This window comes from Microtus pennsylvanicus, chromosome 2 (assembly GCF_037038515.1).
Source record: "Microtus pennsylvanicus isolate mMicPen1 chromosome 2, mMicPen1.hap1, whole genome shotgun sequence".
NCBI classification, from domain to species: domain Eukaryota; kingdom Metazoa; phylum Chordata; class Mammalia; order Rodentia; family Cricetidae; genus Microtus; species Microtus pennsylvanicus.
The window spans coordinates 106,607,762-106,679,850 of NC_134580.1; the positions used below are offsets into that span (position 1 = coordinate 106,607,762).

General features: G+C 44.5%; 2 protein-coding genes across 2 annotated transcripts; both read left to right on the forward strand.

The window, feature by feature from the left end:
• Positions 1-31,583: 31,583 nt before the first annotated feature.
• Positions 31,584-36,721, forward strand: LOC142845053 (uncharacterized). The gene is made up of 9 exons (XM_075963815.1): positions 31,584-31,674; positions 31,851-31,961; positions 32,143-32,259; positions 33,682-33,798; positions 33,976-34,182; positions 35,554-35,612; positions 35,932-36,017; positions 36,385-36,559; positions 36,662-36,721. The coding sequence occupies exons 1-9, from the start codon at positions 31,584-31,586 to the stop codon at positions 36,719-36,721; spliced, it is 1,023 nt and encodes a 340-aa protein (XP_075819930.1).
• Positions 36,722-56,058: 19,337 nt separating this feature from the next.
• On the forward strand, positions 56,059-60,493 carry LOC142845054 (putative speedy protein E7). The gene is made up of 8 exons (XM_075963816.1): positions 56,059-56,167; positions 56,351-56,467; positions 57,452-57,568; positions 57,737-57,943; positions 59,354-59,412; positions 59,732-59,817; positions 60,157-60,331; positions 60,434-60,493. Exons 1-8 carry the CDS (start codon positions 56,059-56,061, stop codon positions 60,491-60,493), a joined length of 930 nt encoding a protein of 309 aa, XP_075819931.1.
• The last annotated feature ends 11,596 nt before the right edge of the window (positions 60,494-72,089 follow it).

Sequence of the window (72,089 nt, forward strand, 5' to 3'; positions counted from 1 at the left end):
CACTAAAGATCCAGCCCTAGGAGGGTGAGGGTCCGCTTCAGAACAGCAGCGTGTGTCTCTGGGCACGTAGCAGTCACATGCGGCCTGGCCTCATGCTGCAGCTCAGCCTAGCGATGATTTATGTCATGGCTTGGTCTGCCATGGAGCTGACAGAACAAGACTCTCATCCAAACCATGCACTTAGAAACCGCTGCAAACTCAGCAGCCACCCCACTGGGATGTGGATGAGTGGCCTCCCACTGGGGTTCAAGACCAACGGTGAACCCTGGAAGACAGTGTTTGATTTAACTCCCTCACAGGACGCCTGGCGAATGTAACATTTTTTTAAAGCCTATCTGGGTGCAGCTGACATATCACACAGCCTCTCCTTTCCCCAATCTTGGTTCTCTCTACCAGCAACCAGAGCGAGCGGTGTTTATGTCTTGCATAGCAGAAAACGTCCAAGCTTCTCGCAGCTCCCACGGCAGTCCTCGGACTCCAGACAGCTGCTTAAGAAATGAGGAGCCCGAGCAGCAGAGGGGGGACCAGAGGCTTGCTGAGCCGAAGCCAAGGATAGTGCAGCAGGAGGAAAGATGCGGCCAGGAAGTACCTGCCACCCAAGAAGCCCAGGCTCCATGTCTGCCTGGGACTTCTCCACTGGCCAACTGAGGCTGAGCAGGGGGAGAGAAGGATGCCTAGAGAAAGCCATCCCGCAGCACTCCCGGTGTGCGGAGGAGGTGGAAATGTCTGTGTGCATTAGGAGATCACAGGAAAGCAGGCCACTGCTCCCCAGAGCCTCCCAGGCTGGCTTGAGATGCCTTTCCTTGAAACTGTCCGGATAGCTCAACAGTCAGCCTGAGCTGACTTCTCCCATTAGTAGGTGTGTGTTACCCGTGGGAACATTACTATGGCCCTTATTCCTTAGATCCCTGGCCTGTCAGGTTCGTGGTCACCAGGTGCTCACCACAGGCCCACTACTGCTTAAAATACAATCCATACCATATGATAGCGCCCGGCAGTCAAACACAGTGTCTTTACTTTGGGAACCGCTAAGCAAGTTCACTTCCAATGAGCTCACCATCCAAAGTGATTATTACGTGAGGTCATGCCTGTGTTAATTAGCCTTTCCACGGCATACGCATACTGTAAAACAGGGCACACATGATAAATATGTACAATTTTGTCAGTTTAAAAAATAAAATTATATTAAAAGACTTCTTATAATCATTCATCATTTAACCATGGGACATGTTGTCAATTCTGTCACTATTCAGAAGTGTATTTAGATGGCATTTTTAGTACACACCTACACGGTATGTCATGAATTGACATGCGCAATCCACCAGAGACTGACCTTGTACAGATGTAAGGGTCGGGTCCCATTATAAACTCCATCTCTGTCGGAGCCAGTGTGGGCCACACGGGCTCCGACACATCTCAGAGATGGAGAAACTGAGGCACTGGAATCTAAAATCCTTTCTCAGGGCCAGTCAGGAAAGGCAGGCTTCAAATCCAGTTTGGCTATTGAGCATGTGTTGCTAAAGATATATCATTCTGTTTCCCTAGAAATGCTTGCTGAATAATTAATCAAGGCCATCAATCAGAGGTCCTTAGGGAACTGTATTTCTTCCTAACAGTCTAGTAAAAAATGTGTCCTCGGGGCTTGTGGGTGTAGCTAGTGATAGAAATACTTGCTTGACTTCCTTGAGGCCCTGGGTTTAGTACCAGTGCCAGAAAAACAAAACAGAAAACAAATGAAAAACAGTTGGCCCAGGGCTAGGAAGATAAGAAGTAGGAGAAGAACCTGCACAGTGTGACGCCGTCAGGACCCACGATAGAGATGGCTGTTTCACCATCCCAGACAGGCGGACCTCACCAGGTGTGCAATACACTGTCAGTGGGGGGAGGGGGGCTGAATGTCAGTGTTTCTTCCTTGTGTTTCCCACATTGGATACAGTGTAACTTAATTTTGCCTTTACCAAAAATAATAATAATAATAATAATAACCTTGAAAAAATCCAAGTCTAATCCCACTCCCTCACTCCCTAGGGGTCCACCATCTCCAGTCACACAATGTGTCCAGAGCTAATGTGAAGGAAAAAGGAAAGAGCCCGCCCTGAGCAGCCCAGAGTTGGCAAGTGCTTGGGCTGAAAGAGATGCAGAGAGCAGGGACTAGGAGCCTGGTTTGCAGGACAGACCAGCTGAGCTCAAGGTTTCTGAAAGTCTCTAGAGAAGGTGCACTAAGTGAAAGGTTGGTTTGGGTGTGTCGTTTTTGTTGAACTCAAAATGGACACGGGCACATCACTGTTTCTTTTCTCATGAGCTAGAAAATTGCATGGTGTGTGCTTGCAATGTTTCCTGGGAAGGTCTGGATGTGGTAACAGGGGCGAGGCCAGGCTCGGCTCAGCCGTGGGAAGAAGCAAGGTGCACACATGACTCCCTCAACCAAAACACAGCCCAAGAGGTTCTGGGAACAAAAGCCACAGGTGAGTCAGCACATGTGAGAAGGGGCAGGACAGGGCACGTGGGTAAAGCCTCATCCCGTCCCAGAACCTGAGAATGTTCCAAGTGGAAGGAGGGGGAAGCTTTCCATCCCAGGTAGGAGGCAGAGGGCCAGGTCACAAGAACCCTTAGGTGAGTCCTAACTAGTACTGACCCACCCCCAAGGCTGCACTGCTCAGGCCTCAATCCTGAAGCCTGTTAGGGCTTGAATTTCAAATGTCCCACACAGGCTCAACTGTTTGAACACTTGATCCCCATCTGGTAGCATTGTTCTGGAAGGTTGTGGCGTCTGGGAGGTAGACTTTCCAGGGGAAGTGGGCCACCGGTGGTGGGCCCCACTCTCTTCCAGACTGCCCTCTGCTCCCTGATCGCCAGGACAAGGAGATCCACCTCCTCAGATTCCCACTGCTGTGCCTGTCCCACCATGAGGGGCTGTGTCCCTCATTAAACCACGAACCACAACAAACACTTCCCTCCTTTATCTGCCTTGCCAAGTCTTTTGTCAGGGCAGTAACTACGCTGGGCACAAGCTGGCCTCCTTTAGGGCTCTGAAATATCTGACCCTTCCCCCAAACAGAACCAGCCAGCGGAGGCCCCTCCCCCAGCAGCTCAATAAACAGACACATCTATCATCAATGGGTTTGGGGAGTCCAGTGACTATTAGAAACAGTTCCCTCAGAGTCTGGCGCTCAGCTAATCCTGCAAGAATGAGTTCATTTTGTACCCAGCAACCTTGTCACTGGCTTCCTATTGTTATCCCGGCTGAGAAGCCGAAGCGTCAGAAAGGCTTAGAGCTTGGCTGGTGGCCACTCATGGCTAAATAGCCCAGCTAGAACCTGAGCCCAGGCAGCTCACTCAGGCTTTTTCACAACTCTGCTGTCCTGAAATGTCTCAGTAGGCTGTCACACCCTAACATCCGGGGAATTCCGTAAGGGTTGGGGCCCTGGACTGACCACAGAGTCATCCGAGTTGGAGCGGCATCTCAACATTCTAAGACATTGGGGGCATCATCCTTCGGGTCTCCCTACCAACATGCCAACAAAGGCAGCTTCATGCAGGTTTGGTTAAAGGCAGAATCAGTGTTTTCCACATCTCCAGCAAGGCAACAGGAGCTTAGACAGGATCTAAGGGGGAGGTAGGACATGGGGCGGCAAGGGTGGGGCACACTGTCTCCCACTGCATGGCCAACAGTGCACTGACTAGATGCCACTTTGTTTGGACAGTGGAGCCAAAGTGACAAGTAGATGTTAAGAAATGCCAGGGTGCCCCGGACCCCAGCTCTGCCCTGAACCTCACAGCCTGTGATGAGGCAGCCTCACAGAGACCTGCAAGCAGCAGCCTCCTGGGGCCCCAACTGCTTTGGGAGCCTGGAATTGTCCCCCTTGGCCCTAGAGTTAATAACACTAAAGTCTCCTGCTGAGGATTCATAGCTCCGAGTCTCTAGAATAAGTAGAGGGCAGGCACCAGGCACTTCCCTCAGCCACGGGCTCTTGACCTAGATTGACAGGCCCTTTGCAGGTTCTGTAGTCTGCTCATGTTCATTGATAGGCGTGATACTCATTCGGGGTTTCAGAGCAGCCATTTCTGGCTTGGCACATGAGTATGAGAGGAAGGAGAAAGGCTGTTTGGTTTCAGCTCCTTCTTGCTCTCCAGGAGAGGGAAAACAGCAGCCGCAGTCACAGTGAACAGTGAGCAGCAACCTGTGGGCAGCTGTGAGCTTGTTCTAGGCAGTTTCTGGTGTAGGGGCCATCACCGGTGACATGACAGGGGGACATCGCTGACGACAGGGCCAGGCTCTCAGAGGCACCCTTCTCAGGGAAACACAGGAATACACTGGCCTGCTGCTGACTGTATTTTTATATTCATACTTCTGATTTTCTTTTCTAAATTCCGTAAGTATTCAAGCGAAAGGTAGGTCTTTCCAGGAGCCACACGAAGTCTACATAGATGTGCTAGGGTATATACAAGCCACAGGTGTGCTGTGCTGTTACTCCAGCTGTTCCAGGGGAACCCCGACTGCCTCTAACGCTAGCTGCCCAAAGGCAGGTAGAGGGGAAGCCAAGGGAGGCCGGATCTAGGGTGACAGAAACCAGAGGAGACTGGGGAAGGCCAATAGCAGGGTTACCCCGTTGCTTTTGGAGCAGTGAGGGAAACGGTGCTGACTGTACCCCCAGATCTATGTTCCTGAACTGCTCAGATCTTGCTGAACCAAACCTTCACCTCCATTACCCATTTGCTATCGTCTTAGGAATTAATTATCCGATTGCTCCAGGCAGAATCCTGGAGCGGGAAGAAGGCCGCAGGCATTCTGCAGACGCCCGCAGAGCAAGACAAGCCATGTTTGAAGCTGAAGAACAGAGAGGCCCTTAGAGGATGGATTCGGATGTCCAGCGCTTGCTTTGCTCTGACTACATCTAAAATGACCAGTCCCCTGACAGAATTCACCCGTGAGACGTCTGCCAGCATCCAAGAAGTATAAAACCACTTCAAGAGGACCTCTGCCTGTAGGACTGTCTTGTGCCAAACTAAGGACTTGATTTTTTGATATCAGAGTATGTGAGAGCAAGTCAATGTATGGTTGGAAACAAAAAGAAACCTCACAGATGCAAACATCCAAAAAATAAATAGGAAAAACATCAAGAGCATCCCAAGATACAGCTGAGGGTCTCTGAGCTTCTTTCATTCCGGATGGCTGCTTTTCCTTGAACTATGGAAAATATCTTCAAGACTAACTGTCCTAGAAAGTAAAGAACAGTTTTGTGTAAGTGAACTCAATTAAGAATAGGTGGTGTGGGCTAGGGAGATGGCTCACTGAATAAAATACAAGCCTGAGCTCCTGAGTTCAGATCCAGTTCCTAGCATCCACACAAAAAGTCAGGCTTGGTGCTACACACTCCTAACCCCAGTGGCAGGAAGGAGGGGAAAGCAGAGCGGACCCCTGAGCCTGTAGACCAGCTAGACTAACTGAATCAGGGGACTTGGGGGTCAAGATGAGGCTCTGCTTCAATTTGTAAGAAGTGGGAGGAACTGAGGAAGGCATCTGATGTCAACCCGTCTCTCTCTGTCTCTGTCTCTCTGTCTCTCTGTCACACACACACACACACACACACACACACACACACACCGGGTGGGGGTGGATAATAATGTGGTTTCATAGTAAACAGTAGCAACTAGAGCTTGGGAAGGGTGGGGGAAGGGTGGCCTGAGGAGAAGCTAGTTAATATAGGAAAGTAGTGGGGCAGGAGTAACTTCTTGGGTTTTATTGCATGGTAAGATAACAATGCCTGACAATAATTACCGGTGTATCTCAAAATAGAAAGTAAAAGAGCTTTTAAACATTTCCTCAACACAACATAAAACAATAAATGTCCTAGATACAGGACCCAGCGAGTACCCTGTTGCACTTGTTACATGCTGTATTAGAACCTTTCCGACAAAGGAAACTGAAGGAAGGAAGGGTGTGTTTTGGTGTTCTGGTTTGAGGACCCAGTCTATGATGGAGGGGCAGTCGTGATGGCAGGAGCCTGAGGCAGTTGGCCACATTGTCTCCAGAGTCAGAAACCAGAAAGAGGTGAATGCTGGTGTTCCCTGGTTTCTTCCTGTGTTTCTTTGCATTCAGTCTGAGATGGCAGCCCATGGGATGGTGCCCAGTCTTGCTACCTCAGTTAAGCTTTCTGGAAACGCTCCCCATACACACCTGGAGGTGTGTCTCTTAAATGAGTCTTTGGTTGGTTGGTTGGTTGGTTGGTTGGTTGGTTGGTTGGTTTGGCTATTTTGTTGGTTTGTTTTTGTTTTTGAGACAGAGTTTCTCTGTGTAACCCTGACTGTCCTGGAATTCACTGTAGACCAAGATGGCCTCGAACTCACAGAGATCCACCTGCCTCTGCCTCTCAAGTGCTGGGATGAAAGGCGTGCGCTGCCACCACTGCCCGGCCTCTTAAGTGACTCTAAATCCAGTCAAGTTGACAATGATTAACCACTACGCCCAGCTCAGGAGCACAGCACTGTCACATCAGGCCCCATAAAAGTGTCCACTTGCTAGGCGTCAGTTTTCAAATTTTCAAATAGAAAATTAACTGGAGAGTAATCATAACAAAGCCCATGGTGGTAAAAGAAATGATCAAACTGTCCTGGCAGAAACGGGGTAGGGTTGACTTAGCAGAGCTGGGGGGCAGCAGAGAGAACAGGTGAGACTAGCAGAAGTATTTGGAGTGGGCAAGACATTTCAAAAGGCAAAGGAAGCATGTGTATGCATTGACTGTCTACATGTCAGGACTTTAGGAGTACTGGAAGTGTCTGGGGCAGCACAGGCCACATAGTAAACAGAATTATTGCTCCCCTTAATCTTGACCCCCCACTTCAGCCTTCTAAAAGCCTATATTTTTATGTATTTGTGATATTAAAAAAAAACCTGCCATGGATACCATTCCACCATTTGCATTCTGTTTAATGATGTACCATGGAGATATGTTGATAAATACCTCTCCCCCCCTCTTTTAACGTCATACGATAGATTCAAACTTCTTGGCACATTCACGATGTCACCCTGAACCCTGAGATCTGTAGGCGAGTAGGGAGATGATGCTCCTCAATGCTGAGTCTCCCTCAGAATAATCCAGACAGGTCAGGGAAGGGAGGCTTCGTGCCTGGCCCCTTCCAGCCATGTTCTCGGTTGCCTGAAGGATCAAAGGCAGCCGCTGTTTGCAGATTCCAGCTCCCCTCTTTCCCCAGGAGACCTCTGCTTCCTGTATCCCAAGCGCAAGTCTGAGTTCTATGGATGCAGGGCCTCTACCTGTGAGTTCCCACAGCTAATCTTTCAGATACAAAGCCCTTGGCCTTGCATCTCACTCAGCCCTAAGTCCACCTGGAACATGTTGGCCTAGAAGACTGACTAGGAAATGCATGAAATTTAAAATCCGTAAAGCAAAAGAATTCATGGAGAACCTTCTGAGCTGTATGCACCAGCCACTGCAAACTAAGCCATTCACCCACTAACTCATTGTCCTGCATAAGAGGCTTGTGCCCCTCCCCCCATTCCTCTTATCCTCATGTGTCTATTCATGACCTGTACTCACCTACCAAGAGTTCCTGCCCCACCTGGGACTACTAGCCAGCTTGGAAACGAGGAGGCTGATGGAACTCCCGTGCCATCTCTGCCCCCCCCCAATGTTTCTGTCAACAGGTTCCTGCTTTCTCCTGCATTTTCTTCTCCATCCAGGTCTTACCTGAGGTCCTATGTGCCTATCTCAGCCTGGTGTGGCGGGGGAGGGGTGTGTGTGTGTGTGTGTGTGTGTGTGTGTGTGTGTGTGTGTGTGGCGAGCATGTGCCCACATGTAGGCGCACATGTAAGCCAGAGGACACTCTTGGGTACCATTTCTCGGGCACTGTTTACCTCTTTCTGGGGAGACAGGTTTGTTCACTGACCTGGAATTTGCCAAGCAGGCTGGGCTAACTGGCCAAAGAGTCCTAAAGATCTACCTTATTCACGGAATCTAGTTTCCAAAGCTGGGGCTCCTCTGCAAATGTTCAATTTCACAGATAGCTAGATGAAGAGCAGAAAACAGGTAACAGAGAACATGCTGAAATAAAGAACAAAACAACCCTAGTTCATAGAACTGTCTGGTCTCAAAACAATCAGGATGCCAGTGACCTTCAGCAGTGGCCTTTTGCAATCAGTTGAGGACACGTGACTATCCAGGTGGCTGTCCAGCCCATGCTGGATAGTTAGTGGGGTAATATGGCCATCTCAGAGTCCCCAATAATAAGGGTATACAGCCAGTCATCACCTCCTACCCAGGCTCTTATGGTCTCCCTCTCACGGGGGATGAGGTAAGTCTTCTTTTGTTCCTGTACCCCACTCCCCACTTTGTAGTGGTTAGGGAGGGAGGGAGGCCCTTGCTGTGGTCTGGCTTCGGGGCAGAGTAACCACAAGACAATCATACTGCCAAAATTAAACTCGCGTTAGCAGAGTTTCTGTGGGTGCTTAGGCTCAAAGGCCTTCTTTACAGCATTGAATCATATTTCAAAAATACCCAAGGGAGTGGCGGGGAGGAGTTGAGAGGGGAGAGAAATCGGCCCTGCTGCGTGGATCACATTATGTACAAAACATCAACTCCCCCCTGTGGCTCTTAAAAAGCGCTGAGTCCTCTACACCCCGGGAGAGTGTGAACTGTGTGAGATCAGCAGCTCCATCTTCCAGGACAGTGTCACCCACTGAGCAGAGCAGCGAGACGAACGGGCCCATGTGCCCACAAGAGAAGCACCGTGGTGGGCAGAGCATTGAGATATTGCACAGGGTGGAGGCACCCAGGAAACAAGAGGCATATGAACAAAAGTTGCAGTACTGAGACAGAGAGAGGGGTCTGCACAGAGCGGCATAGCACACGAGTCCCCGTTACTTCACAGTGGACAAAGATAGTCCCACTCCGGGCTCAAAGTCTGTGAACTTACTTGATGCAATGGTGCACACCTTTAATCCCAGTACTTGGGAGCCAGAAGCAGGTGAACTTCTGTGAGTTCAAGGCCATCGAGGGCTACTCGATCAGACCCTGACTAACAAATGAGGCCTGTGTGTTGAGTGCAGTGCTGTGCCTTCACGCTAGGGAGCCCAGGTGACTCCTCTGACCATGCCGGAGCCTTCCTCCTCCACGGTCCGCACAAACAGCTTCAGACCAAACACGCACTATGATGACCACTCAGAAACACAGACTATGACCCCAAACTCCCTCTATAGTCAGATCCTTCTGTGGGCCGCCAGCTCACAAACTACAGAGAGATTTATTATTAATTATGCAAGCTCGGCCTTGGCTTAGGCCTGTCCCACTAGCTCCTTCACTTTTAACCTGCTTTTATTTTTATTTATAACTGTTTTACTATGTGGCTTTTTACCCTTCTTTTATTCTGTATGTCTGACTTTCTGAATCTCCATGGAAACTCCTGTGCGCCTCGATTCATCTCCTCTTCCTCTTCCTCCCCCGAAGTCCTACCTGTATCTCCTGCCTAGCTATCGCCCATTCAGCTTTTTATTACACCAGCCACAGCAACACACCTTTACATCGTGGAAAAATTCCCACAATACTCTTGTTTCAATTTTGTTAAATTTTTGATGAATGATTTCAACAAAACACTTTTGAAAAGTGTGTGTGTGTATGCGTGTGTGTGTTCTTGTTGAGCACAGGTGTGTGCCATGACGCATGTGCGTGTGATATCTTTGAGTGTCAGTCCTTAGCTTCCACGTTGTTTGAGACAGGGTTTCTTGCTTGCAGTTCAGGCTAATGGCCTTTGATGGTCCATGGCTATTCCTGTCACCATAGGAGCACACATAGACGTGTGACTTCATCTGGCTTTACGTAGACTCCAGGGATCTCAGGTCAGGGTTCACACTTTCATGCAAGTGCTCTCCCTTCTGAGCCATCTCCCCAGCTCAGGGGCCACTTTTAAAGGCCCTTAAATGAGGGAAATCACACAGGACCTCACTCCTGGATGAAGAGCTACAGGCAGTTAAAATCTGCTGACAGAGGGAGATATGTCTACCCCAGATATGAGTGCCCAAGAGGGAGATATGTCTACCCCAGATATGAGTACCCAAGAGGGAGATATGTCTACCCCAGATATGAGTACCCAAGAGGCAATCCAACCCTAAGTGGTCAACGCTAAAAAAGCAAACACACAAGCCACACTAGACCAACTCCACTAGGTTACATTTATACATTCATTTGTGCACATGTGTGCACACATGTGTGTGTATAAAAACAATGATAATTGAAGAATAAGAGGTCATGAATTTGAAAGGGAACATCAGAGAGGTTGTGGAAGGAAAAGGAGGGAGAAAATTATGTAATTATCTTTTATTTTTAAAGTATTATTTAAAAAAATAAAGGTCCTTAGAACAGAAAGTTCTCTCAACTTTTGACCTGAGAACATGAAAGACAAGCAAACTCTGGAATGCTGTATCACCGCTCTTCCTCCAGACACGTGTTTTCAAAATGTAAGGTTGATCCAAGTCATGTGGACACCACAACTAAGGCACCTGTGGACTTCTCCATCCAGAAAAGGGGTGCAGCCCGCGTAGCTTGCTCCAGTATGGTACGGAAAAGGCAGCCATCCCTCCTCCAGTTTCCAGCGATCAGATGATGCTGTACCATTGAATCCATGTCTGCTTTGCCTCCACTGAGAAAAGCAGTCCTCCTGTGTCGCCTCTATGGCAAAGTTGAGTCTGTCAGAGATAGAAGTGATCTGCAGCCTCTGGAGAGGTTGTGTGTAGAGGAGTGGGGACAAGAACCCAGAAGAGGCTGGGGACGTCCCTGGCACCAAGTCTCCATACACTAAATGTTTTTCATGTGTGTGCATGCATCTTTTGTGTGTTTTGTATGTGCGTGTGTGCACATGTGTGTATGTATTCATACATATATGTACATATTCACACACATACTCACATATGTGTATATATTCAGACACACATGTATGTATGTATGCATTCACACACACCATTGAGGAACTTTATAAGTTAGATACAATAAGAAATTAGCAACTTAGAATACATCAAAACAATGAAAACAGTGTTATGAACTTAAAAGTTATTTGAAACTTGAGGCTGGTGAGCTGGCTCAGCAGTTGAGAGAACTGACTGCTCTTGTACAAGACCCAGGTTTGGCTCCCAGCATTCACATGGGGGCTAACAACTGCCTGTAACTCCAGTTCTAGGTGACTCAACACCACCTTCTGGCCTCTGCTGGTACTGCACACCATGGTACACAGAGTAAGCAGGCATACACGCATACACATAAATAAAAATAAAAGTGTCTAATTGTTTAAGGATATTAGAGACTTATGAATTGTTCTTCTCTGGGATGTTTTCCTGGTGTGTTTTCAGAACAACATTGCCCTTGGGTGACAGGGACAGGCCACTGCACAAAGCCAGGGCTAGAGCAGAACTGAAATGACTTGTGGGGCACTCGAAGAATCGGTGCACAGAGAAGAAGGTGAAATCCAGCTCTGCCAAGACTAGAACACGGACCACCCGTGCCGTGACTTGCTCCTTCACAAGACCAGGGACCAACTGAGAACTCTTCAGACATGGGGGATGAACGCATCTCGGCAGAGCACGCACCGACAGGAAGCAGGCCAGAACTCGCTCCTAGATCCATTTGTAAGATTTCTCAAAATAATTTATGAAGTAAAAACTCGACGTGAATGAGCAGGACAAAAGTGATTGGCCTAACTTAAAGTATCAAAATGACTATCACCCTCCACGCACAACCCCCAATCGGCACAGCCCTCCATAAGAGATGCAACCTAAAAACAAAATTTGTATGTTGAGCCTTTGGCCTATGGTCTATGACACTTGACAGCGTATGAAACAATGGCTGTGTGCTTGGAGATTGGGCGTCCCTCCGTGGAGCCCCGGGCAATGCTCCAGGATGCGGAGCTCCACAGTTGCTGCACCTGTGCTTTTTCGTTACTGCCAGCTTTCGGGTCCCCTTTCTGAGCACGCCGAAGGCCCCGTGCTAACTGTTTGGGCAGCTTTTAGAGAGTTATAACTTCATGACCCAAAAGCCGATGACCAAGCACAGTGCAGCAGCCAACTTAACCTCCGCATCTTTACCAAAATGAGCGATATAATGAACCTGAGAGTCCAAGTTCCCCAGAGCAGCTGCACCTAGAATAAAACTCCTTCAGGTTGGGGGTGGGCTTAGTAACAGAATGCCCTGAGCACTGTGCCGAGTATCACTGTATATGTCCTGCTGACAGCTCGACCTTGGCTGACTGGAACATCGCGACTGAGGAAAAGTGAAAGGCAGGTTGTGAGCTGGTGTTACCTTGGGCTATCTTAGGCCAATTAACTTTTGGATCTGACCTAACATGCTCATGACAAACAGGCGAACCCCTTAGAATGCATCGCTGAGCTTAGCAGGACTCTGCCCTCCCCAACCCTAAGGCTAAGAATGTTAGAGGACTGTCTGCCCCTCTAAAAGAGGTTCTTCCCCCATCCCCTGCTCTACTGTAGCTCTCTACCTAGCAGCCCCGCCAATGTAATTAGCCAGTCTACTGATTCATGACTCTTTTTTTGGACTGTGGAATATGGCACTCAGAGTAACTTGAATTACGTGTTCCTGGGACATGGTCATTCATATTTGGCTCAATAAAAAAAAAATAAACTAGTTTTTATTTCCTAAAAAGCAGGACAGTTCTTTTAAATTGGCAAAAACAAGCATAATATTAAACTACTGAATTAAGTAATATTCCTTTAGTTGCCATGTATAACTGAGAGCAAAATTTAAGCAACACCCAGACACAGTTCTTTTTATTCTGCCCACCAGTCGGTAGCCAATTTTACCTGGGTCTTCCCACTTAGCTTAAAGAGAAAGTTAAACTCTTTAAAGGCCAGCCCATCAGTAACTTTGAGTCTAGTCACCTGGGTCATGGCTACCAAGTAAGAGTTGAGGAGCTAGGGCACAGCCTGGGGACCTAGAACAAGGGCCCGGCCTGACAGTAGACACCCCACCCCACACCCCACCCCCGGAGGCATCTGAAAGCCTGTGGACACTGGATCGCACATCTGGAGCCCAGCCTTTAGAGAGTCTTCCAAAGCATGGCGAGAATGCAACCCTCTCCAGGAAGGTCCAAAGCAGAGCCGCCTCCCTCTTTCATTCTGCTCTGATGGCCCCGAGGCCACGCTTCTAACCCAGCCTTTGTCTTGTCGTGCTACACTGCACAATAGTGTCCAGTGTGATAGGATCTCTGTGAGTTCGAGGCCAGCCTGGTCTACAAGAGCTAGTTCCAGGGCAGGCAACAAAACGACCCAGAGAAACCCTGTCTCAAAAGAAAAAACATAGTATCCAGTGTCTACCTACACCAGTGATTGAATAAAGTCTCAAATGCTCTGAGCACCAGCCTGTACTGTTGCTACAGATCACTAGAAGAATGACCAAGGCAAAGTTCTTTGCTCTTCCGTGGGAACAAAAAGACGGGCAATGAGAGTGACAGTGAGTGACTACGAACACGAAGGTGGCCGTGGTGGTGCAAACCTGTCGCTCCAACTCTTGGGAGAATGGGAAGTAAGGCGAGGCCAGCGTGAGCTACATAAGGAAGCCATGCCTTGAGGGGTGGGGGAAAGAGGGAGGAGAAGAGAGCAGAGTGGGGAGGAGGAAGCAGCCAAGGTCCCTTCACCAAAGCCCTCACTCGGCCAGTCCCAGCCCTCACGTGGCTCTGTGGGGTCCTCCTGTGAACCCCACCATCGGCTTCCTGATCACACCCCACTCCTCCATTCTGCTGATTCACCTGACTATGCCATCCAAGGCAGCCGAGACTCGTCCATGCCATAGTCACGCTGTCCTGTTTGCCCACTGAGCCCGCCATACTAGCTCCATCTTGGCTGGGCCACTGTCCCAGGTGCTGAGCCAAGTGTGCCCCTAGCACCTGGTGCCCTGCGACAGGGGATCAGACTGTGTATGTGTCCTGGTTTCCCTCCGGTTTGGCCCAATACCTGGCACACAGTGACTCTCCAGTTGACAGTGTTGATGCAGAGGAAATGGGCTGTCTGGGTAGAAGGGAGAGTCACCCATCTGGGTGCCTCAGGTGGCCAAGGTTCCTGAATAACCTAGGTCTGCAGGCAGCAACAAGCAAGTCTGCCGGCAGGGGGACCATGGGGAGGTGCCCTGTGCATATCTGACTGTTGTGTTTCTCACAAGAGGAGAGACACGGCTCTAGGATCTCATGTTGAAACCTTCCACTCCATGTGACAGCACTGACGAAAAGGTGACACTCCCCGGAGTGTCACAGCACCCATGAGCACCTTCTCCACCCAGAGACGTTCCTCAGAAGAAAGAGCTCTCCTCTAACTGTAAATTATTTCAAAATGGCAATGTGTTTCAGAATTCAAATAAAAAGCTTCTCCCACAATTACAGCCGTTTTGTAACTAAACTCCAGTTTCCCAGCTCCCTCTAGACCTACTTAAAATAATTTTAAGACAGAGATTCCTACTGTTTCCCAATGTGCCCCTTATTGGGTAACCTGGGTTTGTACTGTGCACTGTTTATCATTCTGGGATTTCTCTGGACTGTGGGATGGGGGACAAATTAGATTATATTATATAGGCCACTGTCTTTGAAAGATGTGTCAAAAGCTGGAGTTTAAGACAGGTTAACCCTTATCGTTCATTAGCCAGGACCTGTTGGCCGCTAAGAGCAATAGAGGTAACCAGAGAAGCTGACCGCAAGGGGGGAGCTGAAGAGATGGCCCAGTGGCTGAAACGCTTGCTGTGCAAGTATGGGGACCTGAATTTGTGTCCCTAGTATAAGCCGGGTACAGCCACATTTGTGATCCCAGGACCTGGAGGAAGTCAGGGAGACAACTGTATCTCTGGAGTGAACTGGCCAGCCACTCTAGTCAAACTGATAAGTCCCAGGGTCAGTGGGAGGCCCTGTCTCAAAAAATAATGTGGAGATAGGAAGGAGAAAAATACCTGACATCTACCCCTGGCCTTACACACACACACACACACACACACACACACACACACAGAGAGAGAGAGAGAGAGAGAGAGAGAGAGAGAGACAGAGACAGAGACAGAGACAGAGACAGACAGAGAGAGACAGAGAGAGACAGAGAGAGACAGAGACAGAAAGAGAGACAGAGAGAGAGAGAGACAGAGAAGGAGAGACAGAGAGAGAGACAGAGAGAGACAGAGACAGAGACAGAGACAGAAAGAGAGACAGAGAGAGAGAGACAAAGAGAGAGAGACAGAGAGAGAGACAGAGAGAGAGAGAGAGAGAGAGAGACAGAGAGACAGAGAGAGAGAGAGCGCGCTGACCCACAGGAGACCCAGCATCTGCAGTTGGGGTTGTGTGCTACCAGCTGAGTGGATATCAGGGAACCTCAAAGTGCCTTCCGACACTAAGACAGGATCCTTGGGCTTTTTTAAAGGATGTGCTGTGGGCTATAAGCTTAGGACAGGACATGTTCTTATGCCTAGTCATTCCTCAGAATGGAAAACATGAAGGCATTTCCCCCATCCAGGCTTAGATGGAGTAAACCTCACCTGAACTTGACCCGGCTCTATGATGAATAAACAACATCCTTTAATCCCACAATTCACATGACCCAGAGCTACAGTGGGGGCCAGGAGTCTACGCCTGCTGTGAAGTTTGCAAGCTTACACTGATTTCCCAGGGAGGAAGCCAAAGGATTCTGTGAGAAGCAACTACTTTGTGCTTTAAATAGTTCGCAGACTTATGAATCACCATTGCCACAGGTCAGCCAGAGTGGCCCAGCGGCTGCCCAAAGCCAAGGTGCCCAAGGAGTGTGTGGATTCTACAGACCTTGAAAGAGTTTCAGTTCAAGTCATGTCAACAGCTCTTTTGCCCCCAATATTTCTCTCTGGATTGGGAGTCAGTTCTTACCAGATTGAGACACAGTGCCATTGACCCCATGCCAGTATTCACAAAAACCTTCCTTGCTCCACAACTTTCATCTAGGGTTTAAATTTGACCACGCCTTTCCCGAGAGCACATGAGAGAAAGATCGGGAACTCAGCAGTTCAGGATGTTGAAAATGTCTCTGCCATTCATCACTTCCCACAGATAGTTCTCCCTCTGGCCTTCGGGCTTTATCTCAATATGGGAGGAACTTGAAACTGCCATCAGAGGCACGGACATAAAACTGACAAGCAAGGGCCCAAAGCACACTTGAGAGACTTGACTCACACACACATTGTGACAGGATGGATGAGTCTCCCTCAGTAAGACTTTAGGGAGCCTAGAGTTCAAAACAAGGTCACCTCAACAAGGTCTCCTCACTCACAGCTATGTTTCCATCTTTCCCCCCAAAGCTAAGTAACTTGACAACATAGGAAATCCTGTCAGATGTCCACCACCACACAGATAGATCGCTATGGGGTTCAGGAAGACCAGTGATACATTCTGGGCTAATGGTGTCCATGTTGATACAAATAGAACAGCTATCTTGGAAGACAAATTTAGTGAAATCTTATAGAATTTAAACATGTACCTCCATATGGTCCACTCATGAGTATCTCACTCATGAGTATTTTACCCCTCACAAAAAATAAATCAATAAAAATAAAAACAGAAGCCCCCACAAAGGCCCACTCATAAATACATTCAAATAAATGGTTCATAGTTGTCCCAAACTGTTCAAACATCCAACTTGTTAAGGGAAAGGCTGATTGTGACAGATTCCTACAATGCAGTCCCCCCTGGCCATCAACAGGGATCTACTACTAACTCTGGAGGACATGAACAACTCTCAGAAGTCGAACAGTAAGTAAAAGAAGCCAGGCACAAAAGATGACAGGCTGCTTGGTGTCGTTGAAATTCTATAAAAGGCGAAACAATAGTGATAGAAAACAGGTCCCTGATTGCTGGAGCCAAGAAGGGTGGACTGCAAAACCGGTCAGGGAACTTGTGTGGGTGGTAGGATTCTGTGTGTCTAAGTTGTCACTGGTGGTTGTATGACAAGATACGTGTACAATTACCAGAATTCACAGCGTATACAGTAAGTGATCTTCAGAAATCCACCAGCAATGTACATGAACTGTCCCACAGCAAAGGAGCTGACAAGCTGTGGGCATCCGCCTCAGGGTATAATACACAGCAGGCAAAGGAGTCCTCAGAAACAGGAGGAAGCCTCCATACCTGCAGCTTTAACATCTTCAGATTCAACTCTCTGAAAAATATTAAAGAAGAAAAATGAAGAAAAATCAATAAAAGTAACAATATCACAATAAAATAATAATACCACTAATTTTCATTTAGCCCCTTGACAACGTTTTACGGGGCATTTCACATCATATTTGGTATTGCAAGCCCAGAGGTGATTTAAGGTCACAGGAAGATAAGCACAAGCTATAGGCAAACACTGTTCCATCCTATGTAAGGACCCTGGAACCACGTCCCCCTGGACAGAGGGATGATGGTACAGCAAGCATAAATGCTGAACCGTGGCGACATGGCATTCCTGTAAGATTTGCCAAGAGTCTCTTTCTTCCTCTCTAGAAAACAAGCCATGACGCTGTTTCTCACTTAGAGGACAAACCCTGAGAGCTGGCTTGTTATTTTTCCAGATGCCGCGCACGCACAGAGCCTGGGAAAAGTTTTGAGCAAGAGCGGAGAGCACCACAACTGACCTGTGTAGGTCAGCAAGCTGACCACAGGCTCTTCCCACCACCCCGCTCACTGCAAAGGTGTTAGCAAACAGGGGAGCCAAGGCTACCACATTACATGCCAACGGTTGGTACCAATTTCTGTGAAATAACAGAGAAACCAGCACAGACCCTCTTGAAGCCAAACCCCGAAGAGTGCCAACAATACCACAGTGGCCCCCAAATTAAAGGTTGCAGCCTCTAGTCATGAAAGGGCTCCCCTGGAACCTAGCCAGGATCTTTGGGCCCTGCTGAACGCTGCCCCACGTGCCCTCTGAAGCCACAGCGGGTGTTAGGCTTTTGCAATCCAACACTGATGAATTTCTCTGAAAACAGAGTAGGGCAGCTGATGTTCAGACGTGGTGAAGAATATGCAACCTTTGAGTTTCCCAGGGATCCTTATCCAGGGCCTGGCCCAGCTCCGTTCTTCCTTCTTCCAAGGGACGTGCTCTTCACCCCTCTTGGTGTTGCTGGTCTCCTCCGTGTGCTGCTATTGCTTAACTCACAGGACATGAACTGTGGAAGACAAAAGGCTTGAACTAGATAATAAACCACGCAGGGTATCTAACTTGTACATGGTGGAACCCAGCCTGCATTTAGCCCTCACGATCTCAGTATTGTAGCTTTGAGGGAAGGTTTTCTGTTTCTCAGACTGCCTTGCATTCCACACGTGCAGATGCTACTGGGTGGTGTTTTAAATCACCCAGAGGCCAGCAGGCCAGGATTAAGGAAGTCATGGTTAAAACAAACCATGTACTCTGATGTTGATGTTGATAGTGTTGTTTGAAATGAGATCTTGGCATATAGCCTAGATTAGCCCCAGAGTCAAGACTCTTATGCCTCGGTTTCTCAGATGCTGGGATTACAGCAAGACACCACTATGTCTGACCCAGGAAGTGCCAGCGAGAGGTGCTGTGAGCCCATTCAGATGCTGGCTTGTGGGTGCAGGGGTGGAGGGTCCTCGAGTCTAAGGTCTGAGAGTCAGTAGTCTTGCAGTGCAGACTCAGAGGATAGATGTCCCAGCTCAGGAAGAGGTGATGTACCGTTCTTCCATCTGTTTTACTTGGTGATTACTGGGTGATCCCTGTCCATGTTGGTGAAGGGAGGTCCTCTTCATCAGTTACAGACTCAAACGCTCATCTCATCCAGAGGCCCTCACAGCTACATCCAGACACAGTGTTTGCCAACAATCTGCTTACTCCCTAGCTCAGTCAAGGTGGTGTAAAACAATAACCATCACGGGGGTAGAGATGCTTAGCAGTTAAGACTGCTTACTACTCTTGCAGAGGAGTTCAATTCCAAGAATTAATGGCAAGTTGCCCTCAGCCACCTGTAACTCCAGCCCCAGGGAAACCAGCAGCCTCGTGTGGCTTCCACAGGCACGTGCACACACAAGCACACAAAACACACATTTTCACACATACATATCTACACAGAGACACATAAATAAAACAATAAAATAGAAACTTTTAAAAACGGGAAAACATAACATAACACAAAATACATGAAATACCCCCCCCATATATGACAGATAATCTGATTCCATTTATATGGGGCGCCTGGAGTAATCCAGTCCCTAGAGACAGAGAGCAGGACAGCACTGTTACTGGCTGGAGGAACTTCTGGTGTTTACCAGGTTCCAGTTCTGTGAGGAGCAAACAGTTCTGGATGCTGAACCTAAAGGCATTCAACACGACGGAACTATACACCCTTCATGTGGTGAAGCTGTCTTGGCTTGGTGGCACATGCTTGAGATCCCAGAGCAGGGAGGTTATGAAGTCTAGTCCACATGAGCCACACTACAGGCCCCTGCCTATGAATAAATAAATAAATTAAGTTGAGATGGTGGGTTTCGTACTATATGCATTTTACTGCCATTAAAACTTTTGTGCAAAGTTTCTGGGTGTATTGAAACCTTCGCTGCCCCATTGTTGGGCAGATTCCGCCTTTTTGTTTGGCTGAGATGTGTCTCTTCTTCAGCTTCAGATCCATCTGGTGTCAATTTCATTAATGGCAGAATAAAGTTCAAATAGGCCCTCCTCCAGAGAAAGGACAAACTACAACAAAAGAAAAGGTAAGAACGCATGCGTGGGTGGATACTGCAGGCAGGCTCACCACTCTGCTGGTGATCTTCACACCAGGCCTGGACCTGTGGGAGAAGGGAGCGGAGCAGACAGGCAGCCTTCAACCACACTACAGTCCACAGCATGTATTATCACTGGCTCCCTGGATTCTAAATGTTTCTTTTAATGAGTCACGAAGGTTGACTGGCTGTTAGATTTTTTTAAAAACCTCGCAGGGTTTTCCTTATATAGACTGTCCTCAGGAGACCTCTGGCTGAATGTTTTCTCCTTCCTCCTCCCCTGTTAGCAGCTGCTTCTTAGCATGTGTGTTTACAGAAATACCAGTAGTTATTGCATGTTCCTTGCCATGTGATTAAGCGCTGCCATAAAGCCCTGGCTAGATTAGAAAAAGATCTTCCCCCTTCTGCAAGAGTGGAGCCAAACTAGTGTCCACGATGGACAGCTTGTGCCACCTATTGGCCAATGATAGTATCACATGCCAGATGTCTCTACCTGCTAAAAAGAGGTAGCTAGAAAATGCAACCACAGGAGTGTGCACACTGTGTGGGCACACACACGGGCAGATATACACTCACATACAGAATCATATATTTTGACATTATATCACATAGTGTATACTCGAACATGGGGATGAGTAGAGCCTGTCCCACTGCTGATAACTTTCATTTACAGCATTGTCCATGTAGTAGTTGGCAAATATTATCTCCTTTGCTCCTTAGAAACGGTGTATGAAAGGTTAGAGAGATGACTCAGTGGTTAAGAGCACTGACTGTCTTCCAGGGGACCCAGGTTCAATTCCCAGCACCCACATGACAACTCACAATTGTCTGTAATTCTAGTTCCAGGGGACCTCACATGCATGGCAAAACAACAATACACATGGAAGGGAAGGAAGGAAGGAAGGAAGGAAGGAAGGAAGGAAGGAAGGAAGGAAGGAAGGAAGGAAGGAAGGAAGGAAGAAAAAAGGAAGGAAGGAAGGAAGGAAGAAAAAAGGAAGGAAGGAAGGAAGGAAGAAGGAAGGGTATGAGACAAGTTCCATTATTCTTATTTTAGAGGTGGGGAAGTGGGGACATGGGAAGATTTGCTCCCCATGTTAAAAGTCCTTCTGACAGGTCAATGAATCAGAAGCATCATTGGATATGGATTGGGAAGAGTAATAGTAATAATGAAATTACTATCTTGTCACTCCACTTTTAATTTTATTATTTTATGTATATGGGTGTTTTGCTTGCTTTTCACCTGTGCTTCACACGCATAGTGTTCAAGGAGGCCAGAAGATGACATCAGACCCCCTGAAACTGGAGTTGCAGACTGTAGTGAGCTTAGGAAGAGCAGCTAGTGCTCTTAACACTGATCCATCTCTCCTGGCCCCCCTCCTCCATTTTTCAAAGCAAACACACCATTGTAAAGATGTCTAGTGTACTCTGAAGAATCCAGAAGATTCTGCTTAAGAGACCTACAGCAGGGGCTAGAGAGATGGCTCAGCAGTTAAAAGTACTGGCTGCTCTTCCAGAGGACCTGAGTTCAACTCCCAGTACCCACATGGCAGCTCACAACAGTCTGTAGCTCCAGGGGATCTTATAGCCTCACACTGATACACACGCAAATAAAACACCAATACACATGAAATATAAATAAATAAACAAACAAACAAACAAACAAATAAATAAATAAATAAATAAAAAGTCCTATAGAAAATGGCAGCCAGTGCTTCATTCCAGGTTCATTCTGACCAGCTCACTGCTTTCTAGACCTCACACAGTGCAACAGTGGCTGTGTCCTCGCTCCCTACCTGGCTCTTGATATCCATACCCATGTGGCTAGTTCTCCAATAAAAACCAACTTTACATCACGAAAAGCTGCTGCCACTGTGGATACACATGCTTCGAGGCACCTTCGCAAGCATTTGAGAATAGTGACAGCAAACAGGAAAAATCTCCAAGTGTCACCTTGGGAGACAAGATGATGCCTGTGGAGAGAAATGGCCTGATAAAATGGGCACTTAAAAACATCAGTGGTGTCTGTTGAGAACCACAGTTCGAAGTTAGGGAGAGAACCAGTTGCAATGGCAACCTCCCCAAAGACAGAGCCATCCCTTTAAGAAGAACATTCTACACAGGGCCTCTTCTCACACTCCTACTCCTTGCTAGTGGGTAGTGGGTGAGGATCAACAGCCTCACTTGCCTTTCTCTACTGAAGGGAAAGAAACAAGACCCTCAGCTTTATCCCACTGTTTCCCCTCGGCGACGTTAACAGTGTGCCGCTGTCCACAGTCAGGGCAGCCTCCTGCTAGTGTGAGGTAGGGGCGATGACTTCTCCTCACAGCATCAACGTGACTGGAACACGCAGCCTGGGGTGTGGTCCACCTGCAGAGTGCGACCCAGGTCTTCGTGGGGGATGGCACTGTTTACTTACGAATTCCTAGAACTCAGGGTTCACCTAGGGAGAGCACAGATTCCCCATAGCAGAAATTTCAAATTAATGTCCATGTCAATGTGTTCAATAATTTATACCCATCAGTGCTAACTGGAGGCCATTTTCTTATTAGATGTCTATAACTGAATCTTGAAGACTGCTGTTGCTCGCAAGAGAATAAGAAAGAAGGTTGCTGGTCAAGGTTCAAGGAAATGGGATGGAGGGTCCATTTCCGGGCACCATTCTCATATTTGCAATGCTGTGTTAAAGGAAAAGTGTAAGAGTCCACATCCACAAGAAATTGGAAGGCAGGGATAATAAAAGTCGTTCTGGCCGGGCGGTGGTGGCGCACGCCTTTAATCCCAGCACTCGGGAGGCAGAGGCAGGCAGATCTCTGTGAGTTCGAGACCAGCCTGGTCTACAAGAGCTAGTTCCAGGACAGGCTCCAAAACCACAGAGAAACCCTGTCTCGAAAAACCAAAAAAAATAAAAATAAAATAAAATAAAAGTCATTCTGTATAATCTATCTCCCCCCTCCTCTCTCTCCCTCCCTCTTCCTCCCTCTTTCCCACCACCCCTCCTTCTCTGTCCCAGTACCAACAGACAACCATGAAGGTGGTTCACAGGGAAGACCAGACAGGATGCTGTCTCCCAGCCCTGCTGCTCCAAAGCTTCTGCAAACATCGGAGCACGGATTTTCCTGACACACAGTTTGCTTTCCACTGCCATAATAGAGACCATAGCTGAAAGCAATCTGGGGAGGAACAGGTTTATTTCAGCTTACACATCCCAAGTCACAGTCCACTGAGGGAAGCCAGGGCAGGAGCACAGGGCAGCAATCTGGAGTGGGAGCTGATGTAGAGACTATGAAGGAACACTCGCTGCTTACTGGCTTGTTTCTCGAGGCCTGCTCAACCTGCTCTCTTATACTACCAGGACCAGCTGCCCAGAGGAGGCAACACTGGGCCCCCCCACATCAATCATTAATTGAGAAAATGTTCCCCAAACTTGCCTACAGGCCAATGGAGAAATTTTCTCAGTTGGCATTCCCTCTTCCCAGATGACCCTGGCTTGTCTCAAGTTGACAACAACAAAAAAAATCTAACCAGGGCACAAGGGAAAATAAACCAACAATTTGTTGATGCTGCAGAAAGCAATGAAGCCAGGAAATGGAAAAAAGAAAAAAAAAGGTGAAAAACTCCCATGAGAGGAAGAGCAACCCACAGGAGAAAATCCAAGGCTCTACCCACCTGCCTGGCAGTAAGAGGGAGCTGAGAGGCATGGAGATGTGGTTATGCCAGGAGAGGGTGGCATGGGCAGGGCTGAACAAACCAGACAAAAGAAGACATAAACACTCAGCAATGTCACAGAGGAAGCCACATCCAGCATGGGCATTTAGAGCAAAAGCATCGACTGAAGGCCTATGAGAAACCTCAGGCTCACCCTCAGAAAAGCAGTTGTTCACCGAGTGTTTGCTGGATGAATACCTACTATGTACCAGCCTTGTAGACTAACAACACAACAAAAGTCAACCTTGTCTCTGTGCCCAAGTGGGTCACACTCAAATGGAGGGTGTAAAAAAAAAAAAGCATACAGCCACGCTTTGAGCAGAGTAGAGGCAACCCAGACCCCAAAAGACAATTATCATATGCACTCACTCGTAAGTGGTTTTTAAACATAAAGCAAAGAAAACCAGCCCACAAATCACAATCCTAGAGAACCTAGACAACAATGAGGACCCTAAGAGAGACATGCATGGATCTAATCTACATGGGAAGTAGAAAAAGATGAGACCTCCTGAGTAAATTGGGAACATGGGGACCTTGGGAGAGGGTTGTAGGGGAGAGGAGAGGCAGGGAGGGGAGCAGAGAAAAACGTAGAGCTCAATAATGATGGAGGAAGGTCATTGGTTAAATGACCCTCTCCTCTTGGAAACCACTCCGGCTTCAGGTTAGACAGTGGATTGGCAAATGACAGCATGAGCAGACACAGTGACGGACACAAGTCTCAGCTCTTTGGTCACCCCAGGGAAGGCATGAGGCTTTAGCTTTATGGGGCTCCTGGAAGGTACAGGTGGGAAGGGGAAGAGTGACGGTGGGCACATGCCAGTGTGAAACTAGTAGTACCAACATAGCTGTGAATACACCTAACGTGATAGGTAAGAAGAGGCCACTGTGGAGCATCCCGAGTTCCCACTGTATGGGTCATAAATGGAAAACAGAGCCATGTGGAACAATGGAATTGAAATGAAAGAGAAAGCAACAAAATAATTAGGGAGACCACTCCCAAGAATATTCAGCATCTGGGGTGGGGAGTAGGTGGGGGAGACCAGAAATGACTGATGTCTTTGTCTCTTTTCTGTTGATGCAGCAAAACTTCAGATCCTGAGAAACCTAGAGGTTTATTTGTTTCACAGTTTTGAAGGTAGACCATCAACGATTTGGCAGCCATACCAACTAGACCTCTGATGTTCTCCTGACATTTCAGTTGTGAGCCTAGACTTTAATGGCTGCACCATCCCTCCAGCCCCCCGTGAGGTTCTCCAGGGAGCCAGTGTTGCAATGGTAGAAGTGTGCACTGCTGACATCATAAGAGCCAAGACAGATCTGGGGAATACTTTTGCTCTTCTAGAATGATTTCTCTAGAAGAACTGACTATCTCATGAGAATTACATCCTCCTGCTCCACAGGCCCCATTCCCAATGAGCTAAGCATCTCTTAGAGGTAGCCCAACTCCCTAGAAGATCCTCAGTGGGGATCAAGTGTCCAGTACACACTCAATCCACCACTAAGCTAGCAGGTAACCAGGAATGTTGGGAAATCAACCACATTTAAAGGCTCAAAGCAAAAGATGCTGGTATTAAGTAGTCACAAGTAATAGAGCCAAGAAGTATCTAATGGGATGTCACAGACACAGGGAGGCTTTGGAGGACCCTTGCCCAGCCACCCAGCCAGGCTGACCATGACCTGAAGAAAATGGAATCATTAAGGTCTGGCCAACTAGTGATTTGTACCTTCAAGATGTGTGTACCTTCCAGTATTTGTGTCTCACATTGTGTGAGAGTGAAAAGAAACACCAGCCAGGGCAGCAAGGACTTCAGGAGGAATCATCCCTTCCCAAGATCTCTCCATCACGCAGTAACCCAGTCCCTTTGCAGCACTGTGAATTCTGGGTGTATATTCAATGATTTGCTCACAAAGAAACTACCAATAGGATTTTATATTCTAGACAGACAGATGCACCATAAACAGTCAGTGCTGGGTGGCAGAGTAAGAGATGAAGAGAGAAAGAGGATAAGAAGTGCCAGTCAGAGAGAGGATGACATTGCGATCACTCTACTGGGGTGAGCAGGAAGGAAGGTGGGCAGTGCAGATGTGGTCCCGTCTCGGGCCTACTCACAGCCCTTGTAAGTTGCCCACACACCCACACGGTGCCTACTGGAAATGAAAGAATGCAGGTTCCCATGGGTGGGATTGAAAACCAGGAGCCACAGAAGAACAATTCTTCTTGGCAGGGCCATTAAACCCCAAAAGCCTGCCATGAGTAAGCTGTCTCTCAGACTCAGCTCCATGGACAGGAAATGAAAACGCTTCAACCTTCCCCAAGAAGGGAAATAACTGAGCTCCATAAATGCACCTGAATGAGAATAAATAAACTTAACGTAATAATCTGCTATACAAATGCCACTGGTTATGTTCATCTAGGACATGATGAATTCCTCTGCAGACACTCTGCCACATATGATGCTGGTATTCACAAAGCTGGTATGAAATAGCCAAGCAACTGGTTCATTTATAGGTGACATAAATTAAGTTCATGCCTATTTAACATGCAAGAAGGTGACATTTTCATAATTTTAATATGTTTGCCTACTTACACAGGTGTGCCCTCTCCAGAGGTCCTATACTGTCCAGGGATTTCCACACGGCAACTGAACTGCATAGGTGCTACAATTGGGACACTGTCCCACTAGGGCACATCTAAGCCTCTCTAAACATGTCCCCAGGCTCCCTGAGGACCTGACAAGTACTCATGGACATTTGCAGGTAGCAGATAATCATGCTTCAGCCAGTTCTCTCAAGGACAACAGGGTAAGTGGATAAGAAATGAGACGGTTGTGTTGGTACAGAAACCAAGGATTCACGAATTCCTAGACAATGCCACATAGTTTTACAGTTACGTCCCGGGACAACAGAACAAGCAGAGCTCTACTTTCTTCCTTCCCTTTCTCCTGTCTTCAAATCTCTTCTACACAAATGAAAGAAACGTTCATTCTTGCCTTTTGCACAGACTGATTATGTGAACAGAGATGAAGCCTGGTTACAGCATGGCTGTGTTCTGCCTGCTGGGTGAACTTCCAGTTAGACAGCCAGGGCCATCTACATAAGAGCACAGTAAGAATGATATATTTTAGTCTTTATGGCCTGTTGGGAGAGGCATTCATTAATGAAGGCTCCCCTGCATACCCCTGCCCAGAATTCTCTCTCCCCACTGTAGCCTGCGATGACATCTCAGTTGACATATCAATTGTCCCTAGAAAGCCACACTTCTCTGTCAATGGTCCTCTCTGTGTGTGCCGTTGTCCACCCTCCATGTGTCAACAGTCCTCCTTGGTGTTCACAATCACCCTTCCACGTGCAATGAACCAGGTCTCTGTAGGACACACAGCCAACACACACAGTGACTCTGGATATGACTGTCCTTTTTCTCTTCCATCCACTTAGTATCACCTCACAGAGGACATATATTTGGATCTGGCTTTTCCTTCCAGTCTGGAGGTCATTCCCTGAATTTATATCATGTGCTTACTCTCTAATATGAGTAGGTAGCCTACTCCTTCCTGCCTCTTGCAATACTGTTCTTGAGCAGCTCTGATTAGTTTCCTTGCTATGGCAGCATATCTGAGTCACCATCAGGCTAACCTGCAAGGCTCCAGAGTCCACACACTACAGGGATGTATGAGGCTATTGGAGTCTCCCTGCCTCTTCCCTCTTCTCCCTCCAAGAAGCCAGCACCATTGTAGAAAACTTGAGGGGCTACAAGACAGGACTTAGAGTTTGGCCCTTAGAGAGCCTAGGCTGCAGCTTCTGGACCTACACAGGTCCTGTCTGTGGGTGGCCAGACAGCTTTTCAGTATTGTAGTAGGCGCGCAGGCAAGTGCCTCCATGCCCTTCTCAGAAAGAGGACCCTGACAAAGGGGTAAAGCAAAGACAGTTTTGTAAAAATTATGCCGGAGCAAGAGCAATTCCACAGCGCAAAACAATCAACTCAGACCTTACGTAATGAACTCAATCCAGGGTGTGGACTTAGTGGTAATCTTCAAATTTTTTGAAAACACACATATAACTCCACAAAACTAAATACATTTCATGAAAATTTATGACTTTGGATCTTCAAAAGCCCTTACCTGGAAGATACAGACAGGCTCGGGGACAAGGGAAAAGACTGGCAAATCACATATTTGACAAAGGACTGTATCTAGATTTTAGAACTGCAAAAGGGGCTGGGAGATGACTTTGTGGATCAAGTACATGCTGGATGAGAAAGAAGACAAGAGTTTGACTCTCCAGTACTCATGTAAAAAGCAAGGCTTGGTGGCCAGTATCAAATACGGGAGACAGGTAGGTCCTAGGGGTTCACTAGCCTACCTGCCTAGCCAAAACAGAGAGTGTCAAGAACTTTGAGAGTTCCTGTGCCCCCAAAATAAGGTAAAGATGTAACTGAGGAACATGGTGACATATACCCCTAGCCTCCACACATACATACATACACAAACATGTACTCACACGCAAGCGCGTGCACAGGCACGCGTGCGCGCACACACACACACAGGATCACAGAATTCTACAACAAGAAGGAAGCAACTACACTAAAAAGATCTGGTCAGACATTTCTTCTGGTAAGTCTATGGAGAAATTTTCATTTACTATTAGAAAATATCAAAGTAACAACATAATATGTGTAAAGTATAAAATAATAGTACAATGACACCCTGCCCAAGCAGCGAGCCAAGTTCCTCATCCACTTCTAATATGAGAGCAAAACGACAGATTATTCTAGAGCAGAGACCACTAGAGCTTACAAAATATACCTACACTGCTGCAACTTGATCTGCAGGATCCCAGAAGGACATGTATTAGAAAAAGCTTTGCTCTAGCCTTCTGGGTGTGGTGGGACATTTAAGAGGTAGAGTCTACTGGAGGTGTAGGGCCATGCAGATGCTTGATATGGAATTCCCCTCTATATGCTGTGAATATGTCTTATTACCATTGGTTAATAAAGAAGCTGATTCAGCCTATGGCATGGCAGAATAAAGCCAGGCGGGAAATCCAAACAAAGATATATAGAGAGAGTAGGCAGAGTCAAAGAGACACCATGTAGCTGTTGAAGGAGACAGATGCCCTGAACCTTTGGGTAATCCACAACCTCGTGGCAATACACAGATTAATAGAAATGAATTAATACAAGATTTTAGAGCTAGCTAGAAATACACCTGAGACATTGGCCAGTGTTGCAATTAATACAGTTTCTGTGTGATTATTTGGGTCTGGACAGCTGGGAAACGAACAAGCCATCTCTGTTTATAGATGGTGCCCAATGTGGGGCTCAAACCCACAACCATGAGATTAAGAGTCCCACGCTGTACCAAATGAGCTAGTTGATTCTGGTTACCTTTGAGGGGGGGGTGAGATGTCATTCCTTGCTTACTTTCCAGCCATCATGAGGCAAGCATTGTGGCTAACTCACAGTCCCTGCACTGACAGATTGCCTCACCATGACAACACAGCCAAGCAATCATTAATTTAAGTCCCCAAAACTGATAGGAAATGAACTTTTTCTAGCATTTTATTTTGCAGTAAAGGGGATTGAACTCAGGGCCCCGTTTGCTAAGGAAGTACTCTACTACTGACCTCCAGCAGTCTACCGTCTTTTCTCTGTATTCTGTGTGTGGAGGGGTGGTGGTGTGCAGTGTGTGTCTCATGATGTAATGTGGAGGTCAGAGAACATCTCATAGGCGTTGGACCCCTGCTTCCATCACGTGGTTTCTGGGGACTGACCTCAGGCCATCAAGCTTGTTACAAGGAAAAAGTCATCAGGATGCTTGGCAGCAAGCGCCTTTACCAGCTGAGCCATTTTGCCTGCCCACCTACCCTCTTTTTCAACAGACTGTCTGGGGTATTTTGTCTCATTGCCAGAAGGAGGCTAACCCATGCATGGACACGTATGATCTTGGAGTGGTCGAAAGAAATTAACTATTGATTCTTGCAAATACTTAGATGGATCTGAAATGTTGCTGAGGAACAATGTTCATCCTGCATTATAGACATATTGTAACATAATATTCTGATGAGGAAAAATATCCCAAAATTATAGAGTTGTCAGGTCCAAAAGAAACTCAAGACAAATAGCAATCTGCAGTGCCTATTAGCATAACAAAGCAAACGGTGGCCTCCAGGTGTACTCAGTACCTGTAGCTCTTCTCACCCCACCCCTACCCAAAACTTCTAAAGTTCCTGGGCTTCCTACCCTCCCTTCCTATATAACCCTGACATTGCAGGCTTTCACTCCCTTGGTCATCTTTTGTTTTCATCTCCTCCTCTCTGAAGGTCTCCACCTCCCCATTTCTCCTCATGGCCTGGTCCAAATGCAGGCCATGTTTAGTCTACTGCTTTCTCTCCCTGCTCTGAACTCTTCCAGATACCTCAGGCTGTGCTCTCCCTCATCTCAACAATATACTCTTCCCCTCAACCATACCTTGGAGTTCCTGTGTCCTCACTTTATACACAGATGAAATTAATGGTACATGCATGTAAATATAAAAAACCTACATAATGTTGGTGACCAGTCTCCCCCTGCAGTACTAAATGATCATGAAAGTCATTACCACAAGAGAGAATTTGGAGAAGGGATTGTATAATCTCTAGGTGTAAGTTTTGACACCTGCATAAACCTTGTTATCAACATATAAAATTTTAAAGATGATTTGATTATGGCCAGACAGTGGTAACACATACCTCTAATTCCAGTACTTGGGAGGCAGAGGCAGGCAGATATCAGTGAGTTCAAGGCCAACCTGGTCTACAAATTGAGTTCCAGGACAACCAGGACTGTCTACAAAGAAACTCTGTCTAGGGAAAACAAAAAAAAAGAAAGATGATTTAATTATAATATGATAATAACTAAAGACAAATACACAATAAAATAAACTGGATGAGTAGCTTTCTACTACAGATGAGAGGTCAATGCTTACTCCTATGATTTCTAAGTTTCCTTTCCCAGGAACATACTTTCCTTTGCAATCATAAAGGATTTGATTAGGCACAAGGTGAAATATAAAAATAAGATAGCAATGGGACAAGAGAAGATTACTTGAGTGTCCAAAAGAGATGCCTTTACTTGAGATGTCCATGATCTGTTAACTGGGGGTGTTTCTTTCAGAGACCAGAGAGTAAGTTCTGTTGGAATGGTGTGATGTCATCAGTGTCTTCAGAATGTTTGAGTTCACTTAGCAACAGCCAGTGCTCTCCTGACAGTTGTTGAGACTTGAGCTCTGGGAAAGCTCTGAGAAAGCCTTGAGCAACGAGATATTGAGAGACCAGAATAGGTGCTCACACAGGTGAGTGTCACCCAGTGCCAAGCTAGACTGAATGTCAGGGCTCAACTACCTTCCTTCAGAGAGTCTTAGAGCTGTGTCAGAGATTCCCCTAGGAGTCACCAGAAGGACAACAGGTGATATGATAAGAATGGAAACAGGTTTTAAATTAAGGGAAACAGAGGACAGGGAGAAATGTAAACAAGGGGAGATAAATAAAAACAGGGAGAATGTTTAAGAAGAATCTTGTCCACCAATGATGCTGATAAGACACAGCCATAAGGAAGATGATGTGGGGCACAGGATCTGCATGTGTAGGGAGATTTAACTGCCTATGAATTTATAGTGGTTCATAGATATATGGAAAGAGGGATGACAAAGGAAACAGGTGTGTGAAGTCATCCAGCCTGAGCCTACTGGAACATGACTGATGCTCAGTAGCCATTCTTACCATTGGCAAAGCTACAGGGGTCAATCCACAGACATGTGGCATGCACTAGGCAAGGCCAGAAATCACCTTCTCATGTGTAAATGAAGTGATTTATAGTCATTCACAGAATACAGACTAAATAAGTAGGATCTGATCAAATGATAATTCCAAAAGGAATCAAGACTGATGGGGCAGAGCTCCATGGAAGAGTACTTCCCCAGCATATGTGCAGTCCTATATGCAAGTATCATCACCACAAAACAAACAAAAACTGCAGCTACCGTTAACTATGGAACCATGATTGCAAACTTTATTATAATTTTGTCTTAGAAAAAGAAGGTTACACAGAAATAGCCTGGGGTTGGAATCAGATTGATCCCCTGTCTTGCTTGGATAACCAAAGAAGACAGAATTCCTTTATGTCTACACCAGTCACCTCAGACACAGCACCAAGGTTGCAGAAGCCAATGAACTATCAAAAGAGAAAAAGACTTGGGAAAGTAAAGACAGGTGTGTATGACCCTCGGTGTTATTGCCCTGGTCCCCAGATGCATGAAGGAGGAAGCAGCATGGCCACTGAGCCTAGCCCCACCCTCTTCCCCAGCTACCCTGAGTCAGCTTCCACAGTAGCATGGCAGGGTGTTTCCTGGTGAGCCGGGAGGTCACTTCTTATTTACTCTTTACAGCTATGTCAGACAGAAGATCAGAGAGGTCAGCTGTCTCTCTTAAGGCACCATGCAATCAGAATGACTCACGAAAAGAGGTGCCAGAGAATAATGTTTGCTTAGCCGAAAAAGGTACATAGGAATTCAACCCTACACCACCTTGGTAAATAAGTGCATATTGGACTTAGGGGGACATTCCTCTTAGATATATTCACATTACACGCTAATTCTACAATGTGTATGAGAAGGGTTGGGCCTGGCATTGGCCAAGCAGGTCTTTCTGTGCTCATGCTGTGCTCTTCTCTTCCTGCAGCTCTACAGGCCAAGAGTATTCCAGTTTCCAGAGGTGCCTCTGCAAAGGATGTCCGTGAGCAGAGATCCAAGAGGAAGAGGGGACACAGAAAAAGAAAACTGGAGAATGTCATGACTGGTTTGTGTCTGCATGCATGTCAGTATGAATGAAATAGCACGGTCACTATGCAGAGTCCCTCCATCTTCCCAAACTTTCCTAAATCCACTTGTACAGGGCCATAGCAAGGGTGTCCTGGTGAGCCAGGACATCACTTCCTTGGTCACTGTTGTAGCTATGGCAGATAAATGATCAACAAGTTCATCTGTCTCCACAGGAGTGGCCTCCAGGCAGAAGGATCCAGAGAAAGAGGCAGCAGAGAGAATCTGGTGCTTGGCAAAAAAGAGCACATAGTAACTCAATTTCTAGTCTCCACTGTAGATACACAAGGGCCATCCTCCCAGATTTCTTCAGATGTCACATGGAATGAGAAGAGAACTCTGCCATGTCCAGGTTGTCCCTCTTGTGGTCACATGAGGTCTCCTCTTCCTGCAGATCCAGAAGATGACATCATTATCATCTCCAGCGATGACTCTCCAGGGGATGGTCCTGAGCAGAGATCTAAGAACAACCGTGAACAAAGAAAAAGGAAACTGGAGAATGTCATGACTGGTATGTGTCTGCATGCCCCTTGGCATTCCTGTCCCCGTATGAACGATACAGCATGGCCCCTATGCAGAGTCCCTCCATCTACACAAGCTGTCCTAAATCCACTCGTACAGGGCCATAGCAAGGGGCGTCCTGGTGAGCCAAGTCATTCCTTGGTCACCTTTGTAGCTATGGTAGATAGAAGATAAAAAATCTATCTCCATAGGGGTTTGCTACAGACAGAATGATCCAGAGAAAGAAGCACCAGTGAGAAGCTGGTACTTGGTAAAGAAAAGTACATAGTAACTCAATTTCTTGTCTCCTTTGTGGATACGCCAAGGCCTTTCCCTTCAGACTTCTTGGGTTGTGGTATGGAATGGTCAGAAGGGAAGAACTTGGTGGTGTCCAGGTTGTCCCTCTTGTGGTCACGTGAGACCTTCTCTTCCTGCAGATCCTGAAGACATCATTATTATCTCCAGTGATGACTCTCCAGAGGCTGTCCCTGAGCAGAGATCCATGAACAATGGTGGACCAAGGAAAAGGAAACTGGAAGATGTCATGACTGGTATGTGTCTGCATGCCCCTTGACATTCCCGTCTCAGTATGAATGAAACAGCACGGCCACTATGCTTGGTCCTCCTATCTTCCGAAACTATCCTAAATCAAGTTCTACAGGGCCAACAAGTTCATCTGTCTCCATAGGGTTTTCCTGTAGACAGAATTATCCAGAGAAAGAGGCACGAGAGAGCAGCAAAGAATAGTTCATAGTACCTCAATTTCTAGTCTCCTCTGTGCATGAGTGAAAGCCATTCCTTGAGACATCATGAGATGTCACATGGGATTATAAAAAGGGAAGAACTCTGCCATGTCCAGGTTGTCCCTCTTATAGTCATGTGAGGTCTCCTCTTCCTGCAGATCCAGAAGATGACATCATTCTTATCTCCAGCGATGACTCTCCAGGGGATGGCCCTGAGCAGCAGGCCAAGAGCAAGAGAGTCCAGAAGACAAAGGCACTGGGAGATGTCAAAGCAGGTATGTGCCCATCTTCCCTAGACACTGTGGTCTCTGTTTGAAGAGCCAGTTGTAGCCAAGTGACTACTTGTCACTCAGTCCTCAAAAAGAGACCAGTTCCTGAGTAATGGTCAGGAAGTGACCAGGGTTCCTGCTGTGGTTACATCCACGCTTACTAAGAAGCTTTTGTCCACACAGCTGCCCAGAAGAGCAGCCTGCAGGATTCAGGCACTGCCACCTCTGAAGCTACCCCTGGAGCTGCCTCAGAGCTGAAGTTCTCCAGAAGAAGGACAAAGAGGAGCATATGGACGGTGGGCCGTATCGAGGGGACAAAACTCACCATAAAGAAGAAGAGAAGACTCTGTTACCAGCCTGAGGACCTTGAAGCCTTCTACCGACTCCTCGGTTGGTTCTAGGAACTCGGGATTGGATACTTAGGGCCAGTTCAAAACTGAAAATGGGGTATGGCGAGTACTGGCTCGAACCTTCCCCCAGTGCTCATGGGCCCTTAGGTGACACAGATAAAGGGCCCCCTTGTTATGTGGAGGTGTCCCCTTTCTATGACAACCTCTCAGATAGAGGAAAGCAGACTTACTCATGAGTACTGATGTAGGTGCTTCTCTCCTCACCAAGCAACCCAAAAGTCAAGATGGTGCACACTAGAGAGACAGGAAATATCACTGACCCCAGCCTTGGGGATGCACTGTTGGGTAGACACAAAAACTAAAAGACCCAAACATTTCACAAATAAAGATTATATTAGCTCTTGGCAGCTTCACAGGAAAGGATCTGAAGGCCATGGCACCTAGAGGTGGGACAGCAAGAAGACAGGAGATCTCTATGGCACTAGTAAGGCACAGAGGTCTCTCTAGGTGGTATCAGGTCACAGATCTGGGACCAAGTGTGGCAGATTGTGAACAACACCCAGGTGCTCTACCCAGTACAGCACCTACCAGTCACGGCAGTTGTTTACTTTGTGTCAGTGGAGTAAACAGACGATGGACGTTCAGTTCCCCGGTCTCATCAGCTGTGATTCTGTGTCCAGGGCCTACATGTGGCTGTGGGCTGCCATACTGGATGGTAGAGGACAGGATGCCTTAACACTGAGCACTCTCTCAGACAGCGCCCTCTGGGGGTCAGAGACATTGCAGAGGACCCAGGCTGTGTAAGCACTATTTATTATTTGCCTGGCAGCTAGTGACGCATACACAGGACCCCGCCCCACACCAGCAAGTCTACTTAAAAGAATGGTGCCTCCAAAAAGGACCTCAAAGACAAATGAGCTCTTATGGAGAAGGGGAATCTGGTCCCTACCTCAGAGGAGAGGGGACCCAAGCTATGAAGCTATGAGCTTTCCATCTTTACCCAAGGATTCAGTCATCATCCAGAGATGAGGATCTTGGTACAGTCTCAGTATGGGAAATGGGCAGACTGTGCAGTCACAGAGATCCAGGCCACACCTAAGTGAATGAAGTAAAATTTAACATTGGGAGCTATGCTCAATAGAAAGTATCAAATATCATCATTGACCAAGCTCAGGAATCAACACCAGCAAAGTACAACATGGCTGTGTCAATGACAGCGACAAACTATGTTCTTGATATGAAAGTTAAGGCCTTTTAGATAGGTCCTGCTTCCTCTCAGGAATTCAAAGGGGTTGGGGATGGGGATGACATCTGAAGGCCACACATTTCTTCCAAAGTTTCGCCCACCATCACACGCTTGGCCCAAAAAGATGGGAGATCCAAGTGCCTCTCATACTTGCTTTCTTTGCAGAGGATCCTGTGGTCCAGAACTTCTTGGCAGCTGACATTTTCTTCAGAATGACCGACAAGGTATCTGTAACCTCAGATATTCTGAGGTCACTGCCCTCGGGGATACACAGAAAACATAAGACTGGTCTAGGCCAGGATAACCCAGGACTGCTCTCCAGGACAGAGGCAACAGAGACTTGCTGCCCATCCCTATTATGATCCCCAACTTCCTTCCTGGTTTTCCAATTAGCTCACATCCACAAAGCAAATGTATTCCACTCCCCCTTTCTGTGTATAATTTGGAGTATAATGATCAGCTGCACAAGGTCCAGACCCCAGTGAGATTTCTTGCCCTCTTGTCTACTACCTGCCTCCCCTCACCCACTCTCTGTCCACACAGTACCTGCTGTCCATGGTGGTGGAGTACTTTGGCCGACTCGGGCTTCCCGGACATCTCTACAACAGGATCCACTTCTTTCTGGCCCTGTGAGCATCACGAGGGAACAAATCTTTCCAAATCCCATTCCCAAAGCTCCCCTCACTCCATAAGGCCTGAGTGGTGATCCTCAGCAATAAAGTAGTTGAAACTTTCAAGGGCCCAGAAGGGGGAAAGGGAGGGTCCTGACATCATGAAGGATCTTTACTCCCTTTAAGAAGGAAAAACAGAAGTGTCCTTTTCCTTGACTGAGAAGTGAATGGGTCCTTCAGGCTTTGTTTCAGGATGCCCTGGGGATGCTCTATCCTAGGGTGACCCTGCACAGACTGCTTTTCCACCCTATGTCTAGAGATACATGCTCCCACCTTCCTCTGACTGTCACCGTTAAGGACATGTACTTCCCCTTTCCTGTGGCAGCTACATCGCCTTTGACATGGAAGAGGATGACCCCATATTCAAGAGGAGCATCTTTCAATTCCTGCTGGGCACAGACACATGGCAGAACTTATACAAGGACTTCCAAAGGCTGCAGGGGGAGTTCCTCCAAGTCATAGATTACCGAGCTTGGCTCACACGACAGGAGTGTGAAGAGGTCTCCCAGGGATCAGCCTGGGGAGTGGGTAGACAGGGTGCTGCCCAGAGAAGAATAAGGATGGGTCCATCCTCCTGGACTCACCTCTCATTTCCCTTTCAGATCCAAAACCAGAATCCACACCACTGGGTCTGGAGCCGGGTGCGACAGAGCGCCCCTTAGGTTCCCAGGCCTGGGGACCGTCAGCAGGTTAGTGGAGGTCCTGGCCAGGGGCTCCTCATGCATGAGCTAGCTCTGTCCTCTGGGTTCCTGAAGCTGTATTCTGTGCTGTATGTTCATAAGAGGAATTCAATACTCTTGAATGAGAGCATTGGGCATATGACCACTTCTGAGGTACAGAAAAACATTCAAATTCCAGTTCTCCAACTGAATTACATCATTGGATCATGCAGTCCATGGTGCAAAGTTTCAATGTGCATGTCCTTTTTGATGCAGTTTTGTTGTTGTTGTTGTTTTGGTTTTTAACTCTCAGAAACAGAGAATACTGGCATGTAAAAGGAGGGAGCAGGCAGGGGATTCCGAGAGCAAGTCCCAACCATGACACAGCAGAAACAACCCCGTCTAGCATCACACGCCAATGCGCACCTCATTCAGTTGAAATTTCCTTTTCTATTTGGATTTACTCCAAGTGGGGAGAGAACACCAGTAAAATTCTTAAAGGTCTCTTGTTCCTCAGTGTTTGTGCTAAAATAACCCACTAAATATCCTGCCACGCTACAGGGTGTGACAGAGCCCCATCAGTCCGGGAGATCGCGAGTGTTAGTGGAAAGATGAAATCAGGAACCCTGCGTTATAAGATAACCACATTGGGTGGAATTTTTACTTCATCCCCAGCACTTTGCTACAATGGCAAAACTCACCTCATACACACTCAAGGGACCCCATGATTCCAAATCCAGCCGCAGTGCTTAAGGCTACCTGTGTTTTGTCACATGGAGCAGTGAGAATTCCATAGTATTTCCCACTATGAACTTTGTGAGTGATGTGCAGAAGTTTGTCTTTTATCCTTACACTACTTTCTCTCTCTCCTTGTACAGTTGCTCCTGCCTATACCTGCCATTTCCTCCTCTCATCAAGAAACTAGAGCTTACACTCATGAAACAAGCACCCTAAGAATCCTACATCCATCCCTGGGCTCTCCTTATACATCTGGGATGAAGGATCCAGGGAGAGGACGGACCTCGGCAATGTGAAGCCAGAAACCAGCACAGCCAATGAACCTCAGGCTTCAAGCATGGCAGCCTCTAAAGGTCCCTACCTTGAAAATTCTCCATTGGATCCCACAACAGCTTGGAGGGGTCCAAGAAAACCATTTCCTTCAGTGACTGAGGACAGGGAGCTGCAATGTCACACAAAGATCACAAGCCCTGGACCAGAGGAAGAAGAACATAAGAAGCCAGCACAGGCTCTGGGGTGAAGCAGGGGACTGAGAAAGTGACTGACTCAAGTCAGAGGATGAGGTCAGGCCTGCCAGCTGAGCAAGCAATCTCTATGGAAACTGTTGTCCTAAACCCTCTCACACAGTCTACCGGGGTCTCCAATGTCGGCTTATTCACACAAGATATTGGAGAAATCTCACCAAGGGCTTATGGGAAACACTGAGACGCTGAGTACAGTTATGTGGAGATCTGAGGCCACTATCAAAATACGATAGGAAAAAGGGGATCCCGTGAAATGCAGGCTGTTGCCATAGGGAAACAACCCAGCTTGCAAATGAGGGAGGCAGAAGCAGAAATGGGTGAGGAAGAGGAGGTGAGGGGATGAGGGTCTATGGTCACCCAAACACTGGGAACAAGATGGTGAAAGCTGAGGAACAGGAAAGCTGATGAACAGAGGACAAATAGGGCAGATCCCAGGGTCACAGTGACGCTGACAGACTAGACCACTGCAAGGCAGATAGGACTGAAAACAAGAAAAAGACCACATCAATTCAGCACACAGCTGACATTATTCAAATTATTTTGGGTACGTGGTCTTGGATACAGTGCTTACATTGATATTTTTGCTATAATAGGTTACAGTATTTTGATTATAATTTGGTTATAATATTTTGTTAAAATGCTTTCAAATTTAAATTTTGATTATATTTCTTTGGATATAATATTTTGATGTTATACATTTTGGTAATCTTACTTTAGTTATAACTTGTTTCTTATAATATTTCTACTATATATCTATTATGTTAATTTGGATATATTATTTTAGTCATAATGATTTTATTATAATATTTTATGATAGTATTTAGTATATATTATTTTACTTAAATTATTTTTGCTATACAACTTTGGTTATTATAATTGTTTATATTATTTTGCTGATATTTTTGTTTCTATTACTTTTATTGTAACGCTTTAGTGATGTTACTTTTTAGGTTACTTTGACTATAATATTTTGGTTATATTGTTTAAATTATACTGTTACATTACATATTAAATTATATTACATATTACTCATAAAATATTTTCATTATAAAGTTTTCTTATCACATATCAGTAATATTGTCTTGGTTATTTTATTTTGTTTGTAATGTTTGGTTCTAACATTATAGGACTTATATTACTTGTGTTACAACATTATTTGTACTAATAAAAATGAATTATTTGCCAGAAAGACTCATTGGCTCACAAAGCAAAATTCTTTTCTTGACTATCTGAGAGATACAAAGTGATTCTTGGCATTACAAGCAAGGCTGCAGAAGTGGGACTGGCAGGTGTGCACACCAAGAGGAGTAGGATGCACATCTGGATTGCAAAGGAAAGAAGCCCAGGTTTGAGCCCCACCAGAGACTGTGAAGGACACATGGACAGATGATTCTCTCATTCTCACCTCCTGGGATTCAGGAGGATGGCTAGGCATTAAACCACATTCATCCACACAAATTCATCTAAACTAGTTTGGAAATAAGAACATGAGAGGTGATTACGCTGCCTGATTTCCATCTTCTACTTCAGAGCTATAGCAATAAAGGACACATGTCGATGAAACAGATGACCCAAGTATAAGTATACACTGATGCTTTTCTACTGCCTTAGTTGCTGTACATGAATCTACAGATTTTTTTTTATTATATAGCCCAATGGTCCCACAGTAAGTCCACTGCCAGCTACTCAGACCCCAGCCTGGCAGGTCTACAGATCTTCAACTTGGCTCTGCAGTGGTTCCATATGTTAGTTTAAATTAAGTCTCTACCATTCTAGTTATCAACAAAGGCTTGGTAGTCGGATGTGCAGTGAAAACCTGCTAGATTGGAGAAGCCAAGAAACAACCAGATGACCTTGCTTTTTGGCTAGAAACACCACAGGAGATTGTTTATTACTTTGTCCTAGAACCAAAAGGAATCTCAAACTCTACTCCCAGCCCTTTCCTTCCTCTATATTTTCTATATCCAAATTTCCGGTTTCTCTATGGCTATTGCTGTCGGTGAGTCGCTGGCTCATCCCCCTGTTTCTAGTAAACTTTATTGACTCTGGAATGTCAGGGGCAATCAAAATATCCCACAACATTCCCCACCCACCGCACATTTATCTAAATGAAGAGGAAAAAAATTTTAATTCAAACATAGCAAAACTATATACAAAAATACAATTATGGAAGAAGTATACTTAAAATATCAATTCCATCTTTATTTGGCAATTTCAAAGAAATTACTCCATTATCTATCTAAAATTTTATACAAAACCATTCTCTGCCATAACTTGTATTATCCTAAAAATATCCATGTAGTCCTAAAAATAACTTAAGCTTTTATGCTTCTCAACCTTATAAAATTTACAACTCTTAGGTAAATTTATTTTCTGAATTTGGTAACAAGGAAATGTAGTGCTTATCGCTGTTAAAGACCTGAAATGAATATAATATTACCCGAGTAAACAGGAAGTGTCAAGCAAGCATCTTTCTAAAACTATAGAAATGACAGAAAACCCGGCTGCCTGGATAGTCACCCCAGGTTCCTCTGAAACACCGGGGAATTCATCTTCAATCTACACACCTACATTATCTGACAGGTGTTTTGAAAAGCAGGAATTTTGAAGGACTACTTTCCTTGTCTTGGCAAAGTTCAGCAGACACTTTCTTTCGTATTCTGATTGCACAATTTGGTCCCCATACTGTCAACAGTGGAGGTAAGGCAGTTTCTTTCCTTAGTGAATAACTTTGTCACAAGGAAATCAAACTCCTTGTGGAAGTTTTTCAATACCCATCAACCTCTTTTGAAATAAAATGGTACTACCAGGAGAAGTTGTATCTCACTGTCATAAAAAGCCGTAGGTCATTAAAAAATCTTAAATGCCATGTGCTGTAGGTCTCTGAAGTGTTTGAAGATCATCTATCCAAAAGATATATGTGTTTGACCTTGAAAACCATACTTTCATGACTTCAAGTTTGATTGTTATAGATAAGTAACCATTAACTACTAATTTCTGAATTATCTTAAACTGATTGCAATAATAGCCTCATTGAATAAATGGGACCTCCTGAGACTGAGAAGCTTCTGTAAAGCAAAGGACACTGTCGCTAAGACACAAAGGCAAACCACTAACTGGGAGAAGATCTTCACCAACCCCGCAACTGACAAAGGTCTGATCTCCAAAATATATAAAGATCTCAGGAAACTAGACCGCAAAAGGCTAACCAACCCAATGATAAAATGGGGCTTTGAGCTGAACAGAGAATTCTCAACAGAAGAACTTCAAATGGCCAAAAGACACTTAAGGTCATGCTCAACTTCCTTAGCGATCAGGGAAATGCAAATCAAGACAACTTTAAGATACCATCTTACACCTGTCAGAATGGCTAAAATCAAAAACACCAATGATAGCCTTTGCTGGAGAGGTTGTGGAGAAAGGGGTACACTCATCCATTGCTGGTGGGAATGCAAACTTGTGCAACCACTTTGGAAAGCAGTGTTTCGGTTTCTCAGGAAATTCGGGATCAACCTACCCCTGGATCCAGCAATACCACTCTTGGGAATATACCCAAGAGAAGCCCTATCATACAACAAAAGTATATGCTCTACGATGTTCATAGCAGCATTGTTTGTGATAGCCAGAACCTGGAAACAACCTAGATGCCCTTCAATGGAAGAATGGATAAAGAAAGTATGGAATATATACATATTAGAGTACTACTCAGCAATAAAAAACAAGGACTTCTTGAATTTTGCATGCAAATGGATGGAAATAGAAAACACTATCCTGAGTGAGGTAAGCCAGACCCAAAAAGAGCAACATGGGATGTACTCACTCATATTTGGTTTCTAGCCATAAACCAAGGACATTGAGCCTATAATTAATGATACTAGAGAAGCTAAATAAGGAGAACCCAAAGAAAAACATATAGGCATCCTCCTGAATATTAACCTTCAGCAGGTGATGAAAGGAGACAGAGACAGAGACCCACATTGGAGCACCGGACTGAAATCTCAAGGTCCAAATCAGGAGCAGAAGGAGAGAGAGCACGAGCAAGGAACTCAGGACCGCAAGGGGTGCACCCACACACTGAGAGAATGGGGATGTTCTACTGGGAACTCACCAAGGCCAGCTGGCCTGGGTCTGGAAAAGCCTGGGATAAAACCGGACTCTCTGAACATAGCGGACAATGAGGACTAATGAGAACTCAAGAACAATGGCAATGGGTTTCTGATCCTATTGCATGCACTGGCTTTGTGGTAGCCTAGGCAGTTTGGATGCTCAACTTACTAGACCTGGATGGAGGTGGGGGTTCCTTGGACCTCCCACAGGACAGGGAACCCTGATTGCTTTTCGGGCTGGGGGGGGACTTAATTGGGGGAGGGGGAGGGAAATGGGAGGCGGTGGCGGGGAAGAGACAGAAATCTTTAATAAATAAATAAATTTATTTAAAAAAAGAGAGAATAATAGCCTTAAAGAAAGAGCATCTTATACTGCATTTTAAAATGTGCTGCATATGTACAACACACTAAACAAGAGATGAAACACATACACAGTATAACAAAATTAACATCAACCTTTTATCATTATACAAAAGTGCATAACAATGTAAAATATTTGAGAATAATAGCTGCTCTTTAGATTAAAGGTAGATTCCGTAATCTACTGTTTCACTCTATCATTTCTATAATGCTGCTTTTTTTATCTTTTTAGAAAGAGGTCTCTGAATCTAAGCACCTTTGTTTAGTTTCCTCCCTGACTATGACCAATAACATCTGGCAAGTAAGACCTGTAACATGACAAATATCCATCAAATAGCTAGAAACCTGAGATTCGCCCTCTTGGGAATATGAGTGTTATATTCTCTAGACTGCTTCCTATTCTCTAGACTGCAACAGCATCCTTAGGGGACATTGAGAACACTGAGATAATAATCAAGTTCTTCCTGGGAAAACGATCAAGTTCTTCTGTACTATTTTCTCTTTACTCTCTGTGTGATGGGAAGGTGTAGAGCTCTTCTGAAGTCCTGAGTGGAGAGTCTGTGAGAATGGACCATCTCAGCTAGCAGTTTTAAATTTGTTCTGCATGGAACTTCAAAGAACAGCTAATACCAATACTCCTGAAATTGTTCCACACAATAGAAACAGAAGGAACATTGCCAAATTCTTTTTATGATGCTATAGTTACTCTGACATTGAAACCACACCAAGTCTCAACTAAGAAATAAAAATACAGACCAATTTCCTTCATGAACATTGATGCAAAAATAATAAAATACTCAGAAATCAAGTCCAACCCATGGAAGAAAAAACCAACCACCATAATAAGTTGGCTTCATCCAAGTGATACAGGTTTGGTTCAACATACAAAAATATGTCTATATAGTCAATCGTATAAATAAACAAAAAAACTATAAGATTATCTCATTAGATGCTGAAAAAGACTTTGACAAAATCCAACACTGCTTTATGATAAGGGTCTTGGAGATATCAGGGATACAAGGAACGAATCTAAACACAATGAAAGCAACATACAGCAGGCAGACAGCCAGCATCCAAATATATATAGAGAAACTCAAAGCGATATCACTAAAATCACTAACAAGCTAAGGCTGTCTACTCTACCCATACCAATTCAATATAGTAGTCAAAGTTCTAACTGTAGCAATAAGGCAACAAGAGGAGATCAAGGAGATACAAATTGGAAAGGAAAAAGACAAATTTATGTTATTTGCAGATAAGACGGTATAAGTGATACCAAAAATTCTGCCAGGAGACTCCCATAGCTGATAAATACATTCATTAATGTGGCAGAATACAAGATTAACTCGAAAGATCAGTAGCCATCCTATATACAAATGAAGAAAGGGCTGAGAAAGGTATCAGAGAAATATCACCTTTCACAGTAGCCACAAACAATATAAATTATCTTGGGGTAATGCTAACCAAAGAAGTGACAGGTTTATACAACAAGAACTTTAAGTCTTTGATGAAAGAAATTTAAGAAGATACCAGAAAATGGAAAGATCTTCCATGTTCTTGCATAGATAGTATAAACATATGTAATAAAATGGCAACCTTACCAGAAGCACTCTACAGATTCAATGGAATCCCCATCAAAATTCCAAAACAGTTCTTCACATACCTCATCCATTTATTTGACTTGGGGAATTAGTTTTGCGTTTCACATTATATCGTTAAGAAAATGGTTTAATAACAGAGCCAAGAATGAGGCACTTTTAGAAATGATACAGTCTTTACAGAATGATAATGAACAACTAGCTGAAAAAATTAATACTATTGAAAAGGTTAACATTAATTTGACAGACAAAATCCATTCATTGTTGTAGGGTACTGAGACATTATCTGAAACAATTTGTGCTATTGCATTTAACAAACAGAATCTGTTGAAAACTAATACTAGGTTAAGAGATATGGTATCTCTCAGGAAGGCAATATCCAACACCATCAAAATTATGTCTAAGAAGGAGCTGTTATCATTACTGGACAAATTTCATTCCTTGGAATCCTTAGAACATTAGAGCAGAATGCTGAACAGGAAATTAAGACATTACACGGGGCAGGGGTAAAACAATTTATAAAGATTGGGGATACTATCAAAACTGATTAGCAGGGAGAAAAGATACAAAGAAAGGATTTAGCCTTATCAGTACATGCCCGAGTCCAAGATGATTTACCCAGAGTTTTAGCTGCCTATCTGATAATATCTTCTGAGAAGCCATTTGGCACAAAGTACTTGAAGGTAGTCAAAGAATATACATGACAACCTATAGGTATGAGTGATAGAAAAGAAATTAAGCAAGGAATAATATCTTAGGGCCTGCATTCACCATTTTCTAGGGAAATGGTGAAAACGTGGGTTTCAAGAAATAAGGCTTCCCCACACAATTGGCTTTAATTAATATCAGCAGTCCTAAGAAAATGGACCTCATCTGCTAAAGAAATACTTTTTGTGTGAAGAAGTAATAATTTTAGAACAACAGGGAAAAGCAAAAAGATTTGAGGCTTCCCAAGATCAAATTATTGTCAAGGGACATTGCTCTGATCCTAAGGACCAGGCTCTCTACAACGAACATACTGTGTCCCTATGTAGCACAACAGCTTTAAATGCTTGGCACAGGATTCAAACATCAGGAAAGAGGAGTGAATCACATAGCAGGGTTAAACAGGGACAGAGACAACCCTTTAGTGACTTTTTACAAAGATTAACTAAGGCTGTACAAGTAGGAGCTACAGATCCAGAAGCTAGATGTGTGCTTATTAGATCTCTGGCTTTTGAAAATGCCAATGTAGAATGCAGAAGAAACTTGGGTCTTTAAGGTTAGATCAGCACCAATTGATGAATGGATCCTGAATACAATAGACACTGAGACATTTGACTATAATACGGAGGCTTGGGTAGGAGAAGCAATTTCTAAAGGGATGAGGAGACATCATGCCAAATGTTTTCATTGTGGTAGAATAAGACATCTGAAAAGGGACTGTAGACAAAGAATTCCTAGGAATAATGTCTCCTCTGGGAATGGCAAGAATAGGTGGTCTCAGTCTTCTGGAATATGTAGGAGTTGTGGCAAAGGCTGACATCAGTCCAGTGAATGTAAACTGAAAAGACAGAAAAAGCAACCCAATACCATAGGAAAACTCCTTGGAGGGCAACTCACAGGCCCCAATGTCAAATATGGTCTAGTCATTTCCTAACACTGTGGAGAGCATGTCTCACCAGGAAAATTTTAAAAAGTCCAGGGCCTATTGTAAAAACAAACAAAAAAAAACCCCATACTTTTCTGGATGATGGAACATACATGAAGGAGAAATCAAAAACTCCAGTACGACATAGAAAATATATTATTTGGCAGACTGCTATAAATGATCACAGATCAAAGCTAAGAGTATATTCCTTGGGTGTATTTCTTTCATAGACGAGAGAGTAAGTTCTGGTGGAATGGTGGGAATGGTGTGATGTCATCCGTGTCTTCAGAATGTTTGAGCTCACTTAGCTACAGCCAATGCTCTCCTCACAGTTGTGAGACTGAGCTCTGGAAAGCTCTGGGAAAGCCTTGAGGAGCTAGATCTTGAGGGAGCTGAGCAGGTGCTCACACGGTGAGTGTCAACCAATGCCAAGCTAGACTGAATGTCAGGGTTCAACTCCATCCCTTCAGAGAGAATGGGAGGTGTGTCAAGATGCCCTGGGAGTCTCCAGAAGGACAACTGGTGATAGGATGGAATGGAAACGGGTTTTAGAGCAGGGAAAACAGAGACATAATGTGAACAAAAGGGAGGATAAAGTGAAAGCGGGGGTGGGGATGGGGGAGTCTGGTCCACCAATGACAGTCCTTGATAAAGAGCCATAAGGAAGATGATGCGGGCCACATGGATATCAAAGTAGGTATGTACCCATCATCCATGGACACTGAGGTCGCTTTATTAAGAGCCAGTTGCAGCTGAGTGACTACTTGTCACTCTGCCCTCAAAAGGAAAGTAATGGTCAGTAAGCAGCCAGGGTTCCCGCTGAGGCCACATCTATGATTACTGAGATGCTTCTGTCCTCACAGCTACCCAGGAGAGCAGCCTGCAGGCCTCAGGCACAGCCACCTCTGGTGTTATGTTTTGGTAACATTACATTGCTTATACCATGTTTATTTTAATATTGCTACTACATTTCTATTATGTTAATTTGGATATATTGAGTCATAATGATTTTGTTACATTTTTATGATAGTATTTAGAATAACTTATTTTGTTTATATTATTTTTGTTATAAAACTTTGATTATTATATTTGTTTATATTATTTTGCTATAATTTTCTTTGTATTATTTCATTGTAATGGTTGGTGATCTTACTTATTTGGGTTATTTTGATTGTAATATATTGGCTATATTATTTAAATTACATTATTATATTACATATTAAATTATATTACATATATACTATTTTAATTCTAAAATTTTATGATCACATTTCAGTAATACTGCCTTGGTTATATTATTATGCTTACAATGTTTGGTTCTAATATTATATGGTTTACATTATTTGTGTTACAACATTATTTGTATTAATAAAAGTGAACTATTTATCAGAAGAACTCTGACTGACTCAGAAAGCAAAATTCAGTTCATGACTATTTGAGAGATACAAAGTGATTCCGAAGGGTTAAAAACAATGTTGATAGTCAAGCATGGTGGTACACGCCTTTAATCCCAGGATTTGGGAGGCAGAGGCTAGAGGATCTCTGTGAGTTCAAGGCCAACCTGGTCTACAAACCTAGTTTCAGGACAGCCAGGGCTGTTACACAGAGAAACCTTGTCTCTGAAAAAAAGCAAAAAAAAAAAAAAAGCAAGGTTGAGAAAGCAGCTGGCAGTTACACACCACACCCCAGAATGAGTAGGATGCACATCTGGATTGCAAAGGAAAGAACCCAGGTTCAGAACTCTACCAGAGACTGTAAAGGACACAGGGAGAGAAAAGTCTCTCCATCTCAACTTCTGGGAATCAGGAGGGTAGCTAGGCATTAAAGAAGAAACCAGCTGACCTTGCTTTTTGGTGGGAGACACAGAAAGAGAAAAACGTCTCTTCCTTTGGCACAGGACCAAAAGGACGTTCAAGGTCTAGTTCCTGCCCTTCCTTGCCGGTGCATCTTCTCTATTCAAATTGTTGGCTTCTCTGTGGCTAATATCAGCTATCACTGGTCCCTCCCCCTGATCAATGTAAAGTTTATTAACAGTCTGGACTGTCACAATAATATCAAAATATTGCACATTTCCCCCCTTTAGTCTAAATAAAAAGGTTTTTGAACTATAACATAGTGAAACTATATACAATAATTACTATTATCAGGGAAGAATTATATTTACAATATCAAGTCCATTTGTATATGGCTATTTCAGAGAAATAGCTCCATTATCTATCATGTGTTTTGAGTCTATAGTTTTACACCTAAACTATATTGTATCATAATGTGTACTATCATCCTAAATCTATATTTTAGACCTAAACACATCTTTTTAGATAAACAACTTAAGTTTTTATGTTTTGTAACCTTATAAAATTCACATCTCTTCTGTAAGCTTTTTTTTTCTAAATTTTTAACCAGAAAAACTATAACTATCTAGTCTTCAACCCCATCAAAGAACTGAGATGATATATTACCTGAGTAAACAGGAAGTGCAGAACAAGTAATATCCAAAAACTACAGAAATGACAGAAACAGTTGGCTGTCTGAACACTCACCCTAGGTTTCTCAGTAATACTGGAACATCTATCTTCAGCCTACAAGCCTAGAATATCTGATAGAATTTTTTTTATAAAACAGGAATTTTGAAGGAATGTCCTACCTTGTCTTCACAAAGTTCAGCAGTCATTTTCTTTTGTATCCTCCTTGTCCGATTTGGATATCATAGCGTCAGTGGTCGAGGCAATTTGTCCTAATTTGTCACAATGAAACCAAACTCCGTATGAAGATTCTTCTATACCCATCATCCTTTCTTGAAGTAAACTGGAGCTGCTAGAAGCAGCCATGTCTCACTGTTATGAAAAGCCTTAGGTTATTAAAACATCTTAAATGCCAAATTCTGTAAGTCTCTGAAGGGGTTTCAGATCATCTATCCAATATGTGAACAAATGTGTGTGTATGTGTTATCTGTTTGACCTTGAAAACAGAAACCTCAAGTTTAATTTTTATAGATGACTAACTACTAATTACTAATTTCTTAATTGTTCAAAATACTTTGTAATAATAGCTTTTAAGAAATACCATTTTACACTATATTTTGAAATGAGTTGCATATGTACAATACCCTAACCAAGAGTACAGCATGTTATTTTTTTAAAAAACTTAACTTTGTATCATCAGTCAAAAATCTATGCCAAAATAAAATATTTAAAATAAATAGCTTAAGATTAAAGCTATTTAGTTTAGAATTATATTAAAGAATCTACTCTTTTATCCCATCATTTCTATATCCCCCTTTTTAACCTTTTTAGAAAAAGATCCCTGAATCTGACCACCTTTGTTTAGTTTCCTCCCTGACCATAACCATAAGAACTTAGAAGTAACCCCCCTAAACAATGACAAACATCCATCAAACGAGTAGAAATCACACAACCCATCTCTTCGGAATGTGTGCTTTGTGTTCTCTAGACTGCTTCCTATTCTTTGGGGTCCATAGCATCTCTAGGGGACCCTGAGAAAATTGAGATAATAATCAAGAGCTTCCTGACAGATCTAGCTGTATTATTTTTTGTTTAATCTCTGTGTGATGCAAAGGGGTAGAACTCATCTCAAGTACAGGCTTTCAAGTTGCTCTGAATGTAGAATTCTGAGGAAACTTCAACAGAGACATTCTGAGAGGCTAGATCATATTGGCTAGTTGTCTTCATTGGTGTCTAGACCACTTTTTTGATAAGACACAAACTTGTAAAGGTAACAACATCTGAAGAAAACAGAGTCATTAAGGTCTGGTCAAATACTGACTTGTGTCTTCAACATCTGTGTACCTTCCAATGTTCCTGTCCTATGACAGGAACATTGAAAACAACCCTGGGTAGCAGGGATTTCCCTCGCATGTCAGGAGGAATCATTCCTTCTCAAGATTTCTCCCTTCTGTGGTAACCTAACAGTCCCTGCGCATCACTGTGAATTCTGGGTGTCTATACACTGATTTGCTCACAAAGAAACCCGACACTGAAGATTTTATATTCTAGACACACTGTTGCACCATGAAGAGTTTACCTGCTGGATGGTAGAGTGAGAAACAAAGAGAGAAAGAGGGAAGAGAATTAGAACGATGAGGATAAGAAGTGCCGGTCAGAGAGGGGAGGACATTGCAGTCACTGCATATGGGGTGGGCAGGAGTGACCTCACTACAGATGTGGTCCTGACTCAGGCCTACTCACAGCCCTTGTAAGTTACCCCCGCCAACACCACTGTGCCTACCACAAGGAAATCTGAGAATGCTCGGTCACATGGGTGTGACTGAGAACCGGGAGCCACAGAAGCACAACTCTTCATGGCAGGACCATTGCACCCCAAGAGCCTGCCATGGAACAGCTGTCCCTCAGAGTCAACTCCACGGACAGGAACTGAAAATGCTTCGACATTCCCTAAAAAGGGAAATAACTGAGCTCCATAAATACATCTGAATGAGAATAAACTAAACTTAATAAGGTGCTATACAAAAGCCACAGGTCAGCAAGTTATGTCCAACTAAGACATTATGAATTCCGATGCAGACACTCTGCCACATATGTTGGTGATATTCACAAAGCTGCTGTGGAGTAGCCAAGCAACTGGCTTGTTTATAGAACACACAGAAAAAAAATTCCTGCCCATTTAACATGAAAGATGGTAACATTTTTATAACTTTAATATGCCTGCCTAATCACATAGGTGTGCCCTCTGCAGGGGTCCTACACTGTCCAGAGATGTCTACTCTGCAACTGGGCGGCAAAGGTGCTACATTGCTACACTGCCCCAGTAGGAGTACTCTGAGTCACTCTATACATGTCCACAGGCCCCCTGAGGGCCTGACAAGTTCTCATGGACCTTTGCAGGTAACAAATAAGCAAGCCAGTCAGTCCTCCCACGGACACCAGGGTACCTGGATAAGGAAATGAGATTGTGTTGTGTTGGTACAGGAACCAAGGATTCATAAATTTATATTCAATGCCAACGTGGTTTTACAGTTACATCCCAGGACAACAGAACAAGCAGAGCACGTTTTTCTTCCTTCCCTTTCTCCTGTCTACAGATCTCTTCTACCTTTCAAAAGAAACATTCATTCTTGGCCTTTCACACAGTTTGATGGTGCAGAAAGGGATGAAGCCTGGTTACAACACGGCTGTGTTCTGCGTGCTGGGTCAACATCCAGTCAGACAGCCAGGCCCATCTATAGACGAGCACAGTAATGATGATATATTTTAGTCTTTATGGATGCTCATTGAAGGAAACATCCATTAACTGAAGAATTCTCTGTCCTCATTGCAATCTGCAGAGACATCTCAATTGGCACATGGTCCCTAGAAAGCCACACTCCCATAGCAATGGTCCTACTTCCATGTGCCAATAGTTTCCTCTGCCAATGGTCCTCTTGACGTGCCAATGGTCCTATCCATTGTCTTCTCTGTGTCAATGGTATTTACTACATGTGTAAGTGGTCCTTTCTCTGAATGCCAACAGTCCATCTCCTTCCCTGTGTCAATAGAACTCCTCAGTGTATACAATCAATCCTGCCTGCATAATGAAACAGGTTCAGGGCCAAGAAGAAAGACTGGAAAAATTACACAGCTGACGAAGGATTTGTATCTAGATTACAAAAACTGCACTTAGGGGCTCGGAGATGTATTTGTGGACAAAGTACGTGCTCCATGAGCACAAGAAGAAGAGTTTGGCTCTCCAGCACTCATTTAAGAAGCAAGGCTCTACTCTTTCTCATATTGACAATAAAAACCTTCCCCTCAACCATAGCTTGGAGCAGCCAAGCCCTCATTTTATACACAGATGAATTAATGATTACCAGAGATGTCAGGAAAATAGAAACCTTTAAGAGAGAACCATGTTCAATGCAATGCCTGTCAAAATCCCAGCAAAATTCTTCACAGACCGCCAAAGATTGGTACCCATATCTATCACCATGCACAAAACTCAAGTCCAAATGGATCAAAGACCTCAACAATAAAACCAGCCACACTGAACCTTATAGAAGAGAAAGTGGGAAGTATACTTGAATGCATTGGCACAGAAGACCACTTCCTAAATATAACCCCAGCAGCACAGACACTGAAAGAAACAATTAATAAATGGGACCTCCTAAAACTGAAAAGCTTCTGTGAAGCAAAGGACATGGTCAACAAGACAAAACGAGAGCCTACAGAATGGGAAAAATCTTCACTAATGCCACATCAAACAGTGGTCTGATCTCCAAAATATACAAAGAACTCAAGAAATTGGTCACAAAAAGAACACATAATCCAATAAAAAAAATGGAGAACAGACCTATACAGAGAACTCTCAACAGAGGAATCTAAAATGGCTGAAAGACACTTAAGGAAATGTTCAACATCTTTAGTCATCAGAGAAATGCAAATCAAAACAACTATGAGATTCTATCTTAAACCAGTAAGAATAGCCAAGATCAAAAACACTTATGACAACTTATGCTGGAGAGGTTGTGGGGAAAAGGGAACACTTCTGCATTGCTGGTGGGAATGCAAGCTGGTACAGTTCTTTTTGATGTCAGTGTGGTGATTTCTCAGAAAATTGGGAAACAACCTTCCTCAAGACCCAGTAATACCACTTTTGGGTATATATCCAAAAGATGCTCAATCGTACCACAAGGACATGTGCTCAACTATGTGTGTAGCAGCATTGTTTGTCATAGCCAGAACCTGGGAACAACCTAAATGCCCCTTGACCGAAGAATGAATAAGGAAAATGTGGTACATTTACACAATGGGGTACTACACAGCAGAAAAAAATCTTGAATTTTGCAGGAAAATGGATGCAGCTAGAAAACATCATTTTGAGTGAAGTAACCCAGACACAGAAAGACAATTATCACATGTACTCACTCAAAGGTGGGTTTTAAACATAAAGCAAAGAAAACCAGCCTACAATCCACAATCCCACAGAACTTAGACAACAATGAGAACACTAAGAGAGACTTACATAGATCTAATCTACATAGGAAGTAGAAAAAGACAAGATCTCCTGAGTATTTGGGAACATGGGGACCTTGGAGGAGGGTTGAAGGAAAGAGGGAAGAGGCAGGGAGGGAAGAAGAGAAAAAATGTAGAGCTCAATAAAAATCAATAAAAAAAGAAGAAAGCAAAATCAGGTTTGATCAAGGAAGACCCCCGGGGAAATCTCCAATAGGAGCCCAGATGTCTGAGTTCTACATCCAGAACAGGTTCAAGACTGCTGCCTGAGATGATCAAGCCTCACAGGATACTCCAATCATGACTTGCTAATAATTATAATATTTTTTAGGTCCCCATAAGATTATCAGTGCCCCCAATCAACAAGAAGTAGCCTGAAAGACTATGCCCACATTCCCAAAAAATAAGACTATGTTTATTTTCCTCTGTTTAGAGTGTTGGTTACAAGTTTTTATGGATAATGGTCAGGAGAAAAGCTAAACAAAAGATATTGGATTCAGCGTTCTTGTTTTTTTAAAAAAAAGTGGGGGAAATGCTGTGAGACAATGGTCTTTTATCCTGTTACTTGCATAATTTTTAATAAAATGCCAATTGACTGGTAGCCAGACAGGAAGTAGAGGAGGGGCAACGAGAATTCAGGGAAGAGGGAAGTTTAATTCTACAGTAGTGATCCAGACTCAGAGGAAGCAAGAAGTGACTGCCTTGCTGAATAAAGTACCGAGCTACATGCCTAAAATAGACAATAATAATGGGCTAATATAAGAGTTAAGAAGAAGCCTGAGCTAATGGACCATTCAGTTTATAATTACAAAAAGGAGAGAGAGAACCATGATGGTTCCTTGTAAAATATTCAACATGGAGTCTTAATTTTAATTAGGTTAATAGCTCAGGCTTGTAACTAGCTAACTCTTACATCTAAATTGACCCATATTTCTTATCTGTGCTATGCCTTGTGGATTGGTATCTAGTCTCAGTACACCATGTCCATCTTGCTTCTCTCTGCATCTGCTGGGAACTCCTGAATCCACCCTTCTTCCTCCCAGCAGTCTCAGTTTGGCTCTCCCGCCTAACCTTGTCCTGTTCAGGTATTGGCCAGTCATCTTCATTATTTAACCAATCAGAGTCATACATATTCATGGTGTATAGAAGGATTATTAGACAGTGTTTCACCATTATTGTCTAAGGTGGGTTTTAACCTTAACATGGTAAAACTATATGTAACAAAACAGTTATTAAGTAGGAACAACAGTTACAATAGATAATTCATTTGCACTTGGCAAAATTAGAAAAAAATTATCTTATCTTTGTGGCTTTAAACATTTATACCTAGTTTAACTTTCATTATAACTACAGAAAACTTTAACTATGGCTTTTTAGTCTTCAACTCTGCCAAAGACCCAGAATGGTGAACTCTTGCCTAACACAGGGATATTTGGCAGCATAGACAGTCATCCTATGTTCTTCTAAAAAGTTGAAACATCCAACTTTGGCCTACAGGTCTAGCATATCTGACAGACATTTCTGAGAAGGAATAAATTTGAAAGGACTGTCTTACCTTGTCTTGGCAAAGTTTGGCAGGTGCCTTGTTTTCTGTCCTACTGGTCCAGTTTGGGAAGTATACTATCAGGAATTGAGGCAAGGGCAATTTCTTTGCCCAAGTGCCTAGATTTTGCCATGAAGAAAACAAACTCCATGTGGAATTATTCAATGTCCATCATCATCTCTGAAATAGATTGGTACTGCCAGAAACAGACATGTATCACTGTCATGAAAAGCTGTCAGTTACAAAACATATAAAATATCATATTCTGTAAGTCATTGAAGATCAACTATTTATCTAAATATATCTGTATATGACATTGAAAATATACAAAATACGACTTTAAGTCTGACTATTATAGAAGACTATTAATCTGTATTTTTAAGTAAACATTAATTTTAAATGAGTTACATAGCACAATACACCAAACAACAATAGAAATATACATATACTACAGGAAAAGATAACTTTAAACTTGTATCAATACATCAAAATCTAAGGAAAAAGGAGAAGTCTATAAAGATGATAGCAGTGGGAAAAGAGAATAATATTTCAGTGTCCAGAGGACACACCAGTCCTATACTCAGGATGTCCATGGACTGTTCCTTGGGTATGTTTCTTTAATAGATCAGAGAATAAGTTCTGGTGGACTGGTGTGATGTCATCAGTGCCTGCAGAATGTTTGAGCTCACTTGGCAACAGCCAGTGCTCTCCTTATAGTTGTGAGACTGAGATCTGGGTAAGCTCTGAGAAAGCCTTTAGGGTCAAAAGCTTGAGAGAGTAGAGCAGGTGCTCACACAGGTGAGTGTCACCCAATGCTAAGCTAGACTGAATGTCAGGGCTCAACTACCTTCCTTCAGAGAGTCTTAGAGCTGTGTCAGTGATTCCCCTGGGAGTCACCAGAAGGACAACAGGTGATATGATGAGAATGGAAACAGGTTTTAGATTAAAGGAAACAGAGAACAGGGAGTAATGTAAACAAGGGGAGATGAATAAAAACAGGGAGGATGTTCAAGAAGAATCTTGTCTACCAAAGACTGCTGTTAAGATGCAACCATAAGAAAGATGATGTAGGGCACAGGATCTACATGTTTAGGGAGATTTAACTGCCTATGAATTTATAGTGGTTCATAAATATATGGAAAGAGGGATGACAAAGGAAACAGGTGTGTGAAGTCATCCAGCCTGAGCCTACTGGAACATGAAGAAGTAGCAATTCTTACCATTGAAAAATCTACAGAGACAATGACACACACTAGGCAAGTCCAGAAATTACCTTCTGATGTATAAGGCAGTCAAGTGGTGAATGTCCTTACCTCAAAGATTACAAAGACTAAGTAGGAACTTCTTTATGTAGTGATTAAATTCTAATTTCTTAAGGAATCAATAATTATGGGTTATAGTTCCATGGTAGAGAACTTCCCCAACGTGTGAAACCCTTATGTACAAATTTCATCACCACAAAAGAAAACTCTTCTACCATTAACCATGTAACCACTATTACAACTTTTTTTTATTATTTTGTTTTAGAAAAAGGATACACAGAAACAGCCTGGGGTTGGAATCAGGGTAGGCCCCTATCTTGCTCAGGAAAGCAAAGAAGACAGGATTCCTGTATATCTACAACAGTCGCCTCAGGCACCACACTAAAGCGTCATAACACAATGAAAGGTCAAAAGAAAAAAGGACGTGGGAAAGCGAAAACAGGTGTGTATGACCCTTGGTGCTGGAAGCCTGGTCCCCAAATGAATGAAGGATGAATCAGCATGGCCATGACACCTAGCCCCACCCTCCCCTCCAGCCTGAGTCAAGCTCTACAGGGGCACGACAATCGTGTCCTGGTGAGGAAGAGGTAACTTCTTATTTACTTTTTATAGCTATGTCAGACAGAAGATCAGAGATGTCAACTCTATCCACAAATGAGTCCTGCAAACAAAATGACACAAAGAAAGACGTGCAAGATGATAGTATTTGCTCAGCAAAAAAAGGTACACAGGAACAAAGACATCTTTCTAAGCCACCTTTGTAGATTAGTGCATATGGAAGTTAGGGGACAAACCTCTTAGATATTTTCAGATGTTACATGCAAATTCCACAATGTATGTGGGAAGGGAAGAGCCCAGCGCTGGCAAAGCAGGCCTGGTTCCTGTGCGGGTCTTCTCTTCCTGCAGCTCTACAAGCCAGCAGCATGAGGACTTCCATGGATGGCGCTGCAGGGGATGCCCCTGACCAGAACTTCAAAAAGAACAATGGACAAAGAAAAAGAAAACTGGAGAATGTCATGACCAGTATGTGCCTACATGCCCCATGACATTCGTGTCCCAGCATGAGGGAAACAGCTTGCCCTTCATGCAGAATCCCTCCATCTTCCCAAACTGTTCAAAATCAAGTTTTGCAGGGCCATAACAAAGATGTCCTCATGAGTCAGGACATCATTTCCTTGGTCACCTTTGTATCTATGGTAGATAGAAGATCAGCAAATTCTTCTGTCTCCATAGGGGTTTCCTGTAGACACAATGATATAGAGAAACAGGATCCAGAAAGTAGCTGGTGTTTGGCAAAGAATAGTACATAGTAACTCAATTTCTAGTCTCCTTTGTGGACAAGTGAAAGCCATTCCTTGAGACTTCTTCCGATGTCACATGGAATTATGAGAAGAGAAGAACTCTGCCATGTCCAGGTTGTCCCTCTTGTGGTCACATGAGGTCTCCTCTTCCTGCAGATCCAGAAGACGACATCATTATTATCTCCAGCGATGACTCTCCAGGGGATGGTCCTGAGCAGAGATCCATGAACAACAGTGGACAAAGAAAAAGGAAACTGGAGAATGTCATGACTGGTATGTGTCTGCATACCCCTTGGCATTCATGTCCCCGTATGAACGATACAGCATGGCCACGATGCAGAGTCCCTCCATCTACACAAGCTGTCCTAAATCCACTCGTACAGGGCCATAGCAAGGGGGGTCCTGGTGAACCTGGACATCATTTTCTTGGTCACCTTTGTAGCTATGGTAGATAAAGATCAACAAATTCTTCTTCTGATAGGGGTTTCTCATAGACAGAATGATCCAGAAAAAGAGGCACCAGAGATCATCTGGGGCTTGGCAAAAAAATAGTACATAGTAACTCAATTTCTAGTTTCCTTTGTGGATGAGTGAAGGCCATTCCTCTCGGACTTCTTCAATGTCACATGGAATTATGAGAAGGGAAAAACTCTGCCATGTCTAGGTTGTCCCTCTTGTGGTCACATGAGATCTCCTTTTCCTGTAGATCCAGAAGACAACATCATTATTATCTCCAGTGATGACTCTCCAGGGGATGTCCCTAAGAAGCAGGCCAAGAGCAAGAGAGTCCAGAAGACAAAATCACAGGCGGATGTCAAAGCAGGTATGTGCCCATCTTCCCTGGACACTGTGGTCTCTGTTTGAAAAGCCAGTTGCAGCTGAGTGACTAGTTGTCACTCAGTCCTCAAAAAGAGGCCGATTCCTGAGTAATGGTCAGGAAGTGACCAGGGTTCTCATGTCCATCCACACTGAGAAGGTTCTGTGCCCACAGCTACCCAGGAAAGCAGACTGCAGGCCTCAGGCATATCCACCTCTGAGGCCACCCCCAGAGCTGCCTCAGAGCTGAAGTTCACCAGGAGGAAGAAGAAGAGGAGCATATGGACTGTGGACCATATCGAGGGAACAAAGCTCACAGTAAAGAAGAAGAGAAGACCCAGTTACCGGCCTGAGGATCTTAAAGCCTTCTACCGAATTCTGGGTGGGTTCTCTGAACTCAGAATTGGATACTTAGGGCCAATTCTCAAATTGAGAATAGGGTGTAGGGAGCTGTACTTAAAACCTCCCCAGAATGCTCATGGGTCTCCAGGTAACACAGATGAAGGCCCCCTTGTCTTTTGGAGCTTTCTCCTTTCTCTGACAAGTCCTTCGAGAGGAGAAACCAGGCTCATATGAGGGTACTGAAGTAATGGTGCTTCTCTACTCATAGACCAAATCCAACAGTCAAGACGGTAGAGACTGGAGAATGAGGAAATGTCACTCAACCCTGCTCTGGTCATTCACTAGCAGGGAGACACAAAAACAAAACAAAAAAACTAAACATTTACAAAATAAATTTGCTCTTAGTGCTTGACAGCTTCACAGGAAAGGATCTGAAGGCCATGGCACCTAGAGGTGGGACAGCAAGAAGACAGGAGGTCTCTATGGCACTAGTAAGGCACAGAGGTCTCTCTAGGTGGTATCAGGTCACAGATCTGGGACCAAGTGTGGCAGATTGTGAACAACACCCAGGTGCTCTACCCAGTACAGCACCTACCAGTCACGGCAGTTGTTTACTTTGTGTCAATGGAGTAAACAGACGATGGACGTTCAGTTCCCGGTCTCATCAGCTGTGATTCTGTGTCCAGGGCCTACATGTGGCTGTGGGCTGCCATACTGGATGGTAGAGGACAGGATGCCTTAACACTGAGCACTCTCTCAGACAGCGCCCTCTGGGGGTCAGGGACATTGCAGAGGACCCATTCTGTGCACGTGTTATTTGCCTGGCAGCTGGTAAAGCACACACAGGACCTCCACCCCACACCAGCAAGTCTACTTAAAAGAATGGTGCCTCCAGGAAGGACCTTAAAGATAAATGAATTCCTGCGGAGCAGGGGAATTTGGTCCCTACCTCAGAGAGAGAGGAGACCCATGCTAGAGGGATGTTGGGAGGCTGTAAGCATGGAGCTATGAACTTTCCATCTTTGCCCAAGGAGTCAGTCATCATATAGAGCAGGGGAACTTTGTTCAGTCACAATATGGTAAATGGGAAGATAGTGGGGTAGTGATCTAGGCCACACCTAAGGTTTTGAGTGAAGTAAAATTTAACATTGAGAAACATGTTAAATTCCTTCAGTGAAGAAAAGTATCAAATGCCATCATTGACCAAGCTCAGGAATCAACAACATTAACATCAACACGTAAAAGCAACATGGATGGGTCAATGACAGGAACAAACTGTGTTCTTGATAGGAAGATTAAGACCTTAAGAGAGGTCCTGCTTCCTCTCGGTATCCATCTCAAGGGGAGAGGTCTGGAGGCCACACATTGCTGACAAAGATCCCCCCACAATCGCACACATGGTCCACCAGATGGGAGATCCAAGTCTCTCTCATGCTTGCTTTCTCTGCAGAGGATCCTGTGGTCCAGAATTTTTTGGCAGCTGACATTTTCTTCAGGGTGACCGACAAGGTATCTGGAACCTCAGATATTCTGCAGTCACTGCCCTCGGGGATACACAGAAAACGTAAGACTGGTCTGGGCCAGGATAACCCAGGACTGCTCTCCAGGACAGAGGCAACAGAGACTTGCTGCCCATCCCTATTATAATCCCCAACTTCCTTCCTGGTTTTCCAATTAGCTCACATCCACAAAGCAAATGTATTCCACTCCCCCTTTCTGTGTATAATTTGGAGTATAATGATCAGCTGCACAAGGTCCAGACCCCACTGAGATTTCTTGCCCTCTTGTCTACTACCTGCCTCCCCTCACCCACTCTCTGTCCACACAGTACCTGCTGTCCATGGTGGTGGAGTACTTTGGCCGACTCGGGCTTCCTGGACATCTCTACAACAGGATCCACTTCTTTCTGGCCCTGTGAGCATCACGAGGGAACCAATTTGTCCTTACCCCCATCGGGACTAAGTGTTACCCTCAGTCATAGAGTTGTTGAGTTTCAAGGGACTACTAGGCTAGGGAGGGAAGAGAGGGTCTTGGCATCAGTAAAGTATTAAGAATGAATAAAGAGAAGGTACCTTTTCCTGGGCTAAAAAGTGAATGGGTCCTGCAGGCATTGTACCAGGATTCCCTGTGATGGTCTAGACCAAGGTCACCCTGCACAGACTGCTTCCCCACCCTATCTCGAGAACTTCATGCTCCCCCACCTGGCTTCCACTGTCACCGTTAGGAATATGCACTTCCCCTTTTCTGTGGCAGCTACATCGCCTGTGACATGGAAGAGGATGACCCCATATCCAAGAGGAGCATCTTTCAATTCCTGCTGGGCACAGACACATGGCAGGACTTATACAAGGACTTTCAAAGGCTGCAGGGGGAGTTCCTCCAAGTCATAGATTACCGAGCCTGGGTCACACGACAGGAGTGTGAAGAGGTCTCCCAGGGATCAGCCCGGGGAGTGGGTAGACAGGGTGCTGCCCAGAGAAGAATAAGGATGGGTCCATCCTCCTGGACTCACCTCTCATTTCCCTTTCAGATCCAGAACCAGAATCCACACCACTGGGTCTGGAGCCGGGTGCGACAGAGCGCCCCTTAGGTTCCCAGGCCTGGGGACCGTCAGCAGGTTAGTGGAGGTCCTGGCCAGGGGCTCTACATGCAGGGACTAGCCAGGGTTCCTGAAGCTGTGATCTAATCATATGTGGACCTGAGAAGGAGTTTTCTCTTAGAGGGCAGCATATGTACATGTGAGCGCTGCGGAGTTGCAGAAAGAGCTTAAATCCCAGTTCTCCAACTGGACTGCATCACAGGACCATGCAAGTCCTGACGTAAGGTTCCAATTTGCGCATCCCTTTTTCTTGTGTGTGTTTTTTTAATTAGCAGAAAAAAAATTGAACTCACGTTGTCTAGGAAACAACCCCTGTTTGAGCTCAGGTGATATGTGAAAATATATCTAGATGAGAAACACTGGAGTAATCCACTCTGGAGAAGAGACTCTCACTGTGTGGCTCTTGGGAGAGAAAAGAAATTCCCACCTCTGCTCTTAGGATTTGTATGTTTAGCTCCCATATGAAGGGAGATTCACTGAGCTGGGTCCGTGAAAGACATGATCAGGCCACATTTCCACGGACAAATGAAGTCATGGATCACTAGTCTCTGTAAACAGTGAGAGCGTTTGGAAGGAAAAGAGGGAGTGGGCAGGGGATTCCGAGAGCAAGTCCTAACCATGACACAGCAGAAACAACCCCGTCTGGATCACCCGCCAATGCGTACCTCATTCAGTTGAAATTTCCTTTTCTATTTAAATTTACTCCAAGTGGGGAGAGAACTCTAGTGAAATGCTTAAGTGTCTCTTCTTCCAGGCATATGGTTGTGCTCATTTAACCCACTAAATACCCTGCCATGCTACAGCCCCATCTGTCCCTGCGGATCAAGAGTGTCAATGTAAAGATGAAATCAGGGACCCTGTATTATAAGATAAACCCAGTTTAGTGGAAGTTTACCTCACCCCCCGCACTTTCCTAGAATGGCAAAGCTCACTACATACACATACAGAAGGGATCTCGGGATTCCAAATCTAGTAGCAGCAGTCCCGGCTACTCGGCTTTTGTCACTTGGAGCACTGAGAAGTGACATGATCTTCCCTAGTTTTCTCCACTATGAATTTTTGGTATGATGTACAGGGGTTCGCCTCTATCCTAACAACAGGGTTTTTTTTTTCTTTTTCTCCTTGTAGCTCCTGCTCACCCCTGCCATTTCCTCCCCTCAACAAGACACAAGAACTCTTGCCTACGATACAAGTACCTGTAAAATCCCACATTCCACTCCAGGCTCTCCTTATACCTTCAGGATGAAGGACCCAGGAAGAGGATGTGCCCCAGCGGTGTGAAACTGGACACCAACACCGCCAGTGAAGCTCAGGCTTCAGGATGGCAGCCTACAGAGGGCTCTGCCTTGACCATCCTTCCCTGGATCCCATAACCAGCTGGAGGGCTCCAAAAACCATTATCTTCAGGGATTGAGGACAGGACGCCACAATATCACACAAAGTTCAAGAGTCCTGCACCAGAGGAGGAAGAACTCAAGCCAGTCCAGGTTCTGAGATGTAGCAGGGGTCCTGGAACAAAGAAATGACTGAAGTCAGAGAATGAGGTCAGGTCTGCCTACTGAGCAAGCCCTGTCCTTGGAAACCATTGTTATTGACTCTCTAAAATAGTCTACCAGGTTCTGCAATGCCAGCTTATCCCAGAATATGGTGGAAAAATCTGACCAGTTGCTGATGGGAAACACTTTGAGTATAATGATGTGGAGACCTGAAGCCATTATCCAAGTATGATAGGGAGAAGGGCAACCCGTGAAATGCAGGCTGTTGCCATAGGGAAACAACCCAGCTTGCAAATGAGGGAGGCAGAAGCAGAAATGGGTGAGGAAGAGGAGGTGAGGGGACGAGGGTCTATGGTCACCCAAACACTGGGAACAAGATGGTGAAAGCTGAGGAACAGGAAAGCTGATGAACAGAGGACAAATAGGGCAGATCCCAGGGTCACAGTGACGCTGACAGACTAGACCACTGCAAGGCAGATAGGACTGAAAACAAGAAAAAAACGACATCAGTTCAGCACACAGCTGACATTATTCATATTTCAGTTATATTGTTTTTGTTACACTATTTTCACTTTTCTTTTTGTTAAAATTGGTTATAATACTTTGAGTATATTTTTGGTTAAAATATTTTGGTTATATTTATTTCATTATAAAATTTTGTTTATGTTTGTTTGGTTATAATATTTTGGTTATATTTGGTATTTTATAATGTTTTGGTAATATTACTTTGGTTCATCATCTTGCTTATAGTATTTCTAGTACATTTCTACTATGTTTTCTATATTATTTGAGTCATATTTTTGTTTATCATTTTTATAGTATTTTGGATATGTTATTTTGCATTTATTATTTTTGTTATACTCTTTTGGCTATAATTGTATTATTTTTCTAATTTTGTTTATATTACTTTGATGGTAATAGTTTGGTTATTTTGGTTGTAATATTCCAGCTATATTATTGAAATATCATTAATATATTACATATTAAATTATGTTACATACTAAAGTTATACTATTTTCTTTATAAAATTATATTATCACATTTCAGTAATACTGTCTTTTATTATATTATTTTGCTTATAATGTATGGCTTATATTATTTGTGTTACAATATTATTTGTATTAATAAAAATGAATATTTGCTAGAAGGACTCTGACTGGCTCACAAAGCAAAATTCAGCTCTTGAATATCTGGGAGATACAAAGTGATCCCGAGGGTTACAAGCAAGGCTGCAGAAGTGGGACTGGCAGGTGTGCACACCAAGAGGAGTAGGATGCACATCTGGATTGCAAAGGAAAGAAGCCCAGGTTCAGAACTCCACCAGAGACTTAAAAAGCACAGGCACAGAAGATCCTGGGAGTCAGATTTTATTTGTATTTTAATAAATAGAACTTGAAGATCAGAGTGCAGAGCTAAGTCACTAGTAAGTCACACACACTAAGCCATTAGGTAGACACACACACACACACACACACACACACACACACACAAAACCACATAAGCTACTAGCTAGCTATACGGAACAGGCAGTGGTGTCTACATCTTTAAACTCAGCACTTGGGAGACAGAGGCAGATGGATATCTGTGAGCTCAAGGCCACCCTAGGGTACCTGAGAATGAATCATTCTAAAAGAAAGCAGCTCACAACTTTGATCCCAGCACTTAGAATGACATGCCTTTAATTCTAGCACTAGAGTGGAACCTAAGCCAGGAGTTCAGTGCAGTGTAAGGTTTGGTGGAGAGCATTGTAGTCTACAGTCACTTTGAGGCCAGGATCAGCCCTTTGTTTGTCTGAGCCTTGGTAGAGGTAAGCAGACAAGCCCGCCCCACTCCCTCTCGTGCCGCGTTTCTTCCAGACAGGCCTGAGCACTTCCTCCTTTCCCTTCCCCTCGTCTTTACTAATAAAATTCTTAAAGAGGGTGTTGTATTACTTGTTGCCCATTCTCGTGCACGGTAAATAACAGTATGGCTCATCTGAAGACCTGGATGGAGTAGTCTCAGTGAGGCTGGAGCATCTCGGCTAGCAGCTTTGAAGTTGTTCTGGATGTAGAATATGAGGAAACTGCAACAGAGGTATTTTGAGAGGCTGGATCACTTGGGATACTTGTTTTCATTGGTGTCTGGTCCTTTCTTTTCTTTTTGAAAACACAAACTTTTAAAGGTAACATATATATCTGCATTAGCATAAGTATGGAATGTGTGGTATGCACAAATCAATTAAAGATGATTCTTAGCTCTATGTTTGAGTAGGTAAAAGATTATCTGTCAACTCTATTAGTTTATTTGGACTGCATAACCAAACTCTAATATAAATCTCTCTCCCTGCCATATGAAAGAATGGCATGAATAACAAGTCGTGAGGACTCTGTAGCCAACAAGATTTATCATGCCTCATCCAGTCTCAGAGCTATTCCCATGCAGAGGGACCAGCCATACATGTCACCTGCCCTGCAGTCTTTCCTGGCTTCCTTCCTCAGGTCTGCAGCCTAAGTCCGCAGGAGGTTTCCCCCCAATCAAATCTGATATTTATTTTGAAGGAATGCATAGCTTTTTGTTTCCTGTGGAAGCAAAAGCACAGCCTTCCCTTGAAGCCCATAGCTAAAATTATAGCTATAATTTTAAAACTAAGATTTTTAGACACCACACTGTGGCAGTTTGAGTGTAATTGGCCCCTATAATCTCACAGGGAGTGACAGTATTAGGAGGTGTGGCTTTGTTGGAGTGTGTGTGTCCTTGTTGGAAGAAGTGTGTCACTGTAGAGTTGGTCTTTGAGGTTTCCTATGTTTAAAATACTGCCCAGTGTCTCAGTGACTTCCTGTTGCCTGTAAGATGTAGGATTCTCAGCTACTCCTCGAGCACCATGTCTGCCTGTGTGCCACCAGGCTCCCTGCCATGATGATAATGTACTGAACCTCTGAAATGGTAAACAGCCAACCCCAATTAAATGTTGCCATGAGGCATCACCATCCCTGACTTCAAGCTCTACTATAGAGCTATAATAATAAAAACAGCATGGTATTGGCATAAAACAGACAGGTTGATCAACGGATTCTAATAGAAGACCTGATGCAAATCTACACACCTATGAGGATCTGATTTTTGACAAGCCAAAATTATACAATGGAAAAAAGAAAGCATTTTCAACAATTGGTGCTGACATAACTGGATGTCAGCAGGTAGAAGAATGCAAATAGGTCCAAGTCTATTGCTCTGTACAAAACTCAAGTCCAAGTGGATAAAAGACCTCAACATAAATCCAGTCACACTGTACCTGATAGAAGAGAAAGTGGGACTTAGCATTGAATAGAACAATTAATAAATGAGACCTCCTGAAATTGAAAAGCTTCTATAAGGCAAAGGACACTGTTAATAAGACAAAATGGCAGCCTACAGAATGAGAAAAGACCTTCATCAATCCCACATCTGGCAGAGGAATTATCTCCAAAATATATAAAGAACTCAAGAAACTAGACATCAAAATACCAAATAATCCAATTTAAAAATGGGGTACAGATTTAAACAGAGAATTCTCAACAGAAGATTCTCAAATGGCTGAGATACACTTTTAAGAACTGTTCAACATCCTTAGACATCAGGGAAATGCAAATCCAAACAACTCTGAGGTACCATCTTACACCTGTCAGAATGGCTAAAATCAAAAACACTGATGATAAACTGGGTGGTGGTAGGGCACACCTTTAATCCTAGCACTTGGGAGGCAGAGGCAGGTGGATCTCTACAAGTTTGAGGCCAGCCTGGTCTATAAGAGCCAGTTCCAGGACAGACTCCAAAGCTACAGAGAAACCCTGTCTTGAAACACCAAAAAAAAACAAACAAACAAACAAAAAAAACCCCTGATGACAGCTTATGTTGGAGAGGGTGTGGAGTAAGGGGAACACTTCCCCACCTTTGGTGTGGAAACTTGTACAGCCACTTTGGAAATCGGTATGGCAATTTCTCAGAAAATTGACTATGCCTGTTACTGCAACATTAATTATTATTTCTCCATGAAGCAGGTTAAGCATAAAGAAATACCATGGTTAGAATCAAGCTGAGTCCCTTACCTGTTTTGAGAGAAGACAGGATTCTTTTATGCTCACATCAGTTGCCTCAGAGATATCCCCAAAGCAACAGAACCCAGTGAAAAAGAGTCAGAAAGAAAAGTGTCCCTGGAAGGTGTGTCCCTAGTCCTCTTCACCCTTGGTGTCCAGGTGAGTGGAGGGTAGAAAACCATGTGCCCTCTTCCCACGTTCAGCTCTTAAAGTCAAGTTCTAGAGGGCCACTTCAAGGGGTGTCCTGATGAATCACTTTTGTAGTTATGACACAGAGAAGCCCAACAAATTCATCTGTCTCCATAGAGACATTCTGCAGGCAGAATAATACAGAGAAAGCAGAAGCAGAGAGCAGCCTAAGTATGGCAAAGAATGGCATATAGTAAGGCAATCCCTGGCCTTATGTTCTGTAAGTGGCTAAGTGCAGGTGTGTATATGAGGGAATACGGGGAGGGGGGCACACCACTGACCATTCCTTTCACATCCTCAGAATTCACATGCAAATTCCTTAGAAAGTAGGAGCACACATTGTCGAGCGTGGGGGGTTGCTCCCAAGATTATGTGGTGACTTCTCTCACTGCAGCTCCACAGGTCAGCTCTGATGATGCTTCTGTAGAGGTTATCCCTGAGAAGAGAACCAGGAAGAAGGGGGGGGGCGGAGGAAAAACATGTTGGGGAATGTCAAGGAAGGTATCCAGGTATCGGCACTCTATCACCCCAAACTTCCTTGTCCCTGAAGGAAGGCCGGTATAGCTGAGTACTTCTTGTCACCTTGACTTCCTGAGGTAATGTCCAAACTTCAGAGAGGCAGTCAGGAAGCACTTATTTAGAGTTTTGTTTCTGCAGTTTTCTAGGAGAGCAGTCTGCCGGCCTCCAGCGTAACTGCCTCTGAAGTCGCCACTGAGGCAGCGTCTGAGCTAAAGTTCCCTAAGAGGGGGCAAAGAAGAGCATATGGGCTGTGGACTATATTGTGGCACATATTGGATAAATAAGAAAAGACCCAGTTACCTCTTTAAGGACCACAGAGTCTTCTACTGACTTCTAGGGTGTTGAGCTGTGGAAATGCATAGGGCTAATTCTCAAAACTGAAAAACCTTCCCCCAGGCTTCAGAACAAACCCAGGGGGTACAGATTCAGGGTCCACTGATTCTATAAGGTGTAAGGCGTTTCCTTCATGTTTCAGTGGAGTTCTCAGAACGAAAGAGACTAACAAATTACAGACAGCTACCTCTCCACAGGCAGACCCATTCAATGCTCCCTCTAGTCATGGTGTTGAGGGCAGATGGTAAAGGATGAAAAGGTCCCTACTTTTCAAGTCTTCACATAAAACCTGTGCCTCAAAAGCAACTCAAAAGCAACAGCTTCTATGCAGAGGAAAAACTGTCATTACTTCAGGCAGTGAGATGATACAAGAAAGCAGGGAGGGAGGGATAAGTAAAAACTCAGAGAGAAAGTTGGGGTTCATCCTGAAGACCTGAAAAGCAAAGTAGCCATCCACTGGCTCTTACCTCGACATCAGTCATAAATGGCGACCTGCCTCCAGGAATCTCAGAATGAGACTGTGTTTGAGAGCTGTTTCCTCCTGTTTTATAATCCTCTCTAGAGTTGGGATTAAAAGCGTGCACTGCTGGAATGAAAGTCATGCAATACCCAGTATCTATGACAACTAGTGTGGCTACTGGGATTAAAGGTGTGTTACCATTACCTGGTCTATAAGGCTGACCAGTGGGGCTGTTTTACTCTCAAATCCTCAGGCAAGCTCTATTTATTAAGATACAATTGAAATGCCACTATAAGGGATGCTGTGGGCAGTGGGCTATGAACTCTCCATCCCTGCCAGGATATCTGTACCAGTCATCACGTAATGCATAGGGAGTCAGTCACAACCACAACATGGCCAACTGACAGACTGGTATCACAGAGACATAAGGACAAAAAAACAGGTTCTTTTAATATTTGGGAGGGGTCAAGACAGGGTTTCTCTGTGTAGCTTTGGAGTCTGTCCTGGAACATGCTCTGTAGACCAGAATGGCCTTGAATTCACAGAGACACGTCTGCCTCTGCCTGCCAAGGGCTGAGATTAAAGGCATGTACCACCATCACCTGGCTAAATCAGGTTCTTTTTTTTTAAATTTATTTATTTATTTATTATGTATACAATATTCTGTCTGTGTGTATGCCTGCAGGCCAGAAGAGGGCACTAGACCCCATTACAGATGGTTGTGAGCCACCATGTGGTTGCTGGGAATTGAACTCAGGACCTTTGGAAGAGCAGGCAATGCTCTTAACCTCTGAGCCATCTCTCCAGCCCCTAAATCAGGTTCTTGAGTTGAGGAAATTTTGTTAAGCATTGAGAACCATGGAGGAACAGCTCAAATCCCACCACTGACCATGTTAAAGAATCAACAGCAACAACATTCAATAGGTTACTTTCCAAAATGCAGGTGTCAACGAGAAAAGCCAAGTGCTGTTTGGGATAGTAGAACTGAGAGTCTGCTGGAGGAAGGCAGCTGCTTCCCCCAAGAAACAGCTGATACAGGGGTCTGGGTGCCACTCTTGCCAAAGAATCCATGGAGAGAAAAGCCCACATCTGACCTTTAACCTCCCAGGTGGGAGAATACAGTCTTTCTCATTCTCCTTCCTTTGTAGAACACTGTGTGATCCAGAGCTTCTTGGAAGCTGACATTTTCCTCAAAGTGACCAAAGAAATTTGCAACAGCAGCGAGGATGATGCATCTAAGGACTCTCTCCTAGAGATGGGCAGAAAAGGAAATGCTCTGCAATGGATCTGCTCTCACGCAGAGGAAAGAATGGCACACTGCCCATCTTTACTGCCCCTAAACTCCTTCCCAGTCACAAGGCTTCTAGATCCCTCACCCCTCTAAGTGTGAAATTGCTGACATTGCAAAGGGATGGGGAAGGTCCCAGAGGCCCACTGAGATCTTTTGGCCTGTGTCCACTGTCCATTCTCCACCCCCTATGAGCCTTCTATCTGCCCACAGGACCTGCTGTGTGTATGGGTTGAGTACTTCGAGTTGAACTGGGCTGGCTGGATACAATAGGATTGATCCACTTATTCCTAGCCCTGTGAGCATCTCCTAGGGACCAGCTCTCATTCTATCCAAATCCCAACTCTTACAGCTTCCATCACTCCATCATATCATTTTGTGTTTAACATAGAATCTAGAATTGAAATGTTCAAGTCACCAGGTGGTGAGGGGAGAAAGGATCTGAGATCATGGAAGTGCCTTGAAATCACCACTAGCCTCTTATAGACTGGGCTACTTGAAGGGAGGACTTCCCTTTTCCTAAGGGTAACAAGTGAGCACATGGACCTAGTGCTGAGAATGCCCTGGAGTCCCTGTAGATTCAGGTCACTCTGATGATACGGCTTGCCCATACCTGGTCTCTTAGATCTCTACTTCCAACAGTGTAACCTCTTTCAACAGCCCTGCCTTAATCTAGAAGTCACGGTTAGGGACATGCACTTCCCCTTCCCTGTGGAAGCTACATCGCCTGTGACATGGAAGAGGATGACCTCCATATCCAAGAGGAGCATCTTTCAATTCCTCCTGAGCAGAGACACATGACACATGGAAAGACTTGTACAAGGGCTTCCAAAGGTTGTAGAAGAAGTTCCTCCAAGTCATAGATTACTGAGTCTTGCTTACTCGACAGGAGTGTGAAGAGGTCTCCCAGGGATCAGCCTGGGGAGTGGGTAGACAGGGTGCTGCCCAGAGAAGAACAAGGATGGGTCCATCCTCCTGGACTCACCTCTCATTTCCCTTTCAGATCCAGAACCAGAACCCACATCACTGGGTCTAGAGCCAGGTGTGACAGAGCGCCCCTTAGGTTCCCAGGCCTGGGAGCCACCAGCAGGGTCATGGAGCACTGTGAGTGAGCAGGGTGAGTGGAGGTACTGGCCAGAACCTCCATATGCACAGGCTAGCTCTGTCCTTGAGACCATGGACCTGCACTCAGGGCTGTGCTGTCTCTTATCTTGGCGTTTCCTCTTGGGTTGGAGCATATAGGCATATGAGCACTGCTGAAGTACAGAAAGTGTTTAAATTCCAGTTTTCAAACTAGATTGCATCACAGGACCATGCAACCCCATGACACAAGGTTTCAATTTGTATGTCCTTTTATTGTGTGCGTATCTGTGTGTTGTTTTATTTTTTAACTAGCAGAAGAAACATATTGTCTAGGTAACAATTCCAATTTGAGCTCAGGTGACATTTCAAAATATATCTAGATGAGAAACACTGAAGTAAGACTCTCACTGTGTGGTTCCTGGGAAAGAAAAGAAATTTGAACCTCTGCTCCTAGGTTTTGTATATTTAGTTCCTATATGAAGGGAGGTTCACTGAGCTGGGTCTCTGAAAGACATTTCCATGGACAAATGAAGTCATGGATTACTAGTTTCTGCAGTGAGAGTGCTGGGAAGAAAAATGAGGGCACGGACAGAGAATTCTGTGAACAAGTCATAACCCTGACATAGCCAGGAACAACATTGTATGGTGTCACACTCCAAAGCACATTTTGCTTGGTTGAAATTTCCTTTTCTGTTTGAATTTACTCCACGTGAGGAGAGAACGCTAGTGAAATGGTTAAGGGTCTCTTCGTCCGGGCATATGGTTGTGCTAAAATAACCCACTAAATGTCTTCCCCTCCTGCAGGGTATGAAGGTCTATTTTGACCCTGAACAATTAAAGAAAAGGGAGAGAGGAAAAGCAGGAACCTTGTCTTCACAAGTTAGCTAGCTGGCCAAAGATTCACTCCGAGGTTTCTTTGGAGTGTCAAAAACAACCACATTGAGAATGCTTAAATTCCAAATGCTGTAAATCTTTAAATACAAATTCAGAGCTCCTAGAGTTTTGTCTTTCATAGAGAGATGAGTGACCACTGATCTCCCCAGTTCTGTTCTTCCATGTAGCCTCTATGCGATGTTTACGAGTTTGCCTTGTGCTTTCTCTTTGTATAGTTCTCAACCCTAGTATCCCCTTCCCTGACCATTGTCTTATCCCTAGGATCCAGGGGTCTGTACAATGGCAGCCATCTACCTCCATCCCATATCAGGATGGAAAGCCCAGTGTGAGCAAGTGGCCCTCAGTGAAGGCATCACTGTCCTCTGCCTTCAAACGGGTACCAGCCTACAAAGGTCCCTGACTCCTTAGTATCCAGGGCAAAGGTCCCGCAAGGGAGGCAATCCCTTCAGAGACCAGGTATAGGAAGAGGAAGGTTACAGTGGAGATTTTGGGAGTCCTAGACTGCTGAGGAAGAACACGGAGGTAGAAGTCAATTCCACCACTGGGAAGTGGCAAGAACACTAGGAAGAGACAAATGAGATGGGGAGGGGAATGACTCAGGCTGGGGGATGGAGACTTACGTAGGGATGAAAAGACACTTTCTGAGTTTCTTGGGGAAGCTGTCTTCTGAGCCTTTCTGCAGTCTACCAGATTATTCAATGAAGGCTTACACCACATGGAGGGCTATGGAAAATCTGAGATGAAGCCCTGAGGTACTGGCCTTGATACTGTAGAGATGTGAGGCTGAAAACAAAGTAAACAGGAGGGGTGAGCTTATATGCAATCACATGCCCTAATGAATTAACAAGCAGCCATTAGAACCCAGGAGGAGGAAGAGGAGCAAAGAAACAAAAGGTTGGGAGACAAGGAAAAGGAAAGAGGGATTGGAGAAGTAGAGCCATCCTAAGTACAAAGCATCCAACAGGTGTGAAAAAAGCAAAGAAAGCAGATCAAATAGAAACTTAAAATAAGAAAATAAATACCACACAGCAGACAAGCACTGTATTATCCAGGTTATATTATTTGAGCTATATTGTTTTGAGCCTGTTGTTTATATTAATAGTATTTTGGTTATATTTGGTTACATGATTTGTATTAATAAATATTGGGTTTTTAATTGTTTATTACTAAAAACGACTCTGATTGACTCACAAAGTAGAATCCAGCTCTTCACTCTTTGAAAGATCATTCCAGGGTAGTGTTTTCTAATTCCATCTATTTATATGCAAAATTC

Coding starts and splice junctions, on each gene's coding strand:
- LOC142845053 (XM_075963815.1), top strand. CDS start 31,584: ATGTCTACACCAGTCACCTCAGACACAGCACCAAGGTTGCAGAAGCCA. Junction 31,962..32,142: donor TGTTTGCTTAGCCGAAAAAG/GTACATAGGAAT, acceptor CTCTTCCTGCAG/CTCTACAGGCCAAGAGTATT. Junction 36,018..36,384: donor ATCCACTTCTTTCTGGCCCT/GTGAGCATCACG, acceptor TTCCTGTGGCAG/CTACATCGCCTTTGACATGG.
- LOC142845054 (XM_075963816.1), top strand. CDS start 56,059: ATGTCAGACAGAAGATCAGAGATGTCAACTCTATCCACAAATGAGTCC. Junction 56,468..57,451: donor ACTGGAGAATGTCATGACCA/GTATGTGCCTAC, acceptor CTTTTCCTGTAG/ATCCAGAAGACAACATCATT. Junction 57,944..59,353: donor AGCCTTCTACCGAATTCTGG/GTGGGTTCTCTG, acceptor CTTTCTCTGCAG/AGGATCCTGTGGTCCAGAAT.